The sequence below is a fragment of the Phragmites australis genome, chromosome 3, assembly GCF_958298935.1.
Source record: "Phragmites australis chromosome 3, lpPhrAust1.1, whole genome shotgun sequence".
Classification (NCBI taxonomy): Eukaryota; Viridiplantae; Streptophyta; class Magnoliopsida; order Poales; family Poaceae; genus Phragmites; species Phragmites australis.
Genome location: NC_084923.1, coordinates 1,040,081 through 1,106,364, shown reverse-complemented (window position 1 = coordinate 1,106,364; position 66,284 = coordinate 1,040,081). Strand labels below are relative to the sequence as shown.

Genomic DNA, 66,284 nt, shown 5'->3' with positions numbered 1-66,284 from the left:
ATGAATATACTGGCTTGTGGCACATTTATGGGCTCCTATCCATGAATTCATGGTTCTGGAGTGCCATATATCACAGTTGGTAGGTTCAATCCACAGTGGATACATCTTTTCAGATAGATCATCTGCTGGTAACTCATTGACCGAGATCTTCTGTCTATTACAGTGATACTACTTGGACAGAAAAGCTGTATTTTTCATCGGCTGCTGCCTTTCTGGGGTGCTCTCTCATTTTGGCGATACTGCGAACTTTGAATTTAAGAGATGAAGCTTCTAGAGTTATGGTTGCAGCTCCTATTCTGGCTTTTGTGACAACCCACATTTTGTACCTCAACTTCTATGAACTCGACAAAGGTAATGTTCAGCATGACAACTGATAGCTGCACTCGTAATATTCTGAAGATTGCCATTGTTTCCTGTCTACTTAGCATTTGTTTTTTAGAACTAAGTACTGTAGTTCAGGCACCGATCCTTAAAATTTGATCAATGTGCTAGTTACCAGTGAAATCCAGAGCAGGGATCAAAATCTCGGTGCCTGGGGGGTTGGTTGCTGGATTTTCTCAACCATTTTTTTAACTCAAATTTGAACTTTTGTAAAATATTCTGAATTATCTGCAATAGATTTAAACGGTGGAGCTAGAATATGGATGGAAAACCCCATGAATTATATTAGACATTTAGTTATTAAAAAATCTGAAATAAACCACGTGAGAATTTGTTCGTTGGTTCAGAATGTGTTATGGAACGGTGCTTTATTTGAACTTGCTACCTTATAACTGCAACAAAATGCAGCACTAGAAATTCAACACCTATATGTCTTAGTTTGTAAACTTTGCAGGCCTGAACATGAAGGTCTGTATTGCAATTAGCATGGCTCAGTTTCTCCTGTGGGCATTGTGGGCTGTCATGACCAGGCATCCTTCACGCCTGAAGATCATATTTGTTGCTGTCGGAGGTGTCGTTTCAGTGTTTCTGGAAGCCTATGACATTCCTCCACAATTGGGATATGTCGATGGCCGCGCATTCTGCCTTGCTGTGGCTATCCCCATGTCGTACTTTTGGTGGAGCTTCGCCAAGGAAGATGCTGAGATGCGCACATCAGCAATCATGAAGAAGACGCGATAATGAGCCTGTTAGGGCAGATACCATCTGCCGTCTGTGTTATAATTTATGTGTGCACCCAGCCTCTGTAAAGATGTAGTTTCACATGTAATTTTAGGTTACTCAGTATGTTAATTATCGTCTATTTTTCCACGATGTTTCTTGCCTTAGTTCAAAAGGGCATAAGGTTTAAGGGGCCGCTTCTGTTTTTTAATTTACAAGGCAACTGAACACTCTGTAGGCTCGTGCTGTTCATCTCTTATAAATTCAGAAGATTGTTGTGATGCTTTACCGACTTTCTACCGTAACAATGATGCTACTGTTAGTTATTCCTTATAGATCATGAACAAGTTGTGTGGTTACAAAATGCAACAAATGAAAGTACACATACATCATCATGCGCTTATAACGAGATGGCCTATTCAGTAAAAGAGAAAATGATTGATGCTTGAAAAAAAGAAGATAGTACATGATGGATATTTACTTGGAACAAATAGAGACCAAAGATAATCTATTTGACATTCCTGAATACATCTCAAAACACACCAGATTCGAAATATCCAGCTGAATGACAAAAATGCAGAGAGAGAGAGAGAGAACAGCGTTCATAAAAGGAACGAAGCGAGCAACTCAGCTCATACATATGCCAACACAACGCGGACCACATAGCAGTTCATTGTACCATCTCAAGGCCCTTGAAGTATTCATGCTCAAGAGCCTGCCTGGCTGTGATTCTTTTACTTGGCTCGTATCTCAGCATTTTCTGTCAGTGAACAGAGACAGGTGAATGAGTGCAGTGACATTTTCTGTCAGCATTTGTCTGTCAACGAAAATCCTTGACTTACAGTGAGGAGGTCCAAACCAGCAGGTTCAAGATTTGGGACGACTGCTGCCAGGTCCTGGAATGAAGGTTCCAACAGGGCATTTTAGTGGCATGATATGTATGAGCCGTAACGAACACCAATTCTCAGCTATGGATACAATACACTTGCCACACGTTCCTAATGAAATGTTTATGATGTCATCTCATACCTGAGCCTGCCACTTGGGGAAAGCAGTCTTGAAGTCAGGCAAAGAGCTGACTCCTGGCCATGTGTGTTCATTTGGTGTACCTAGTACCCTTCAATCGAACCCAGGATACAAGGAAAATAAGATAAGAGACTAAAAAATGCAAGGAAAGTTAGAAATTTATTAACAGCGCAATGATAGAACCTGAATATCTTAAACAATTCATCGATCTCAGAATCACCAGGGAATAGTGGCTTCTGGTTCACCATTTCTGCAAAGATACAGCCCACAGACCACACATCAACTGGTGTGGAATACTGCCTCGCTCCAAGAAGAATTTCTGGAGCTCTGTACCACAATGTTACTACCTGAAAAAATACTTCCCATAAACATCCATTGTGAGTCAATGAAATAGGGATTAGAGTAGATGAAAGAAAGATAAGCTTACATAGATGTAAAATCAAACGGACATGCCACGAGAAAAGTATTGAGCAATGAGCATAGCTTTACGATAGATATTCTGCCAAACATTTATGTATTTTCTACAGGACAAATCAAACTTCGTGTCTCAGCTTAGCAGTAAAGAAAAGTACCTCATGAGTAAATGTACGGACAGGAATTCCAAATGCTCTGGCTAAACCAAAGTCTGCAAGCTTCAGTGCATTAGTACGCCGATCTATCAACAAATTCTGAGGTTTCAAATCTCGATGAAGAACTCTATGAGAATGACAATAAGCAACACCTCGGAGAATCTGATAGAGATATGACTGGAGAAAGAAGAAAATAGTCACATTACAAAATACAATCAGAAGCTGCTACTGATCACACATAAATATATTATAAATGAAAAAAAGGGAAATCACATTACACCGGTATACAAGAAAAGTAAAATGTATGATCTAAACATATTAAAACATTGTGTATCATACATAGTTATCAAGGCGGTGTGGTGAGGCACGGCGACTCATCAGCTTCACACCTTTATATTGCTTATGGCGTGCGGCGTGGCGACGCCATACACACATCATAGACTATTAGAAAATTATATTGGAAATACCTTTAGGGAAGTACATGCTGGTTCTTTTAAAAAATGTTTATATGGGTCTTTACGGTCACAAATGTGACTGAGATATAGGTGAAACCTCATGTGACTTAGAAGTAGCAAAATTGAAAAGAAAAGAAACCAGAAAGAAAACGTGCCAGAATGCCCAAAAATAAAATAAAAGAAAACTTGAAAGAGCCTAGTTGAATTGGAAAAACGTAACGCCTAAGGCCCAACGTGCTTGTGCCTAGGGTTGGGCGGCCCAAATACAGCCCAGGCGAGCATTGCCAAATACAGCTCAGGCCCCTCCCCTCAATAACCCCTGCGCGACCCCGTATGTATGGCGCTCGAGCCGTGGCGAGTCACGATTCTCCGCCACGGCGATATAGCGATGATATGGCAACGCTATTGCGACACCCTAATAACTATGGTATCATAAGTAGAGTCTAAACAAGTAAAACCTCAAACAGGTCAGAGCATATAATGGTATTGTGTGGTTTACAGAAGATCCTAAACTATTGCCGTTAGAAATGGAAGTTCTGAGAGAAATTAGAGAAATACAGTGCCAGTTCTGTGTGCACTAAATAGCAGCCATTGCTACACAAAAACAACAGGCACTGCAGCAGTGATGCCCATGTAGGGCTCATATAGTACTGGGATGGTGGTGGTCGGCCACATTGCCAGTCATTTTAAAGCAAAGAACCAGCACTAGCAGTGAAACATATTTTGTTTACAGCTTAAAAGGAGTTGCTGTGAGCAAATGCTGATTTATTTCAACCGCGTGTGTAATGTGCCCGTTTATTTGAGGAGATAAGCCATGTGCTCTCTCTTATGCAATGATACACAGCTCTCCGGCATGTTCGAGAAAAAAAAAGCCATGTGCTCAGTAGAGCCCAAGGTAACCTTATAAGGAAATATGCAGTGCATGGATCACAAAAACCGATTAACTGGTCCTACCATGTTAGTGAAGTGAGAGTCATTTGAGGCTAAGAACAGTCCGATCTTACCACAACAACCTAACTCCATGACTCCGTGATATCTTTTAAAGAATACAAATATGTCTGAACAGCAGTTGTGCATTTTTTTTTTCCTAAAAGAAGACTGATGTTCAGTTACTTGTTCACACTGAGACAAGCTCAAAAGCCGAGAGGCACATGAGGCAATGTACACATGGGTCCTTTTTCCCCAATTGTCCATCCTGGCTTTACGTTAAGTACCAGCCTAGTGAGCGTCAAAACAAGCACCTTCCTTGTACCATATAAAAACACAGCGGCATTCGACAGAAGAAGACAACAAGCGATATGTATATGGAACTCACAAGATGATGTGGGCTCCACCTGTCTTCTGTCTTCTCTTAGAAAATTTTACATCAGATGGGAACCAAAATTCTTCTACATGCAATGGGAAGACGCTAGACGACAACCAGGTGCTATGATTGGTCAGACTAGTTTCCTGCTCCACGTTGACATTGTTCTGTTGCAAGCTTGATTCCAAGACTAGCGAGTTGTTGATATATACGAAATCAGTGATCAATATAGGCTCAAGCCAACGCTTCAAGTTTAGCTATATGTGGAAATAGGCAGAAGCAGATGGCAGTCAAACACATTCATAGTTTGCACTTCTCACCTTAATCAAAGTGGGATTCTTTGCAAACTCCGGACAAGAATCCATGAACTTCTTCAGGTCCAGATCCAGGTACTCGAAGACGAGATATATGCGCTTCTCGCTGTGGACGACATCGTGTAACCTGCATAAAGTTTCTCAGCACACTAACATTGCAAAACACCACCTCACCACCAATGCAGCAACATTGCTTCATTGGGTAACACCCTCATTCTCACCCATCAACCATTCCCAAATGACACCCAGCTACTGTTGCATAAAGCGAAGCTACCTCGAGCCAGTGCCCAATCCAACCAACCAATCAATCCAGGATAGCTCGACCGGTCAATCCCTAAACCGTCCTAGTAACAACTAATACAGGCAATGCAAAGGAATGGAAGAGGGGCATGGCAAGGGCCGGACCTGACGATGTTGCCGTGGTTCATCTCCTTGAGGAGAGAGATCTCGCGGATGGCGGTGGAGGGGACGCCCTCATCCTCCTGCTCGAGACGGATCTTCTTGAGCGCGATCGTCTCGTTGGTGGCCTTGTCCAGCGCCTTGTACACCACCCCGTACGTGCCTTCCCCAATCTTCTCCACCTTCTCGTACTGCAGGGTGCAGGCACACAGCGCACAAACACTCTGAGAAAAACCAAATCGGACCCTCGGATCCGAATCGAACCAGATCGCTCGCTTACCTGCTCCATCGCGTCTCCCCTCCGCGCTCAATGCGGCAGCGGTGACGGCGACGGGTGCGGAATAAGTAGGTAAGGGGGTGGGGAGGAGGAGGGGATGGGATTGGACGAAAGCGAAGGGGATTAGAGGGAGGAGGAGACGGAGAGGAGGTGGGGAAAAGCGGCAGCGGCAGCGGCAGCGGCAGCGACAGCGGGGGGCAAAGTTGCTGCCATTGGGGACGGCTCGCCGGACTGCTGGTCCTCCTCGCTCCGCTGCTGCCTGCCTGCCCTGGTGGCTTTCCTGGCTGCTGCCCAACCCTCCTTTCCTTTGCTTTCTTTGATTGCCTCTGCTGGTCTTTTACTGGTGATCATCTAGGAGGTCCTTTACTGCCTTTTGTTGGGCTGCTTTAGGGTTTAAGTGGGCCCTATTTGCCAGGCTTGGAGTTTGGTCCCTTCCATAGTATCAGGAGTATCTCTCTCAATTATGAATTTCCTTTGAGAAACACGAATCCGATGCTATATTGGATGGTTTGTGATGTGATTTGTACTCGCGACTTTGTATCCACGCCTCTAAGTTTATGTTTATTTTTTATTCTAATTATAGATTGTAGCTCTAAAAGTAAAAGTAAAAGCAAATTATTCTAATCTAATAGTTAATTCTCACAATCTACAAATCAAGTTGTACTTACAAAATCACACTATTCGTAATCTGCTAGGAATTAGTTTCTCCACAGAATTTAGAATATAATAATCTATAGTAAAAAAACAAACATGACATAACTCTTGTAACCGCTAAATCAATCAAAAAGGGTCATCGAAATGTTATGATCAGCGACGAATTTATCAACTGCGTGATAGATGTGGAGCTGATTTTCGGCGTACAAATGTGAACACGGAAACTGGCCCAACATTAACATGTTACCGTTCTATATTTGATACCATTGCTTAAGCATTGTAACCACATGATAACTTTGCTCTTAGGTCTATATTGGGCTGGCTAGCTAACTCTGGTTCAGTGTTGGGTAGTTGATCTAATTTTGTGTTTTCAATTGGACAATGTTGTTCCAATAGCAAACACATATATCATTTTGGCTCTGCTGTATAATCAGAGGGGAATCTTGAGCGTGTAGATTGTAAATGCCTAGCATCGGTAGTTCCAATTATATCGCTGTTTGAAAAAGAAAGAAAAATTACAAACGGAACTGTGAAGTTGTATAAGCGTTTTTGAAATGATAGCTGCGTATACTTGCTACTCCCAGAATGCAAATTTTTTCTGCAAAGTTGAACCCCACAAACGTTCTAAAATATGTTTACAGTCTTACAGACAGTAGTCTACTACACTCTACACGCAAGACTGCAAGAGTACCCACTCCTTTAGTTTGATACATGTGCAGACAAGTTAGGTAGGTAACCCCTCGTTTTCTTAATGCTTAGCAAGCTGAAATCGATTTAAATTCAAATGGACATCGACTTGAAGATAAGGCTAGGAACAGAGAAACAATCCGGGGCACAAACATGGGGATGTTTCGGCATAGATAACCTGCAGACACGAAAACAATGACTTCCACAAGTCCACAGCGCGCTTGGCATCACAAAGACGAACGCCACAATATTCAAGTCCGGCTCCGTCGGCACAAGAAATTGTTTTGGCAAGAACAACGCCATCGCCATTGTGGGCTCAACTGGAGCGAGCTCCGAGCCCTTGCGAGCTTTATACGCGTGAAGGGAGCGACGACAAAAGACGTACGTGAAACCAGAGGGAAAGGACGCGGCCTCGCTTTGCCGACGGCGATGGCACCAAGGGCCGATCGAGCACGGAGCGCTGAGCCGCCGGCGGAGCTTTCCGCTTTCGATGCCACTAACGATGTCGCGTTATCCGCTTGGAGAACAGCGTGGTTTCCTGCGCCGTTGCGCGGCGGGCGCCGTGCCGGGTGACGAGGAAGTGAATGCGGCCCGGCCGGCCACGCGCACCGGCGCGTGGTGGTGACGCTGCGCCTGCGCGCTGCAGTCGCACGATGCGCACGCCACCGATACTGTCGCATCAAAAGCTTCTCCTCTGTCCGCTCTGCTCTGGCTTGGCACCTGGCCTGGCCTGAGCGGCGACTGCACGTACGCTACGCACGTCGTGCATGTAGGACAAAGGGAGAGTACCGGCCGGGTTCACTGGTTCAGGCAGGGTTTGATTGGTTGCCCACAAACCACCTAGCCTGGTTATCCCTGTGAGCCTAACTGAGTCAAATATATATAAGATTATTTGATTAATTGTATATATCAAGATAAGCTGAGTTAAGATTTTGATTGGTAGATCGTGTATGAGGCTGCATGAGAGGTTGCATATGCTGAGATTATGTTTGGTAGGATATATGAGCTAAGTATGATCATCCTGTATCTGATGGATGGTGTAGTTACCCCTCACGCTGAAGTTTGAAGGGTTGAAATCTAACCAAGTCATAGAAGATAGTTAGGTGTAGGAAATTTCATAGTTGAAAATTTTAGCTACATATGTTAGCTTGTTTGTTCATGAGTGTTTGCAAACTTGGCTATTTTTGTCTTGAATAGCAAGACAGACAATGGATGCATTTGGCTAAGCAAGCAAATTAACATCAACCATAAACAAAACAATAGGATAATACAAAACTATGGATTTAGCTAATGAGCATGATCAAGTACGTTACACATGTTTACTTCTTAACATCACATTACCTTCCCTACACCATGCACAAAAGAAAAGGTGTCTGTCGGAGGGTGAACTCCTGTCGCAGGGATCCCGAGAGACCCTTTTTTAGAGATTCGGCCGGGGGGATGATCCTAGATAAGTTTGTTTGGGAAATAAGCGGGAACGGAAACAAATGCAATGGCTGGTGGGAGATGATCGCCCTAATGCGAGAAAAATGGGTGCACCGGGGTTTAGACAGGTTCGGGCCGCACGGAGGCGTAACACCCTACTCCTGTGTGAGTGCTATATCTATCCTTGAAGGGAATTCTTCAAGGATGTAACTGGTTACAAAATAGAGAGCCACTTACAGAGAGCTTGAGGCTCTCGTGTTCTAGTTTGGCTTGAGCTGGTTCGAGCGTCTGCGTCCTCTTCTTCACACACTTCCGGTCCCCTTTTACGTGTTCTCCATCCTTTCCTTTTATAGGCGCGCCGACCTCAACATATCCTGAATGGGAAAGAGGGGATGCGAATGCCAAGGTGCCACGGAGAAAGGCGTAATCATTTCGTCTTGGCGAAGTGACAGGGGCGGTGGAGAAATGCGGCGCGCATCCGACCACCCGCCACTGTGGAAGCCCTCGGGCGCCATAAAGGGGGCCCACCGGGCAGCCTCAGAGGTGCCCGGTGCGCCCACCCTGTCTTGTTCTTCTGCCAGGGCAGGGTGGCAGGCGGAGCGCTTCGATTCTGGCAACGTTATCCCGAGGCACCCGGATGAAACGGGACGGGACCCGTGCATTTAATGGACCCATGCCCCCCTGCCAGTGCATGGCAGGGTCTGACACTGGGGCGTGGGTAGCTGAGAATGTCAGGATGTCAGGATGTCAGGCCGCGCGTGCCTATTAAATGTGGCATTGGGCCTTTGACTGGCTGACACCCCGACGATGGGATCCTTCGGGTCGTCGAATGATCTTGCGCGAACCTTCGGGGAACCGGGTCCTCGGGGGCCGCCACGCGCAGCCCCGAGCACTCTCTCCCGAGGACTTCGGTGAGACCTTCGGGGAACCGAGTCCTCGGGGGCTGCCACGTGCAGCCCCGAGCACTCTCTCCCGAGCACTTGGGTGAGACCTTCGGGGAACCGAGTCCTCAGGGGCTGCCACGTGTAGCCCCGAGCACTCTCTCCCGAGCACTTGGGTGAGGCCTTCGGGGAACCGAGTCCTCGGGAGCTGCCACGTGCAGCCCCGAGCACTCACTTCCTTCCCGATATTTGGGCTTTGTGGATCATCAGGGAACTGGGGTGCTCGGGGACCAAAGGCGGCGGCCCCGAGCACCTTCTCCCGGGACTTAACTTCTTCTTATCTTGCAGGGTGGTGACATGTGGCGGATGGACGGCCTGGTCTCGGGACTTAGGGACCTCTGGTTCCGAATACACCGACAGTGTCCAAAGTATATCACCAGAACCACATGCTAGATCAAGTCTTAAAGTGCCAACTATTACAACAACGGTGTTCAAAGTTTCACCACACATGCACAAATAGTTATGGCTAGTAGGGGAGGATCTTCCATCAACCACCACTAACTAAGTAAAAGGTTAGTGATAATATTCAAAACATTGATTCGAAGGAACCAATGCTTTGCAGCTCATGTCTACATCTAGATGCGGCGATGCTCAGGGCTATACTGCACAAAAGAAATACTATGAGCCTTGTGATCTAGCAGGTGCTCGAGTGCAGCAAGGAGACACTCCTGGTTGTAGTCGGAGACACCCATGAAGGCATGGTACACTTTTGGGTGAGCCTTGATGGCTACAGCCATGTCATGCACCGCATCAGTCATGACGTTAAAGAAAGTGATCTCTTCCTCACTAATGATGACCCTCTTCCTCTTTACCCCAACACAACTAGAGTTGTCCACTGCCTTCCCCCTATCTTCAGTAGTAGCCCTCTCAGGCATCAGATGCATCCCCTTCTACAATGCCAATAGCAGAACTTGCAAGACTGGCCAATGGAGGGTCAACCTTGCAGGAGCTATCACTAACATCGGAAGAAGTACCAAAGGCTCATTTGAACCCATGGCAAACTTCCCAGTAGCCTACCCATTGTTGAATATGACCTGACCGCCATCTAGACGTAGTTCTCAAGAGGGATGTTGAGGTACTCAACATCCTTGGGGTGATCCTACATAGAGGATACAAGTCAGTAGTGCGTGATGATAGGTAGTATACATATAGACACCTCAAATGACACTTTCATACCTTGATATATCCCCTGTAATGCTCCTCGTCTAGCATAATCATGGTGCATGTATCATCCCATAGAGCACCACTAAGGTCCCGAAGCTTGGAAATCTTGATCCACCTTGCACGCCACTTGCACAAGTGGTTGTACACCTGTGTCCTAGACACCTCCAACCCAGAGTGCTCACTGACAGCCCGCGCATTGTTGTTGAGGTGAACCTCATTAAAGCCCTTATCAGTCTTAAGTCCTTCCTCAATGAGCTCAACCATGCGACGCAAAACAAAGCCAGACATGTTTGAGGTCCACCTCAGAGATGGCATGGCCCCGGTCCCAGCCCCAGCTAAGGTCTCATCAACAACAACCATGTTCGCCATGTCCTGTCAAAACAAAAAGAAGAAAAGGAACACAGAACTGAACATCATTATAAAGGATGAATACATAATTTAATTTAAACTGAGCATGTGAAAATAAAGTTCATTACAAACTGATGAGCATAGCAATGTTCAAATGGTCTTAGAAAAAGAAAGTTCACCATAAACATAATGATACATAAATACAGTATAAATATTACACCACAATTCAAGCTACAACATCAAATTATGTGGCTTCCCCTATTCTGCCACATAGCAGCAGCCCACTTATCTCTCTGCACCACCCACACTGAGTTGTCATGTGTAACACCATCATGGGCTTCCTCATCTACCGTGTTAGCAGTCCAATCTTGCTCCACAAGAATGCACTCATCAATTCCATGTGTGAGATTCCAATTATGCAGAATGCAACATGCTAAGACTAACTTGACTTGGGTCTTGTATGGGTGAAACAACTTGTTGTAAAGGATCTCGAACCGGTTCTTCAATGCTTCGAAAGCTCTTTCCACCGTGACCCTTAGCGACGAGTGCCTAAGATTGAGCAACTCTCTTAGGTTATGGGGATGGTTCCTTCCACCATACTCTCACAAGTGATACCTTGTGCCTCGGTATAGAAGGAAGCCTAGCCTAACCGCATATCCCGCATCCACGAGATACAATTTACTTAATAATTGTCAATTATCCCCAAATTATGATATATTCTTGTACATTGTCTAATAAATTTGTTTGCTAACAAGTTCTAAACTTACCCAGTGGTACCCTTAATCCATCATCCTTCTTCAATGCATCTGCAAGTATGAGTGCATCATGTGCGGAGCCCTCCCACCCAGCTAAGATATAGGTAAACTTCAAGTCGAAATCAACAACTGCCAACATATTTTGCGTTATTATCCCTTTCCTACCCCTAAAGACAGGAGCTATTTGGTGTGGAACTCTGGCTTGTACATGGGTTCCATCTAGAGCTCTAATGCAGTCCTATAAAAAATTAAATGATTTTGCATCACTATTACAGTTCATAAAGCACAACCATCACAACTATTATGGGTAGCATATAATCGATTCCTTAAAATATAGGTAAAACCTTGGACCGTTCTGAATTTTAGGATGCACATCATTGGAGGGGTCCCGAATCATACCATTATGCAACTCACCAATTGCATACAAAACTTCCTTAAAGTACCAGCTAATTGTTTCAACAGACCTCCAAAATGAAAGTTCTATGAGTCTGAACCTTCTACCACCTGGAGGAATATGGCTACTTATTCCTCCACTAAACTATTGATAGTGTCTCTCAACAATAGTCTTGCTCTAGGCAAACTGCACATGTGCAGAAATAGGGCTCTCCTCATTCTAAGTTGCTCTATACAATATCGATCATCATTATGAAATATGAACCTAAGATTATCAATCCTAGCTATGTCCCTTTCAAGCATAAGTAACAGAAACGATTTGGTTCCTATCTCTACGCCACATAAATATGAGGTACGCACACAACGTGGCAACCAGTCCAGCACCACGTGCAACTAGCTCCTGATGCTTAAGATCCATATCTAAACACATAATGATAGAAAATTAATGCATAAATTTAATTGTGTAAATGATGGTTTGCATACTTACTAATCTGACCATGCATAATTGAAAGAAAAAACAAATATTATGCCATGACTGCCACGTTCCAACATCAACCATTCAAAGGTCAAACCATATCTTAATCTCATAAAAGGTACCATTGAATCATATCGAGTCAAAGAGTAAAACAGGGAAAACAAAAAAAAAAAAAAGAGCAGAACAAGACACTCGTAGAAGCAGACCTGTAATCGAGACATTAGCACCCTAATCTACATGGATCCATACCACTAGCACATGCACGGATCCACCATAAAAAATTGGCAAGCCAGCAAGAGAACAAGGCCGATCAGCCATAAAATTAGCGACACGGTGAAGAGACTACCAGATCTATACACAAATCAAGAAGCAGGTAAGGGAGTCACTAAATTCAAACACAATCGAACAACAGAATGTGGCGGCTGAGGAGAGGGAGAGGTGAGATGAAAACCCTAGCTCATCACGAGGCTGAGGGGAGAGGGTAACCTTATTGCATCTAGTGGTGGACCCGATTGCACGAGTAGGTGCAGACAAAAATGCATCCATCGGCCTGGCTCAAGAGCGACTCTCGATTTGGGCGTCCCCGTGCCTGGCCCATAACAGCATCTCTACATCCGTAAAGCTTAGCCACAAACGGTCCGTAGGCAACTAAACACTACTCACACTCATTTTTACACCCCATGAGCTGGACCCGGATCATCTGCCTTAATCGCGATTAATGCAGAGAATCACTGTGTAAACAGTGTAATGAGTCGACAGCTACAGTAGCCTGCAGTAATTAATTACTATTACTGTAGTAAATACTGTAGCACCCGTACTTCGATATACTGTAGCGACGCGCTTTACTGTTCACAGGATACTGTAGCTGCAGATCTGGGCTCTCCGTTTTTGATCGGACGGTCCACATTCACCTTAATGCAGAGAACTGTAGCCTCTCTGTATTGGCTTCTCCAATACAGAGGATCTCAGTCCCCGTGAGCCTGGTTCGATGGTTTGTTTGTAACCAATCACGCCCGTAGGTGGCATCCATTACCTGGAGCTCACTGGGCACGGGCATATATAAAGGGCGCGTCGCCGTCATGCCGTAGACCGTACCGTAGTGCCATCTGCCAACTGCCATGCCCTTCCAACTCGATCCATCAGCAGATCACGGCCGGAATGACAGCATTGGCATGCTGGCTACCCAGGCCAAATCATCCATCGAAAGTCCGTGCTTACCATAGCCGCAGGAGCTCAGCGCGTACCCAAGTCCGTATGCTGTTCATCTCCAGCAGAAAGAGCGAGTTCGTAGCACATCTCCTGCAGACAGGCCAGTTAATGCGTCACAAGTGTGGGCATGATGGGCCATCAGAACTTGAGGTCTGAACCGTGCTGGACCAAGTGAGCTCCAAGTAATGGCTGAGTCGCAGAAGAGACGGGACACCTGCCTCCGGCCAGATCAGGATAATACAGTCAGGTTGGGACGGAATCCTCTGACTTTACTCCACCGCGAGCTGTTGGATCACAGATGTATAGATATGATTTGCTGCTACATCATCTATGATCAGTAAAATCACCGCACCACCGTTGCTGCAGTGTTTGCCCTCACAAATCATTGTTCCCCTCTGATGACTTCATCGGTGAAATCAGAGGATTTGGATCCGGTCAGGAGCTAGGACATATGCTACAAGGAACAAAGGCCTCAGGTCAAAAAAAAAAAAAAGGAGGAACACCGAACAAGACCCCTCAAAAATAAAAGGCACAAGGGAGAGAACAGGCGTTTTGGACCTTCCCAGTTCATACACACCCACAAAACAATTTGATCACAGCAAACAGCACATTAGAAGAGCGAGAGGGGCAGGGAGAGAGAGGCTATCAATTCCTGTATGAATGTATGTATCCTGTCCTTCCTTTCGGATTGTTATTCTCTGGGTTACTATATCCCATTATACTAAGGGTGTTTTCTCCTCTTCTACTACTTCGCTGCTTCCCCGCTGCTTGTCGTCAGAGAGCTGCACCGTCGTCTTCGCCTGCCGACGCGGTCCGCTCTCCCTGTTCGCCGGCAGGAGCTTGATCACGATCCCCATGATTATCAGGAGGAGCCCCGTGACGTGCTGCTCCGTCAGGGGCTTGGTGAATATCAGGTACGACAGCAGCAGCGTCACCGCCTTCCTTGCCGTCGTCGTCTGCATGTATAGTTCAACATGCGTGGTTGAGTGATTTGTGCACGCGTTGTGCCATATGCATCGTGTAGTTGCGTTGCGTTTGAGACAAGGCGAGACGCTGACTTACGATAGCTGTGGTTGCCGCACCGAAAAGCGCGATGAGCGAGAGCACGGAGACCTGGCCGACGAACGTGGCCATCGCCTCGAACACCAGCACCGCGTACACGTACATGTGCTGCATGCGTTTCAGTGAACACAACGTCAGTTCAATCAATCTAACCTTCTTGGGAAAAAGCAGGAGAGGCAAGAAGCCAGAGCAAGTTAGAAAACAACACTTTCTTTTTTTGCGTGGATCTGAAATCTGATCCTTTCCCTGACAATGAGGTCTGGTCACTAGAATGAGGAATGCACAGTTCAGATTATCCTCTACAAACTGTAAAGATGGATTCCTGCAACGATCCTATAAAAGAGTAGGGAGTATTTGATTCTTTTCCTGCCGCCTGGGCCGGCTATGCACTGAAACTATCATGAGCGATGGCTAAAGTGAGGCTGTAAGATGCTTATAGCCAGATACTTGTGATAGATTAAGCATAGTTAAGTTAATGCTAGTACGTTGAGAAAACATGGACAAAGAGATAGTATTTCATTCATTCACCTGGGAGCATGAAGTCCATGCCGTCATGAGCTCCCCAGTTAAGACCATTGGCACCACTAGGAAAGGAAGGCCAACAACAGTGGAGCAGAACAGCATCTCCATCTAATCGGAGCGAATGCTTCGATGTCAGTCCGTAAATTCTGCCAGTAAAAAAGATGATCAAATGGTAGTTGGGGTACCTGAGTCGTGTCAGGGTTCATCTTAAAGATGGCTTCTTGCAGATTGCCCAGGAAGGCGTCCATGACGAGCGCCCCAGACACCATGGCCACGCCAATCATGCTAAAGTTAGGCGACGTTTGCGCATCCGCGAGTGTGAAGAGTATGAGACCAATGACAAGCATCACGGCCGATACGTACTCTTGGAATGGGTATTTGCGTCTCAAACCGGGGATAAATGCGCCCATTATCATCACCGGTAGAACCTGAATGACAAAGATAAACAGGTTAACGTCTCTCTGCTGAATACAAATGTCAAAAGTAAGTAGAACTATACAGATTGATATAACAAACATCTTGACAAAATTTCTTTGGAATTATAGGTCAGTAAACATTCCCATGAGTTTGTGTTTTATCGCATAGGACGAGAAATTGTATAAGGGCACTAAACTTCCTGTCCCTTGTCAGTAGTACACTACTACATCGCTTATACTCTCCCCTAAAAGTGCATTAGATTTTCCTAAATCTTAGTCACTTAGACACGAAATCAAATTGTAGCTGGATTTTTTTTAAAATAAACATAAATATCAAGGAAAGAAGGGTCCAAGCCGTACTTATCATTTATCAACAATGCTATCCTGTTTGGTTAGTTATTTTGATGTCAGCCAGAGAAGTACTATTCCCACCTCAAAAGCAGAAAGATACATGACATAACTGGCTAGTTTGGCACCTTCTATACACCGAAACATCAATTTTGATGTTAGACTCTCATATTGGACTTTTCTAAGTACATGTAATATAATATTTCTGACTGCACTGAAACATCAATAGTATAATCTTTTAACTCAAAAGAAATATTAAGAATAAGGAACAGGACCATGTATAGACGGTACAGGTGAAAAAAATATATATATCCTGAACCCGAGGAGTGTTTTCTACTTCTATTGCCAGCTGAAGACATTGGACATTGTTCCCTTTTTTTTTTTTGGGTAGTGTTACAGTTTCCAGTGTACGGTTCATGGTGAAAAAAAGGATTAACCTTGGTGGACTTGAACATGATTTGGGCAGGGTAATTGAGGAAGGCGAGGGAGCCCTTGGTGAGGCCATTGGAGCCCATGAGCACGGCCGAGAGCCGCACGTACGTCCGCCACGGGTTCACCATCTGCTTCACCGTGAATCCCTGCAGGCGTATCAGCGCCAAGTACACGAACCCCTGCACAAACGTGAAGTACCAGCCGTAGCTGAAGCACACGGCAAAAAGTTTCAGAAATGCAACGCAAGTGATCATTTGTGGATAGTAATATAGTATGATTAAAGATAAGATAACAGAGGCATGCATGCGCTGCAATGACCATCTCACCTGAATTGAAGCCTGTTGTACACGTATTCCTAGAGCACGAGAAGAGCAGAAATTAGCCATTAGCCACCGAAGATAGGAGAAAAATTGCGTATCAAAGTTTTGTCCTCAAGAAATTTTGCGTACGCAGGCAATGAAACACATGGGAAAAGTCTGGGCAATGCTTGCAGAAGTTACAACAAACCAAGTTGACCAAGCAACCAAGCAAATATATTAGTCTACGACGAAGAAAGTTCCGCCAATCTCTGCATATTATTATCACACAATGTTTTCAGGCCTTTTCCGTGCAGTTCCGCTCGTCAACAAGAAAACTGCACCTTCAAGATCACGAATTTCGAGTACAAAATCTCGCGAAGATTTCTTATAACAGATACTCCTATATTTCCTCATCGATATGATACTGTAAGCGGAAGAACTCACCTCGCAGATGCCATTGACAAGGTAGCCGAAGAAGAAGCCCGAGGAGCAGATCAAGAACTGCTGCCACCTGGGCCTGTCTGTCAGAGATACTCCGAACAGCCTCCTCCCCTGCTCCTCCCCTCCGGTCATGGCGTCTCCTCCTCCTCCTCCTCCTCCTCTCTCCTTCTACAACTCTAAGATATCTCTGGCTCGCAAGATCCTCCTCAAGAAGACTCCGAGAGCTAGATATGAAATGAGGACGACGAAGCAGGGCGCCTGAACAAGGAAGGAATAAATGCAGAGGCCGGCTTGGCCTCGCAAAACTGCTCGCTAGTCACTAGTAGTCGCCAAAATATGCAGAGATATACTAGGGCGGCCTTGAAACGCCTCCTCGTGCGTGGCTCGCGTGCGCAGGCAGGCTAGGACTACTAGGAGCCGTCCTCGCTCCTCGTCAAGAGCGCCTCTTTTTATGGCTACGACCCCGCCCTCGCCGTCGTCTCCTCCTCGTCCAGTGAGGTGACGGCGTTGCGTCGTGCTGCGCTGACGTTTCGTGGATGCGGTTGCGGACTCGAGAGTCTTCGGGGAAGGAAAATCCGCGCGTGACTGCGTGAGTAACCAGAGGACGGCGCCACATATCGGCCTGGGATTCGCGGGAACGACCTTGTGCCGAACGATGCGCGCCACGGCGTGCATGCACTGCCATCCTTGTAGTTTTGCAGGCGGGTACCCGGTTCATTGAACGGTGGGTCCGTGCACTGACGGGACCGTCTGCCATAGAGAGAACTCGAAGGACGAAACGTGTTGTTTGGAGCTTGGGACGGGCCGGCGTGGCAGCCTGAACTGCTATGCTACTGCATCCTGCATACCAGAAAATCAGAAATGAAATGAATGACCGTCTTCTTCGCCAAAGAAAAATCAATGCTCAATGCCGGTTTTGGACAAGTCCTAACCACGGTTTCAAAATACGTCGGTGACCGCTTGATATTCACAGTTACTGATCAATTCGCTGCCGTTCATATTCAGAAATCGATCAGTTTTTGGTTAAATTCAAATTCAAAATTCAAAAAAATAAAAAATTTGACGAAATTCGACCAAATTCTACCAAATTCTATCAAATTACTGTCGAAAACCACGAATATCAAAAAAATTGTCAGGGCTCGGTAGTCGGTCTTGAATCGAATTTTGAAACATTGGTCCTAGCCCGACCCCGCATATTTTGAGCAAAGGATTGGATTTACATGCCCATGCTTATTCTATTCTCCTGCCCTGATGCTGGAAGATGAAAATGCAGAGTCCATAGATCGCACAAGGGTATCGTCGACATCGTGCTTAATTGCTTTCTCCATGGAAATGTACGTGCAACTTTATCGGTGGCGTGGTGCATGATCCAGCACAGGGAGTAGTTTCTTGCGAGGTTTGAATCGTGAACCAAAAGGGATGAACTTGCTTTCGAGAGCAGTAACATCGGGCATTATCCACGAAGAGCTGACTGTCAGTCTGTCACTCGCTATCATGGTGCCGTACCGTACAGTTTCACCAAACACGCGCGCAAGTGTATTGATCCATATAGTTCTGATGTTTTGGGCAGCTTTGCTTGCATTCGACAGATGCACATTAGATGCGTGATTTAGTAACATGTCACGTCCATTGCGTGTGCCAACGCCATCACGATTGACTGCCAAAAGCAAAATTCTTTTGTTTATTTACTAGTCATTGGGCCCATGTGCAGTATTAACTAGAGCTGTATACGTGTACGACGCGTAGCGCTGGGTAGGTGGGCGCTCGAGTAAGAGACAAAATGCGGGAGTGAGATTTCTGAGAGCGGAACATACGCGAGCGGAGTAATAGAGATTGAGTAATATGAGATAGTTAAATTCTACTAAGTTTAAATATATCTACAGGACTGAATGTGAATGTTCTGTCTGTTGCGAAAATTATTATATATTTTTTGAATTAATAGAGATTGAAACAGAAAACACAAATCCACTCGCAAGAAAGCTGCGACGATTCGTGCTGCTTGTCCTACAAACGAAGCTGCAGTGATACAAATGACCTCTTCGTAATATGTTTGGTCGAGCATTGACAAGGATTTGAACAAGAGAAAATCTATAATTCGTTATCGAATAACTATTGATTCTATAATCCGCCATCGAATAAATTCTATTTACTTCTATACCATCGAATAAATGTTTCAGTTCCTTATATGCCATCGGCTTCCGATACTGCCCTCCGCTATACTGTTCATGAACAGTCCCGAGAATAAAAAAAGTCAAAAATATGTCGATTTTTTGCACGCTCTATAATTCATAATCAACCTATTTTAACTGTATTTATCTAAAAATATTGTGTAAAATTCAAACTAAAATTTCTCAAAATGAGCTACTTTTGTAATATTGTGCATTACAAAGAACTAATTTTTTCACCGCGGGAGATAATTTTAGAAATTATTACATCACATTAGAGGAATATTAGTAAATTTTCTCTGATTTTTTGTAAATTTTATGAGGCTTAAAAATTGCAAGAAGTTACAAAAATAGTATATTTTGAAGAATTTTAGTTTGAATTCTATACAGTATTTTTAGGTGAATACAGTTAAAACGGGTTGATTATGAATTATAGAGCGTGCACAAAAATCGACATATTTTTGTGACTTTTTTTATTCACGGGTACTGTTTACACTGTTCATGAACAGTGCAGCGAAGGGTAGTATCGGAAGTCGATGGCATATAAGGAACTGAAATATTTATTCGATGGTATAGAAGTAAACAGAATTTATTCGATGGCGGATTGAAGAATCAGTAGTTATTCGATGATAAATTATAGATTTTTTCTTTGAACAAGCCGCATGATAAAAAGGAGGAAAATATGAACAAGACAAAAGGAGCATGGCTGAATCGGAGCCCATAAATGAACTAAGCCCAACTATTTGACAAGACCCACAACCCATGGACCTCCTTTTCGTAATAGCCCATGGACTTTGCAGGTAAAAACAAAACGAGTGCAAATTGGGGGATTTTCTGGTCCCATGCCAACTTTTCAGGGGAGTTCGTGAGCTCTCTAACATCATTTGCTTCTGATTCCTGGTCGTCATGGCTCTACGAAATTACAAGTATAAATATCTCCAGTGCAGACCGTTAGCTTCAGGCTGAAATGTTCGTTCCGCGTTTTGTATCGTGGCAAACGCTAAAGGTTTGTTGTTCAGCACATCTCGTGTTAACCGTGAAGCTACTAAGACTATTTGTTTTTGCTTTGTGATATTACAATGTAGGTTATATAGAGAAGTTTCTTCTTATTAGATTTTGTAGTACAGCTTGACTCGTGAATTGTGATAATTAGTTTTTAAAATGTAACGTTTATTTTTGCTTTTGGTTTTGAGGCTGGCATTCATAATCAGAATAAAAAACAAATGATGCCTAATTCACCTTGAGATGCATGGATCATAAATTGGTAATCCCAGGTAAGCCCACAAAATTTAAACCACATGCTCGGACGTGTAGATGCTCCTTTGTCTGCTATTGGACCGATGCACGGTACACTTGCTTAGCTCCACCAACTGTGGCCGCACCACCAGGGCGCCAGCTCCGTCACCAGCTCGTCCACCAGCCCGCCCATCACGAGCCCCGACACCGCGGCGCTGACGTCCCGCTCGTCCTCGTCAAGGCACATCCACCGCTCCATGTCAGCCAGCGCTGCCTCCCCGGAGAAGATCACGTCCCCGATGCCCCATTGGGGGCCCGCGCCTCGCAGCCACTCACCGGCCGCTCCCACCAGCGCCGCTACCTTGCGATCGTCCAACGGCTTCACCGTTCCAGCCACCGAACGATGACGATCGATGCCCTCCGCAAAGAAGTCGAGGAGGAGCGATTCGGAGATCTCGTCTGCGGCAGCCGAAGCCGCCGTGTCCTCGACGAGCAGTCGCTCAAGCAGCCGGTATTCATCAGGTTCTTGCTCTTCTGATTGCTCGGCGCTTCGGTGATCCTCGTCGTCGTGGCGTGACGACGACGCCGTCGTTGCTGTTGCATTGTCAGTGCACGAGTTGCTTTGGAGATGCGAGCACCAGCTGCGCGCGTCGGCGGATTCTCCGGCGTCCGAGGTGGTGAACCGTGCCTGGAGATCCACTGCCTCCGCCAGGCCTTCGTACCGTCGGATCTTGTGCAGCAGCTGCGCCTTCGCCCCTGCAGTCCCGTGAGATCCAGATTAAAGGGCAGTTAATCGATCGGTTAAAATACTTACTCCATAGCAACAGTACTACTGCTACTTCTCCTCTATCGTCTCAAAGAAATTTACTCTTCCATGATTTGTTTAACACAGACGTCAGACGATGCATCACAGTTACCTAGTTGACCTGGGTACGTGATGCGACAATCGTCGCCATCACATGCCACGGATCCGGTCAGTGATTATGGCCTCCTCCTGTACCATAATATGTAATGCGTGATCGAGATGGAGAGAGGCAACAAGAGTCAAAATAAGGTCTCCAGCGAAGGAGGCCGGCCAATGCGGGCTACTATTCTTTTCCTTTTACAATGCGGCTGTCGACTGTGCACTGTGGTCCAGTTGTAGACGATGAGATTCTCGACATTGGCGTGCAGTGCTACGTACCTTCACGTCCATAATATCGTGTTCGAGACCAGAGTACTCCAGATTCTTCCGTGGCACACTAACCAATCAAGAGTAAATTTAATTCGATCGGCGTCAGCATTAACCATGAAGGTTTCTTCTATTCTAGACGTGAATAGTAGCTGATTTGACGGTTACTGTTAGCAGTGAAAAATCATCATCTTGTTGTCGAGCGCCGAAAGTGGAGTAGAACTACTCTAGTCTCTAGCACAAACCGAAATCGGAAGCAGAAAGGGCTTACCCTGGTGATCCGGTGGGCAGTGCTGGAAGGAAGGCGAGCACGTGCCGGCATCGCTTCCTTCGTCGTCATCGAAGGGGAAATCCAGAACGGACACGGGGCTCAGCTGTTGCTTCTCCTCCATCTCCAAGTTGCGCCCCGCCGCGGAATCGCCATCTAGCGCCTCCTGCATATGCATCCATCCATCCATCATTAATAAGCACGATCCGTCGTTAGCAATCGTTAATACATCCCACGATCGATCCAAGCAGTAAATACTTATACAAGATCGTTACAGCAATGACAGATGGCGCAGACAGCACAAAGTCCAAGATGGTACGGTTCATGCAAAACGGGAGAGAGTACCAGCAGCTTTTTACTCCATCTAAATCTAAATGTAAAGAGTACTGGAGTCTGGAGTAACAGTGACTTTGTTACCACTCCACGACGGTAAAAAGGCGCTCCTTTTCCTCACTGAGGCACGTCGCCCTTGGTGAAAAAGAGTATTTTTACCATGATGGTGAGTGTGGTCGTTAGAAGCAGTTGAAGTGGCCTGTCAGTCCATGTTTGATCACCTGAGTAGACGACGCGGCATGCGCGTGCTCCTCAGGCCGCCAGGGTACAATCTAAATCGCTTCCTTTCCATCACATCGATGACGGAATATTTTGTGCTTCAGCAACAAACAGAATTACAAAAAGCCATCCCATCACCACCACTGCATCACCAGTCTGCCTATACAGCTTCTCCGTATGTATACTGCTATTCTGCTTTGAAAAACTCTACAGTAACACTGCTGCGCATCATCTGTAAACACTCCCACCCCGGCTCCACTAGATGAACTAGTGAAGAGGACAAAAGGTTGATCTGCTGCATATATATGAAGAATTTTTTCAACAAGTGTGTTTTTGTAAGCACTAGTGTCAAGTAGACAAAAGTAAAGTTTGAGAGCTCCGTTGCTCTACAAAAATGTAGGAATGGGGGTTGAGGTTCTTGTAGCCATTAATCACAGTCTTGAAATATTGGAATGATTTAAATTTTGCATAGTTTTTCAAAGCTGCAGCACAAAGTTTTTCCTACCGAAGAGATGTGTGAATTACTACTACTTTGTGCTGAGAGGAAGATGTATGAATTACCTCAACGGCACTACCTGGAACCTGAAGATCGATTGGCCTGTAAATGCAAATATATATGTAGACCAGTGGTAATTTGGCCCACACCATGCATGGGCATCGCGATCGATCACCAAACTCTTCCGAATTTACACTAGCCCAACCAACAAAACGAACAATGATTGAAGCAGCATTAACACGACAGGAGAGCACTCACCTTCGGGCAGTCTCTTGCGGCTTCGGGCGCGTCCGTGCAATGGTGGTCCGCCGAGCTCGACGACGACGACGCTTTCTCGCACTCGGGCGCCGGCGCGGATGCCAACTTCTCCTCGGTCACAACGTCCGGCTCCCACTCGGCGTACTCCGACTCAGAATCGGACGCGGAGCAGCTGCTCACCAACGGCGACGGAAACCCACACGAGTCCCGCTCGTCGAAGTAAGCCTCGTCGTCGTCCTCCCGGCGCCTCCAGAAACCTTCCCTGATCCGCCGCGAGAAACTCCTGGAGAGGCTGGAGATCCTGGCGAGCGCGCCGGGGCTCTTGGGGAGGAAGAACGAGGACGGAGACCACGAGGGGCTCCGTCGGAGGTCGGCCTCGATGACGAAGCGCACGGGCGCCTGCAGCACGCCGGCGGCATCGTCGCAGGGGAGGCAGCGCGGGTAGGAGCGGAACCCGTCGCTGCTGGACTCGCACCCGAGCTCCAGGAAGTCCCGCAGCGTCACTGGCCGCGCGCCTCTCGCCGCTGGCGGCATAGGTCCAGCTAGCTACTGCCGCTGCTGCGTCGGTGGGCGGAGCGGGCTGCGAGCAGCCGGGCGCGTGGTTGATGGCGTGTATCGATGCGGAGAGGGAGAGGAGTGGAGTGGGAGTGGGCGAGGGGGAGGGGAGGAGCTGCCTCTGCTCGGCTAGTCGCCTGCCTGCCTGGGGCAGAGATGGACACTGGCCTGCTGCGGTGGGCTCGGCCTTGTCTTAAGTAGACCAAGTAGACGCGCGCAGTGATCGCTTAAAGAAGGCGCGGTTTCTGCAAGATCATTTCTCTCTCTGAACGCTGTCGGCGGCGAGTGGATGAACAATCGGCCACAATTCACGCTCACTCAGCCTGTGTGGTTTTACTGAATGCAAAGAGCGACGAACCGACAGGGTTGTTCTGTGTGCGATCTGGATTCCAGTAACTCTGCCATGCATAAAGATTGCAGTGATTTTTGGATCTGTTTATCTCATGCCTCGTGCAGCCATTGCACTGAAACTCTCGTTCGTCTTTGCTTTCTTTGTTCAGCGCAGAGCACATGTTATTTCCCTTTCTGTTTTGAGTTATTCACTTAAATCCCTGTTTCATGTGCTCTTGATTACTATGATCCTTGTTTTCTGTCATACCCTTCTACGATAAAGAATGCATCGTATTTCAAACGCTGCACGCTGTTAATGAATACTGCTAGTTTGCCTACTTGTATTTTGGAGATTAGATCACCTAACTATTTGCTTCAATAAATAACATTGTTTTTCCGTGGCAGCTATGCAAAGTAAAGAATCAGTTTGCAGTAGTTCACCACTTCACCTGCTTCCTGCATTGCTTATCCAGTGTTTAGGGGAACAACAACAATCTCGAGTCCTGACATACACAGCAGATCATTCGTTCACCTATTCGTAATGACTATTTATTTATTATTTTCGCCATCTACAGTAGCTAATTATTCGTAAATCATGCATATCCGACGGCCACATCTGAAGACTGTAGAGCAGTTTGGCCTTTGTACTACTTATGCCGGCCCAACCAAACCACCACCATTGGTATCAGCTTTAATTTCCTTTGGAAGCGTTTTAGGTCTGGTTGGAAGAGCTCTGGCTCCAAAAATATTTAGAGCTATGTATTTTTATCTTTAAAAATTTATAAGTTAAAGCTGTAGGTATATATAGATTATTTAGGTAAGTCATCTTTTTTCTATTTTAAACTAAAAAATATTTAAACTATTTTATTTTAGTTTACAATCTCAAAATAAAGCTAGAAGCTGCTCTGTCAAACGCACCTTAGTTTATGATATATATATACATATACATGCGTGAAATCGCTTCATGCATGCATGATTAATCGGGCCAACAATACGACTCTATGTGCCCACAAGCTATACGCTGCGGTGCTGAACATGACGTATCCTTGAATTCACTGTCATGCCAACATTGTCAAACGAGTACCATCGCTGCAATTTGGCTGGAAAAATCATGGGAGACAAGAAGGATCTCTGGCGATAAATTCACTTTGACAACTCCTCCATCTTGTGCCGTCGTACTAGTATTTTGTGTTGTACATTACGGTAGCATGCAAAGACTACGCCATCTTGTCGTCTGGGACGGTGATATCTACCGGAGATGCTGAGGAGAGTACTGTGCTCTGTGCACAAGGCAACGGCGAGGCATTGACCTGCAGTGAAACTTCGGCGCTGTTTCCTTCCGCGTCGCCGTGAGATTCGATTTCCAGCGTCCAGATTTTGGCATTGTAAAGTACTACTCCAAGTACGGATGCACAAGTATAGAGGATTATATATGCTGCTTGCATGCTTCTAGGACTGTTGGAGTATCAAAGTTTGTGCTCCAGCTGTGTCATTAATCCTTAATTAGATACCCCTTGCTTGAATGACTGAATCCATCGTCATTTCCGGACGAATGCAAAACTAGAAATTTTGAATGAGCGAGCGGACACCTGAAGACTGACTTCGATGGGTTCCGCACCTGCAAGACTATCGACAGCACGAGCACGAGCACGAGCACGAACCCACCTGCTGCCTGCAACGCCGACGCGCCTTGGCTCGCCACTTGTTCTGCAGTCCAGCGAGATCGGGTCAGGCAGGCAGGCCATGCCACTTGCAACCCTGCAGGTTGCAGGCCCTGGGCGCCCGTACGCCTGGGCCTCGGACTCCTCGCGCGACGCAAGGCAGGCAAGCACTCAGCAGGCGAGCGTACTTGCCAGTTGCCACAGTACAATACTGATTGGTTACGCGGCTGGGCTACAGTTCTATAAGCAACGGTGTTTAAGTAACCATATATATTATCCTATATCTAAGCACCGATGTTATTGTAATTGAGGGGGGAAAATCCGATTTTTTAAAGCACCTACTCTAAGCACCACTGTACATGTTAGCGTGATACGTGATCTGCGGTGCCATTCATTAGCCCATGCGTTGCTGCGTAGATCGCGTACGCAGCAGCACCGGCACTGGGGGATGATTGGAGGGGCACCAACGAACGAGCCAATTCATCGAGGTGGGCCTTCGCCGTCCAGCCAAGGAGTGGCACCATTCATTTCGGCAAGCGAGGACGCAGTGCAGAATGCTGCGCCACGAGGACGTCGGCTCGGCTGTAGTACGTACTGTAATGCATTAGATATTCTCGCACCAGGTGCAATTACAGCCATCACACGCCATTTCGGGTAGGGCATCTCATTTACTTCATCTCGTGTACAACTAATCTTGCTGTAGTCCAACAGAAATCTGCCGGCTATACTACGTACGCAGTCTTTGAGAGGCTTCTGACGTCCTGTACTACGCACGGAGAGTGCTACATGAACACAGCTGCACAGAAGCCTGTCATTCCAACAAATAACTTCTTCCGCGAATCAACTTTGGTACAGATCAGAGCATGTTAGAGCAATTTCAACCGAGTTGCTATCCCACTTCCTATCGCTAGATATAGCGATTTGGCTAAAAAGCTGGCTTCATGCTCCCCGTCACTACTTTTCTGGCTCCTCGTTTCCTTCCCTTGCTTGCCACTTCCGTCGGATGAAAAAAGAGCTCGCCATCTCCTTCGTGCTCTCAGTTCCCTTCAAATCTGAGCAAGAGCGCACTTCGCGCCATCACCCTGCGCCCGACACGGTCACCCCGTGCCACGCCAAACCTAGAGGGGAAGGGGAACGAGAGCTCGAGGTGGCGGCGCCCCCTCTGCCGCCGCTGCGTGAGGTTGCTGTAGCCTCCAACCACCACTGCTTAGGAGGACGAGGGGAGTGGAAGAGGGAGAAGGTGGATCTTCGTCGGCGGTGAGGAAGAGGTGGGCAGGGGAGTGAAAGAGAGAGAGGAGGAGCGGTGGGTGGAGAATGAGAGAGATGTTAGCTGAATTGAACAGGAGTATTTAGGTAAGGAAGTAAATAAAAATATAGGTGTCTTAAATATAAGAAGCGAGATTTAGTAAATCGGTTAAAACACGTAGAGAATTTAAGAGAAAATATTTTAAAGTCTTTTTATATAGAGATATAGAGAGCCGGCGGGAGATGCTCGTACAGATGATCCCAAAATAATCCCATCTTGCCACGTACGAGTAACATAATTGCAGAGCTATATTAGTGGTACTACAGAATTTATACGTCAGGGATGGCCTCCTTGGTCTGCTTTCCAGCAAAATGCTCAATGCAGTCCTAGTACGAACGTGCAGTACTGAAGTTACAGATACATGTGTTCAGCGATTCGGCGGCAGAGTACCAGGAGCATCAACTCCGGTATAACTTGACTATGAGTACCTGATCCACTAGCGCGAAGGACAAGTTCTTTCTAACATTTTAGGGAATGCATATAGTCGTAAAAAAGCAACATTTTAGGGAATGCATATAGTACGAGAAAAAGTTGTATCCTGCCCTGTCTCTGCCTACCATTTCACACACAAGGATGGCAAGGGAGGAAAAGCCCATCTTGTGATCTCCATCTTGCACTAGGTAATGCATAAAAGTGATCCCCCAACTGATTGTCCGTTGAAGATCGGTTTTAGAATGGGTAATTAGGCCTAATCTCGCCGGACATTACGCTGCTCGGGATGGTTTCTGTTGCCATATTTCAGTCTGCGCAGTATTGATCTAATTGAAGTTTAGGACTCTTTAGAGGTCCAATCTAAGTAATAAAGAGTTGTAGATAATTTCTTTATCCTTCCATATGATTTTTGAATGCTGAATTTTGATTAATAGATCAAGAGATATGAATTTCTAAAGTTGTGTTGTTTGCATACCATTAGTGGAGCTGCAAGGTTACATTGTGACTATGATTAGTCATAACAAAAGCCATAATTAATTTTATGGTGAATACCAAAGTTGTAGGAAATTTTGTGTAGAAAATTTTAGTTTGCTTATTTGTTATTGTTTCCTGTTATATAAAAATAGATAATATAAAAATAACAAGGTGTCTGGATTACAGTGAATGTATTAGTGTCGTGTTTGTTTTTTATTACGATTTAGTTTAATATTCACAATATTTTCTAATTAGAAAACATGGTATATTAGGTACAGTTTCTATATATAAGTTATCACCTACAAATATATTTCTTGGTTGTAAGTTTTAGATTTTTATACCATGTGGATAAAAAGTCGTTTAACGTGTGTAGTGGGGAAACTATGCGTTTGAGTGTAGCGTGTTGTTCTTTTGCTATGAGATGCCCAATGTATTGAAAGATTTTGGCATTTACTTTTAACAGTAACTACTGTTCCAAACTATCCTTAAGTTTTGTTGTCAAGGTTCATCGGTAAAAGACAAGTAACCTAGAGGCGTGACTTATGTTATAGAGCTTTTATGTCTTGCATTGCTTTACAATTAAAATATGTAATATTACAACCAACAACGTTAATTTGATTGAGTGTAGTCATGAACCATGTAATGTTATCTTTCAATCATTACTAAGCAAATTCGTTGTTGTCATGGTGTGAAATGTCATATTGTCTTTGACTCGATGAGTTTGATGGTGTTTTCCTACAGCAAACGTGCAAGAAATACAAGTGAGAAATGCCAGTTCCAGTATCATGATACGGCTGCTCCAATGCGATGACAACGAGGGTTTAAAAACAGGGGAGCAGGTGGTGAAAAAACTTGGGACGACGCGTCTGGGTTGCCTGTCTTGCCAAGGATTAGCTGGGGAGCACAGGATGTAACAAAGCCTAAACTTTTGATGCTCTGTCAGCAGGGGTCGAATGGCGAGTCGCCACGTTAGGTTGTTAATAACATCCAGATAGCACGCGTCTATACCGTCAGTGCCATTCCAGTTGACTGGGCTAGTTTAGTATGGGTCAGAGGATCACTATTCACTATCACGTTGACTCGTTCTTCTTGGGACAGAATCATCATGATAGTCCACCAAAAACAGATGAAAGGGGAGAAGAGATACATTATTCTTCTGAGGCACCTAACATATGATATCCAAAAACAGGATCACGATGGATTAACAGTGAAATATTTGCAGATATGGGGATCTTGTAGCTGATACAGTGATGTAGTATGAAACTATGCAGTATGCACACAAAAAGCTAAAGATTTTACAAGAAAATGAATTCACAACATACTGAGACGTAGACAATGAAACATGCTATGCATACATACATTGCCGGCTTCCGTTCTCATGTGAGAATAAACAGAAGAAACTAAGCCGCCAGCAGATATAAGTAGTCTTCGATTATGGACATAGCTGATGAACGATACCCAGAGCCAAAAAGATTGTAGTGATTCAGGTAGTGGTAGAGAAGATAGAGGTCCCTCCTCTTCTCAAAGCCTGGTTGTTTCGGCATCACCTGTAAGAGTAGGTACTCGTTAAAATTCTCCATCGAAATAATGAAGAACTGAGTAATCCAGCCGCCACAAGACTTGAAACTTAAATAGGAAGAGAGGAAGATGCACACAATTCATAACGCTGCCCCATTGGAATACAAAACAAGTAAGCCATTTTCGTGCTAACAGATGGATTGGCATATTAGGTGGTGCAAGACAATAACTATGCCGTTGACACCATTCTTTAACAAAGGAACCTTCCTACTACAATTTTTAGGCCCGAAACAGGGATCTCAAAGGACCTGTAACCAGTAATCTCAGACGGTCGATTGTTTTAAGCATCTCTATTCTTCATTTGCATGTGCTGCTGTGCCAGTGCTCCAATCAAATATGCAGCAAAAACAAGTAAATACCTGAAAATAGGAGTTATAGAAGTCCCCACCGAATCCAGCACACCAGGACATCCCAAACTCTGCCTCGTTGTGCCCATCTGCAGGTGAAGAACAGATAAGTAAGATAAGTATGTCTTCATAAACTGTTTATTGATTGTAAATTACTACTTGCAAGACATCACGGGAATCCATAAAAAGATCGGCGAAAGCATATTTAAAACTAGAATACAATGATGGATTCTTAGAAAGAATCAAGTAAATTTATTTTTTTGCAACCAGTAATCACGATTCTGAAATTGGATGCTCGAAACAGTGATTTTACTTACAGTAGCAAGCAGGATCCAATATTACAGGATCTCCGCTAGTATCGGAGCTAATGTTTCCGCTCCACAAATCACCGTGAAGCAAACAGGGCTCAATAACAGCGCCATCAAAAAGTGGACGCATATTCTTGATCAATCGCTGACCTGTGCATAGGAATTTATCCCCCCCCCCCCCCAAAAAAATAATAATTACTACAGTCACAGTAAAACTTAGCTAAGAAAAATAATAGTAGACCAGGAGAGATGATGATAAGCACCGACTTAGTGCTCTCTTCCCAACTGTACCTTTTTCGTATATAGCTGAATCTCCGAATCGCCGTGATGCCAACTCCAACTGGTAGCCCAATCTATGCTTTGAGTAAAACTCAATCCAATCAGCAGTCCAAGTGTTAATTTGTGGAGTGCTGCAGTAACATAATAGGTGGATTAGAGAGACCGAGATAGCAATTCTGACAAACCTCAAGTAACATGCCGTGTTTCATCAAAGTGATACTACCTTCCAATAGTATTGTCAACATGGAAACCATATCCCTTATCAGATTTAGCAGCCTTATGCATTTCAGCAAGCTTCCTTCCCAAAGCTGACTGAAAAAATAATTTTTGTGAATTATTTAGAAAAAAGGGTAAACTAAAGCTAAAAACATTTGGTATAAAGTTACCTGGTCTCCCCTAGAGCGACCAAATTCAATAAACTCCATGATGATAAAAGAACCACCAGTTGGTAACGATCCTACCTATACAAACGAGTGGACAGAAAATAAGGATGCAGAGATCTACTGAAATAAGTGAACCTACATTTACACCACCATCGCTAGACACTGGTTCCCCTAGACGATTAACAATCTTCAAACCAGCAGAACTATAATAGGAACATGAATGCTAATCAAATAGCAGCATAAGCAGCCAGGACTGAGGATTTCAGAATTAGTATATAAGTGCTTCCATCACGTTTGTGTATAACAGTATCAGTCATTTAAAAATATTACAAAATCATAATAGAATGTTTGTTTTAAACGGCGGTTGGGTCCATTATTTTCATTAGTAGGAGTAAAATAGGATTTCAGAACTAGTAGAAGGAAACTGAAAACAAAAGCCTAGTTTGCAGGGTAGAGGGCCCTGTAAACCGGAAGAAAAAAATCAGAATGCAGAGCTAACTGAATGAGCAAAGAAAAAAACATAAACAGATGTTACAATTAAGTGATATCTAGCGGTAAAAGCAACTGCAGAATCTAACATAAAGAATGTTAATTCCACATTTGAACGTATACATGTTCCTTCGTATGCCTCTTCTCTCACCTTGTATGGCAAAGGAACACGGATAGACTTTGTGTCATACATTGCCTTGAGACCAAGAGCTTCCCCTTCAAACATCGCTGGACCAATGCGGCTGGCATAAACAAAAATGTATCATTTCCATCATTGCCAAAACAAAACCCAAATCATTACAACTTACACAATTCCAGGACAACAACTGTGAGTTCAGAAGAGATTTTTTTAACACACCTATTGGTCTTTACAAAGAAGGGGGCAGCGTCAGTATCATATCGCTGAGCGGAGTTAATGCAGCCACCCCCAATTGACCTGATCCCTGTAATCTGCGTGGCCTTCCCTTCTGTAAGAATCCATTCCCTGATTGGGTCATCGCCTAACGCCGCCACTGCGTGGCACACATAGAGGCAACCGGACAAACAATTAGGGAAATTCAGACCGGCTAGACACATAGCGCCCCGCATGCAATGCCAATCTGTGATGCCATGAATTGGGCTTGGAATCTTCTAGGCCAAAAACCAGATGCCCAACACTACAAAACGACGAAATCCAATGTCTTCCAACATTCGACGGCCCGCAATTCAAATTCATCACTCCCATTCAACCCCACCCAAGCTGGCTCCTCACCGATGCTACTACAAGTCTAGAACAATCGACATGGCGCAGCACGGCGCAGCTATGCTTGAGGTAACAGCGAAGAACAAAGAGCTTAATTGGTGCTGGGCGGGAGGGGAGGCGAGCTTACTGATGGTGACCCGGGAGCTCACCCTTCGGCGGGAGGCGAGGAAGGGGCGATGTAGAGGACGGCGAGGGAGGAGCGAGGAGGCGGCGGAAGTGGAGGGCGAGGAGGCGGAGAGCAGCGCCCCGTTTGCGGCCATCGCGCTCGCCAGAGATGAGTTCAGACGGGCGTCCGCAGCCGGTTGGTTCGTCCGGCTGCCGTGGCTGTGGTCGGCTCGTGTTGCCGTGCGGCAGGCAACTGGCCTATTCGGCCCAAGGCATTTTTCGTCTGGGGTGGGTTCTTCTATGATTGGGCCTGGACCCATGGGCTCCGGCCCAATAGGAACAGGTTGGAATAGAGTAGACAATAGAGGCAGCTTCTGCTTGTGCATCAAAGTTAGACCCTGTTTGTTTTTCCTACTGAATTTTGGATTTTAGATTGTAGAAGTTTATCTTGAGTGGATTGTGGATTGTGCTATAATTCAGATATATATTTGCAAAATCCACTTCCAGAAGCTAACCGTTTGTTTGCAGAATTCAGAATTCATAATCTAGAGGCAAACAAACATGATCTTAGGGCATGTTTGGATTCCTTGCCGTTGCTTGTCTTATCTGATTGAGTAAGAAATTGAACGCTTGCTTTATTTGCTAGCTGTCTCGGTGCTCACGCTCCAAATTGGCTCTACCAAACTCACCTTAGGCCATATTTGATATTTTGCCCACCTTTGCCTAGCAAGGCGCGAGGACAAGCAAATATGTTTGGTTGTTTTGTTTGGTTTGAATTTAGAAATAGTGGGCAAAGATTTTCTTGCTTTTGAGAGAGAGCCAAATTGGCTCGCCTCTTCTAGTAAGATTTGTCTTCTCTAACCTTGCCAAACAAAGCTAGTGAGTAAGGATGGACAAAGGAACGAAACATACCTTTAGATGAAGCCCAGTCCTCCGACCAAAAGATGATACGACTCCTCTGCTCTGATGTGAAACTGCAGCCTGACACGAGAGCTGCTTCGAAAGTAAGGTTTCTAATCTTGTTGCCTGGCTGGTGTAGTGATGTTGATAAACTTTGATATGCTATGCAATGCAGTGTTTTAATCCTGAAAGATCGAAGGACAAGGACAACCGAGCTAACCATGAGGCTTTCAGGACAAATCATCAATTTATACCCCTTGGGGGGGGGGGGTGCTTCATGAATCAAATGGTTCAGCCGACCTACGAATCATCAATTTATACTCGTCGGCAGGCCCCAAACTGCTACGCTTCGTACACCACGGCAGCTTACCGTTCGCCGGCAGGAGCAAATGGAGCACACACACGCACGTTCCACTTCAGTAACCAATCAGCCAACCCTTTTTTTCACTCTTCAGATGCCTGAAATCATGCAAGATTTCAGGCTACGTTCACCTCCAATTGGAATTAAGGAAGATGGGTTTTTGGGTTCGGGTTTAGGAGGATTACATGGATTCCGGGTTTAGAAGAAGCTTTGGAGAAGACAGGTCGGCCAGGCGGAGGAGATGGGTTGTGGGCGGGACGACAGGCATGTCGCCAGCCAGGGAAGATTGAGGATCTCCGGTGGGCCAATGCTAAGGCGGGGAGCGCAAAAATAAGTAAGTTGTTAGCGAGGGTAGGGCGGTGGCCACAAATCCAGCGATGAGGCTGCCATCAAAAATGGCCAGACGCGGATGGAGTCGGGGTGAGTACTAGAGAAATGAAGCACATAGAGAGTACAGAGAAAAAGAGTCAGATGTTGAAGATAATCTTCAGCCCGCACGATCTAGATCCGAGTGCTGTTGTTGGTCTGACTGAAAATTATCTCATTTTCAGGTATGTGAAGTATAACAACTCCCTTTTTTTAAAAGTAAGAGCAGGAGCCCTACTAATTCATTTAAGAAGAAATCCAGCCAACCTTGCCAGTTGCAACTATTGACAGGATGCCATTGGAATGCACGATATCATCCAGATAATCTGAGAACTAGAAAAAGATGGGGTATACTGATATACACTGAGTGCAAAAATAATTCACGGCATGGATTCAACTCTATAAAACAAACCACACGGTTGCAGTGAACAATTCACGCTTACATGACTATCTGTTTACAAGAGGAGGGCAAACAAACACTGCCACAAGGTCACCAATCCTCCTGCAGAAATGCTGCTACACATAGCCCTCCAGCAGCACACTTCCATTCACCTCCTTGTGCTCCACATCCTTCAGCGGAAACGATTGACTGCCACCAAACACCAGGTTGCTGAGCCCTTCGCTCACGAGCCAAACAGGCAGGAGCTCCACAACAACCTTCTGCACCAGCTTCTCCTCCTGGAAGTCGTTCAGAAGTGACGCAAAGCCTTCTCCGACTTCTCTGAAATCCACCAGCACACTGCAAAGCCCTCGCTGTGCAAGAAGCTGAAGAATGGACTCGAAGTCTATCTGACGAAGGACAGCAACTTCAACTCCTGATGGTTCCACGGTGACAGGACTATCAGCAAGAACTATGGCCTTAGAAGTATGCTCTTCACTGAGAAAGGGGATATGTAATCGGGAACTTTCGCCCTGTGCTATGATGATATAAAGAGGTTGTTTTGCATCAGGTTCGCGTGATATAGGCAAGGTTGACATCTTGGCCAGGTGGCTTGAAATTATAACTCCATCGTATTCTTTCACCAACTCGGAGTAGTATCCTCCTGACTGATTAGCTCCCCTCCCAATTTGATTTATGACGATTCCGTTCATCGAGAGTGTAGTTCTATTTATTCATGCAACATATGAGCACCATCAGAAATGCCGCACATTATAAAATAAAAAGGGTCAAAGAATACGATATAAAGTAGCAACATTACTACACTAAAAATAGATGAAGCAATGAACACTCTACATTTCAAAGTAGATAAGACTAAAATTGCTGGAATGGTCTAACTATATCTTAAAGTATAGCTACTCAATTGTACAGAGTCGATGTATAATCAATGCAATTGTGTGCGCTGGTGTTACCAAAATTGAAAACAGTAGCAAGATACTTGGGGTTGGATATTTACCTCAAAGTTGCAAAGGCCTTCCCTGTAAGCATACGATGGATGTAAGCCTCATTTAGTCTGCGGCATAACGCTTCCTCCACGCCCACCCTCACATCTATCCCGGCACCTTGTAGCCTTTCAATCCCTTTGGATGCCACAATAGGATTTGGGTCGGTCATCCCCACAACAACTTCCTTTACTTTTGCATTGATGAGTGCTTCAGTACAGGGAGGGGTCCTTCCATAATGGTTGCAGGGCTCCAAGCTCACATAAGCCGTTGCATTCTCAGCTAAATCACCTGCATCTCTCAGGGCAAATACCTGCAGAAGATACTATACTTGGTTATGATATTATCAAAATAATGGTACTTTTTGTATTGTAAGTTCTTAAGCAAGTGTGTTATACATATAGACAGCAAATTAGAATAAAAAATCAGGAAGTGGTTTCAACTGTTGATAGGAGCGAATCTTCAAGTAGAGTGGACTTGAAGATTCATCATCTAGTCCCAAACTCAATTATTACACATTCTTGTAGAACCATTCCAACATAAAAGACAAGTGTTGTCGCTGTTATCCTCTGATGGAGCTCGGCATTTAGTTTAGCATGCATCCTCTGCTTCATTTTTGTTTGTTTAGGGGTTAATGTAACATTGATGATTACTTTTAGACAACACAATGTTCACATCATTATTATAACACTTAGTGTTTTACAGCAGCAGAAATAAAGGAGATAAGAATGCTGGGGTTACCCCAGCTACAAGTGATATCCACAAGTAAGATACAGAGATAAGCCTGACAAAACTAATCACTCCCTAGAACGTTGATAAATATAACCACTGGATGATGGGTCGTCTTACAAACTGTAATTTTTGTTGTGCTACACTACAGTTACTCATAATCTTCTTAGTCCACCGAATATCTTTGTTCCTTCATACTAGTGCAAGCAGAAACTATATTGCTCCATACGAATTGAAAATAGTGATTACTTTCCACAAATGTCTGCAACAGATGTTCCACGAGTATACGATTGGTGTCGGATGTCTCGTTGGTTAGAAGTGAACAAATTATGATAATGCAGTATTGCAAACACTGAATAACGCAGAACTGGTTTTTTTTTTTTTTTTACTACAACGGACAATTCGATATACTCTTCTGTGATCATTAGGGACAAATTCCGTTATGCTTTATGACGATCACCCAACAAACCTTTTCCTTTTGTGAGAACAAACAAGGAAAGAAAAAACTTGAAAAGTGAGAGCGTGAGATATGTGACCTCGGCGTGGGGCTGGCCGGCCTTGGGGTGGAAGCCCTCTCCGACGACGCGTCCGTCGCGGACGATGACGCAGCCGACCATGGGGTTGGGGCTGGTGTGGCCGGCCGCCTTGCGCGCCAGCTCCACGCATCGCCGCATGTAGAGCGCGTCCGTGGCCCCCGTGGCAGCCTGCGCCTGGCACCGCACGCCCCCGATTGCGAGGCGAGCGGGGGACGGGGAGGCGATGGAGGTGAAGCGGACGGGGCGCGAGACGAGCGAGGAGGCCATGGCCGGCGCGTAGAGGAGAGGAAGCCCAATCCGAGGAGGCTGTGATAGTGTGAGTCACTCGTGCCTGACCGGTCTCGTCGGTGTGCGTGAGACGAGGACTAGGCGTTGCCGTGGCTCCTCTCCTCCCTCTCCCTCCCCAGCCCTAGCGCTGCTTCAGTGCCTTTGTGTGACCGCACTGCGAGACGGCGCCGGCGCGGAGATGCCACCCACGGCCTCCGCCTCCGTTCTCCTCGTTCCTCCTGGTAGATGGATCCGGATCCCTGACTTCAGTGTAGTCAGGGGTGTAGGGTGGGGAGTCACAAAAGAACAGTAAAATATGAGAGGTAAATAGTAATTTAATATTAAAATATCATAGTATGATTATTATAGCAACGGTATTATAACAACTTCATCATATTTACTGTTTATAGTGTACTATAGCATCAAAATCTTATCTGGTGTTTTACGATCCAACGGTACACAACAATTTGAAATCACCTGACTTCACTCTCTGGTGAAATCAAGAGATCCCATTCCCTGGTAGATTGGCTTGCCACCGGTGCCGCATCTTCTCTCCGTCGTCTCCACTTAGCCTCGGGCCCTAGGCCAATGTCATCAGCATCCACCGCTGTCAAAACCTACTCAACCTCGGCTTTCTTCAACCTGGGCCATCGTTACTTCTTGGTTCGCAGACCGCAAGACCAACGAATGATTTTTTATTTATATATTTTATTTTTTTAATATTTACAAAATTACATGATTATTTTAATAAATTATAAGAATAAATACACTACCATCGCTCGTTAATTGAGCGAGATCAAGGTCTCCTCGTTGTCTCGCCCATTCATCGGACGACCTTATGGGTCCCGCCGATTAGAAGATTAGAAAATATGAAAAATATGGTTAGGGCGACGTGCTCGTTTAGCGGGCGAGATCTTGCTTTCGCCTACGAGACAGGCGGACGGACTTACGTATAAATGGAGCCTTATAAAGGAATTTACTTTTTCATCAAATAATCTAGTATTAGAAATATTTTTATAAATTAGTATATCACAAGAGAAGAATATTAGAATTTTTTTTCTGATTTTTAAGAATTTATCTAATGCATTAGAAATTGCTAAAATTTAAAAAAGTAGTGCTTCTTTATAGAATTTTAATTACATATTAGCTTACGATTTTTAATTAAACTAATTAAAATAGGTTGTTAGTGAGCTCTAGTTTACTCATAAAAACATTTAAATTTTTGAATCGCTCGTATACTCTTAGATAAAATCAAAAGTTAAATGAAAAAATACACATGTACATAAACAACATAAGCCAGCACCACAGACTTGCCGCTCACCCGTTTAGTGACCGAGAGCAAGATCTCATTCACTGTTTTATATATTTTAATCTTTTGACGGGTAGGACAATTATAGTCTATTTTTATAATTTGTTAAAGCAGTCGTGTAAGTTTGTAAATATTGAAAAATATAATATATAAATAAATAAAAAATCATCCAGGGATCGCCCGTCGCATCGCGGCTGAAATTTCTTCGATTACACAGAGAGGCTCGCTACAATTCCGGCCCTGTGAATCCAAACAATTCGGTCGTTAAATTCCTTGGCTCCCATGGCCAGCCAAGAGAGTGCTAGAATCCAAAAGTGTCACTGAGCCGACGAAGAGAGCGCCCTGCTCCCTCCACGTACTTGTCATCTCATCTCAATCCACACAAAACGAATGGCGCGGTGCAGTAGCTGAGGAAGCTACTCCAGCAGCTGGAAGGCCTCGGCTAACACCAGGTAGCCTCCCCTCCTCTATCCAGGAATCCCTTCACTTGTTCTCCCTTCTGACCCCTTCTCTGTTTCATCGTCAGCAAGAGGTAATTACACTTTCCCGCGTCTTGGTTCATTCCAGTAATGTTTCGGAATTTGTGCTGTCAGTTAGATAGGCTACTCACTTCGGAAATGATGCTCTGCTAGTTCATACTGTCTGCGCGATCCCAGACCTGCTTTCTTATATTATTCTGTTTTCATTTTTTTCTTTGAGAAACCTCAGCTGCGCACAAAGAAAAGTGTCGCAAGTAAAAGATTAATATGGTGTGTGTACTGCTGTTTCTGATGCTATGCTACTTCATAGTGGATTGACGGGCTTCTTCAGGAGTGATGCTACGCTAGTTCATAGCAAGATGCAGCGTACTGCTATTTCTGATGCTATGTTGTCTGAACATTTCCAGCCTGCTTGCTTATTTCTATTCTGTTCCTTGAGAAACCTCACCTGTGTAATGAGAAAAGTGTCACAAGTAAAAGATTAGTATGGTGTATGTGCCTCTGGTTTTCTGAATTTTCAATTTTGTGCCTCTCGTCTCCCTTTGCTTTAGGAGAGGAAGATGAGCTCGTTAGATGCCACAAGAGCTGAGCTCGGCCTCGTGGTTCTGTACCTGAACAAAGCCGAGGCTCGGGACAAGATCTGCAGGGCGATTCAATACGGGTCAAAGTTCATAAGCAACGGGCAGCCTGGCACGGCACAGAACGTCGATAGAGCGACCACCTTAGCTCGAAAAGTTTTTCGGCTTCTCAAGGTCACATACAGTACTCTCTTGGTATCAAACAAATTGGTCTCACTGTATGACGCAGCTGATGTTTTTTTTTACTTGTTTCATCTTGCATCTACAGTGGGTCAATGATCTGCATGCTCTTATCAGCCCGCCTGCTAAAGGGACTCCTCTTACACTGGTCCTGCTTGGGAAGGTACTCTATTATTTATTTACATTGATCACCAAGATCGAATTCCTCCCTGCGAGGGTGATGGGTTCAAGTTAACCGGTGGCTTCTACAATTTCAGTCAAAAAATGCGCTGCTTTCGACGTTCTTGTTCCTGGATCAATTTGTGTGGGCAGGACGATCGGGGATAATCAAGGTCTGTCAAGATTTGAACGGCTTAGTTGCCTTACCTTACGATGATCCACAGTTTAGAGTATATGATTTGTCTGACATATTTTCTTCTTATGTTCTTGTTGGCAGAACAAGGAGGGGACGGACCGGGTTGCCAGGCTATCCCTGTACTGCTGGATGGCTTCTTCTGTCTGTGCAGGTCTAGTTGAGGTAAAAGCATGTTCATCTAAATTTCTACGGCCGTTATTCAGGTCTGCTTAATGAACTGATTGTATATCTGCTATTTTTCAGCTAGGAGAGCTTAAAAGGCTATCGAAATCGATGAGGAAGCTCGCAAGAGAGCTGAGGGGAACCGATAAGTACGAGGTATATATGCTTTCATTTCTGCCACCGACGGATCATAAGAGCATAGAGCGCACGAAGTTAATTTCCCCTCCTCCCTCTGGTTCTTCTGTGGTGGCTTGCAGAATGAACAGTACCGCAGCAAAATGAGACAGTCAGATGAACGTCTCCTGGCTCTGGTCAAGGCGGCCATGGACGTGGTCGTAGCCATCGGGCTTCTTCAGTTAGCGCCCAAGAAGGTCACTCCGAGAGTGACAGGAACGTTTGGATTCATAACCTCGCTCATCTCCTGTTATCAGGTAACTTGTGCCTCTGTCCGCTGTACAAATGTTCTTCAGAATTGAAATCTGTGATATGCTAATGTTTCGTGCTCCGTCGCTTCCATGGCTCTGCAGCAACTTCCTTCACGTGCTCCTGCGGCCAAGGTCAAGGCATGATCAGGACTGTTACCGCGTTCAAGTCCAAAGGGAGACAAGTTTGAGCTGCATTTCGCCATGGATCCTATAATTTTAAGTGGCTTTATAGAATATTATGGATTCTCTGTACGGCTTTATGCTTTCACACAGTACCTGCTTTTGAATGGTAATGGACATGGTTGTGTGTTGCATGTTCACCTCTCGTGCTCATCTATGCCACAGTAGATACTAATAGTGTGTATATCCAGCTCTTTTTCCTTCTATTTTTTATATAAATAAACCGCACGTATGGATCTAGTTAATGTGTATTTTGTGATTAGGTAGCTAATGCCAACAACATTTGGTCTAGTTCCACCTTTGAGATATTAGCACATAGAGTTACTTGCTTTTATGTCAGACCAGTCCAGTCTACTGTGCACCTGAGACTGCCCTTGGTTTAGCAAGAGCACGAGGAGGCTTCTCCGACCTCTGGATTCCTCCCTCTGCTGCTGGAACCACCTCCTCGCCAAACTCCAATGAGTATCGTTGCCTCTTCATCGTCACTGGTTTTCTCTATTGGGCCATGAGGTCCGCTGACCCTCTCTTCGGCTTCACAGGAACCCTAGCGAGCTTTTCTGACCCTCGGCTCCGCTTCTCCGTCGCCGCAACCAAGCCCCCGTCAAACTCCGACCTCGTTGTCGCCTTCTCGTCGTCGTCAGACGCCCCTAAGCCCTCCTTGACGAGTGAGACACCCTCGGTGAGATCCCCATGCGCCTCTCTTCATTTTCCGTTCGTTCACCGTAGGTCATAGTGCACCGTAGTGCGGTAGTGCGTCCCTCTGGCGATGCTCTGGCCATACCTGCGGCGGCGCCACCATCCTCCAAGTCATCATCGGCCACCCGTCTCCCTAATCTCTTTGAGCTACCCAATCTAAAACTTAAGGTCGAGATCGCTTACCCCTTTCATTTGTGTAATCGGTCCACCATGGACCAAGTCCATTGCGCCGTTCCACAGTCATAATCAGTAGCCACGTAAATGCCACGTCAGCACCCTGAGCCTGGTCAGCAGTCCCAATCAACGATGACGTTAGCATTACACTATAATTATGATTTTCAGTATAGAAATAAATCCTATTATTCTCTAAAATTAGGTCTTTTTATAATTTAACCCCTAGGCTTTTCTATTTTCACAAAAATGACCCTATTAATATTGTTATTTTACTTTTAGCCCCTTGTAGTTTTATAGATTTATATATATAGGTCACAAATAAGTCCCTAGAACTATTATATTTTACTAAATAGTCCCTGCTCTTTTACAGAAAGATCCTTGTAACTTTAAACCTTTTATAACTTTTTCATACGAGTTCTATTTTAGATGATTCTTGCGCTCATGCAATCGTAGTAATGAGTACTTTCCATTAGTAGTCCTTTTATAGTACTTTGCTACTCTTTAGTATACTGTTCTTAGATGTTTATTTTTGCTTTTTTTTCGGTGTTCACGAATGCAATAGGAGTCAAACAGTTCGTGAACTTGCAGAATTAGACTTTTGAATGGCTTGAGCAATATGTTGTTGAAGGTAAGTGTCCTCGATCATATTGACCTTACTGTAGGAAAGTTTGACTTTTACTTTTAGTTGCATGCTTGTCAATATGAATCCGATTGCTATGGTTCACTAGATACTTCCATGATTGTCCTTATCGTTTGTGTTGTAGTTTGGGTGTTAAGAGTAAATATGCTTAGTTATGCTGTTGAGTTGGATGGTTTAAATGTTAATCTGTTAAATGGTCTATGCAACATGAACCGGTTTGAATAATTTTTTGTAGCAACATGGATCATAGGGATCTAGATAGGTTTATTTAGTTGGTATGGCTGCTGTGTTAGGTGATATGTGAGTACCTAAGGACCGGTTCATGGACATATAACCTGGCACAATAGTGCGATCATGAGGCTTATATGGATACGACCTGACCAATTAATTAGATATCCTCCTTATTCTGTACGTACCAGTTAACAGTTGAGTGACACAAGAGATGGCTCTACAGTAGATGAAATCTCTATTAGCAGTGAAACCTTAGTAGGTGTATACAAATTTGGAGGCGCTTTATAAAGACCTTGTAGTGAGACACTGACTCTACACCTCAGAAGTGTGAAGTAACACAAGAATCATGACTCGTGGATAAAGTGTGCAACCTCTGTAGAGTGTAAAACTAATATATGATCTATGTTCACGGTAAAGAGCAGCCTTGGACTTTTTTTATAATTAGATGAGAATCTTGGATGCTTGGTTTTGATAATCAAGTGATGGTAACCTGATGAGTTGGTAGTCGAATATGGAATATCTGGTGAGTTTGATAGTCAAATGGAATATGGAATAATGTGGTAGTAATTAGGACCGCTATGTCTTTTTGAGTCCTAGATTATGATGGCATAGATGCAGCAAACCTAATCAATTATTTTTTTATCTTAAGCTCTCATGTCATACACTCTCACACTTACGGAGTACTCTGTATACTCACGTTTACCTTCTCCCAACCATTTGCTGCTGCTCAAAAGGTGAAGACTTCGAGGATCTTTCGAAGGATGGAGTTGAGTTATAAGAGGAGGAAGTCTTTAACCCGGAGACGATGTTCTAGATTGACGCTCCCCCGAACAATGCATGTGAATTGATGGAAGACCCGCTATGTAATGGCACTGACGATGTTCTTGGCTTATCTTAGTGTTTATTCTTTAAGACCTACTAGTCACTTATCGTTATATAATAGCAATATAATGATTTCACTTGTGATTCCACCGTATGTATAAAAGTTTGATTTTGACATACATGTGGAATATATCTGGTTTATTCTTTTGAAACTAGGTGTGAAATTTTAAAATCCTCTCAAGAAATTGGCTCAAATGATACCTAGCAGTAGAATACGAGTGAGGGAGTCTCGTTAATAAAATGGGTCAGGGCTTGTGCTTTTTCTTCTAGAAAATACGAGGGATAGCTTTTTTTTTTTTTGGAGAGGAATACTTGGGAGGACTATCTGCGGCGCCATACTGACCTGCCCAATTATGCCAATACCGGCAACTCAAAATACCCAACTGTCGGTGATGGCCTGAAATCTACAAAGTCGAGGCCTGTGCTTGATCATTTGAAGTTCCCCGTGGACCCCGCTGCGCTGCACTATCAATCCGGTGAGCACGGCGAACTCATCAGTCTGCGTTCAGATATAGCTATCCTCGGACAGTTCTTTGTGCTCCTTCTGGAAGAACATGCCGGACCCCAGATGCACTAGGTGTGAATTGTTCAAGATCCAGTCCTCCTCGGCACGCAGTCACGCAGATCCTCCCATCCCATGATCGTACAACAATTCTGGCCCCTTGTGGATAGAGGCGGCCTTGAGGTCGGATGAGCAGAGCATGTTGCGTTGAGACGAGAAGCCAAGCCATAAACGGTAGCCCGGGAAGCATGGACAGTAGAGCGTACAAGAGGTTCATGGCGGTGCGGCGCTGCGAGAGAGGGAGGATTTGGGGGGAGAGCCGGAGTGGGAGGCGAGGGAGCGACTGCACAACGCCCGCGCAGCAAGCCGGCAGGTATTGCCGTATTGGCGGACGACGTGGGCCGCGAACCCTTGTATTATTTGGGCCGAGCCCATTTAACGTCCGAAGGCCCAAAATATTTATCCATTCCTGCTTCGCACATGTACATAAACATAATCAAGCGTGTGTTTTTTTAAACAGACATTTCTCTTACAAATGAAATCTACAAAACAAGACCAAATGTTTCAGATTGCAACTCACATATGTTGGCACATTTCGCGGGAGGAATGATATTTCTATCAGAACCAAACTATATTTCTTTAGGAAGATCGTACGTCCCACGGTAACATCTATTATATTTCTTTAGAAATGATAGCGGAACGTTTTATGTGGATGTTTAGCACTTCATGTCAATTGAGCTGTACCTCAACTAAACATACCTCGTTAAACCACGATATGAGATGCACGTACGATCTTGATCCGTCTTCTCACTGTCATCTTAACTGATCCTCCTTGCTTCAAACATCTCACTGACACTGTTAACGACGAAAAGTCTCCATTTTATTACCATTACTCATGCCTGCAATCGTAAAAGCCTCACCATAACCAATTATTCATCCATTCATTTTAACTTACTATTCAGAGTGAGAAGCTCCTAAGTACAGCCCAACATACCCATCACCCTACTTACATTACAACTCAATATAAACACCTGCACAACACCATTTCATAGCGTGAGTGTGTGTGTGAAACTGGACTTGATTTTTATACAGGTTACGACAAAAAGAAATTTTGCGATGTACTATCACATAAGCAGTGAAGCTTAGTTGTTATAGCTGCTACTTGCTACTGAAGAGGCTGCGCATCCTGCCGCGCTCCAGCCTCTCGAGCAGCTTCTTGGCGCCGGCGACGTCCATGTCGGAGAGCTTCTTGAGGTACCCGATGGCGCCGTGCGAGATCATCAGCTTCTTGCACCGCCTTGTCGCCGAGAGCGACAGCAGGCACGAGATGGCGTACTTCTTGGCCGTGTTCAGGGGGCTCGGGTCCAGCAGCTGCACCAGGCTGGGCACGCTCTTCTCGTCCTTCTTCATCTCCCGGGCGTTGGGAGGGTAGCTCACCAGGCTCGCCACGGCCTGCGCGGCGACCTCGCGCGCCCCGTTCGACTTGGCCTCCAGCATGCGCACGAGCAGCGGCATGCAGCCGTGCTCGCCCACAACGCGCTTCGTGGCAGCTGAGCTGGAGATCCGGCAGATCGCCGCTGCCGCTGCCTGCTGCGCCCCGATTGACCCGACTCTGAGCACATGGACCAGCCGAGGCAGCACGCTGAGTGACACGAGGCTGTCGGGAGAGACAAAGCCTACGAGGTTCTGCAGCGCGCTCACCGCGGACTCCTGAGGCAACGGACCGTCGAGGTAGAGGAGCAGGCTGCGCAGCCCGCCCTCCGACACGACGGCCCGCCGCAAGCTGTCGTTGCTGGACGTGAGGTTCTGCAGGCACTCGGCAGCGTGCTCCTTGGAGCCGAGCACGGCGCCGCAATCCAGCAGGTTGACCATGACACGGACAATTCCTTCGTCAGCCAATGCCTGTCGCACTTCTGGTACCACCGAGAGGTTCTTGAGCGCGCCGGCCGCAGCGGACTGGGAGATGGAATCCCCTGTCTGACAGATCTCAATGAGCGGGCCGGCGCCACCGTGGCCAACAATTGCGCGTGCAATGTCAGGTGACATGGACAGGCGGTGCAGCGTGATTGCGGCCTTCTCGCGGCCAACGAGGCTGCCGGACTCGGCTAACCTGATGAGCGGCGGCAGGACGCCCTCCGACACGAGTAGCCCCTCGCAGCTGCCGGACTCCGCAAGGTGGCATATGACCGTGGCTGCCTTCTCCCGCACCATGGGTGCCGACGCCGTGAGCAGCTGCACCATCGCGGAGACATTGGCGCGGCCGAGCACCGAGAGGACGCTCCTCTCGTCCTTGTGCAGCGCCTCAAGAAGCCCGTCCACCGCTCGGTTCTTCGCCTCGGTATGCCCGATCTGCAGCCTCGCGAGCAGCTCCCGGACGTCCGGTTGCGCCACCGACGGGGCGGTCCCCGCCGTAGCCTCTGCCGGAAGCGATGGGCCGGAGGCATCAGACAGCACGCCAGTCTTGACAAGCAGCGCGCAGTCGCGGAGGTTGAGGTCCAGCTTGCCGGCGAGCGCGTCGATGGCGCTCTGCGTCTGCAGCTTACCGGTTGTAGGCGGCTCCCGGCACCGCCCCGCGAGCTCGGTCGCCTCGGCGAGCGTGTCGGCCACCGACTGCAGCAGCTCGCGGCAAAGCGCGTTCTTGGCGAAGCAAGGGTGGCTGGACAGGTCCGACAGGCACGCCGGGAGCCTCTCCAGCTTAGCGGCGATCGCCTTCCACCGTCCCGGAAACCCTCCCGCCGCCGTCGCCGCTGCCAGCGCCGCCGGCACCATCCCCCTGACTCGCGCGAGCAGCTCCTCCGCCGTCTCCTCCCCGGCCGCGGTCGGGTCGCCCTGCAGGCTCATTTCGTGGGCGCTGCTGCAACACCAGTGATCGTGATCTGGAGTGGTTGAGAGAGCTCACAGCTAAGCGGTGCTACTGGTAGCTAAATTAGCAGGGATGCTGAAATGAAAAGAAGGAAGCGAACAAAAGAAGCAGGACTGCAAAAGAAACAAGGGAACAAACGCTATAGAAGAAACGAGCAGGCGGAGGAGGAAGGATTCCTCCTCTGTTATTTTAAGCAGAACAACTAGGCGCGTGTGTAGCATTTCGCCATTGCAGCGTGGAAAGATACCGGTAACCATGAGCTCCACACTTAAAGCCAAGCTACCTAAATAAACTTCATGTCTTGATCATTTTAGTTGGGTGCAACGTCAATTCAGAGCTGCCAGTACCAAGACGGCAAGGTCATGGAGATTTACGGGCTCCTCGAAAGGTCTTGTCGTCAGAAATTACGTTTGCGTTTCTTCTGTTTGACCTTTTTTGTGTAAACATTAATCAGAACAGGTTTAAAAAATAAAAGGTGGGTTTTTTGGACTCTCGAGGGAATGAGACGAATGACCGGCACGAAGGACAAATAAAAAATGCTACTGCATGTTACTAGCCGTAGTACTGCCCTTCTGCTTGCGCAAGCAGACAGGCTACCACTTGCCACTGCTCACCTACAGAACTAGTCAATATAGATTTGATTTGAGCACGAACAGTGGCACAGCAGTAGATGCTTGGCCCTGGCCGTGAGATTTATCTTGGCGAGAGGAGCAAGATTTGGCAGCTCGAAAGTGCCGATCCAACGCTGCTGCTTTCTTATATTCTAATCAAAAGGATACTAGTGTACTTTGAAAGCAGCAGAAAAGAACAGCGTAAAAGTAATTTACCCGGTGACGCGTTATGCTACAGCGATGCGAAAAGCGAGGCCGTGCGATGCTAACTGTTCCCAATCTTAAAACTCATGACCCCACCATTAACCGCCAGGGGTGACAAGGGAACAGTAGATGGGCCCACATGTCAGCGACAGCACCAACTTTGCGCGCCCAATAAATAATGCGCGAGTGGGCGCCGTGGCCAGGCGCGACGCACATGCGAGGCAACCACAAGAGGGCAACAGGCGGCATCATGATCCGGATCAGGGACCCAAACCGACCGAGTCCAAGAGGGTCCGACTCGGTCATCAGGCTCACTCAAGTGCCGTGCGCATCCAAAGGCGAGCCGGTTTCGCGGGGCCCACGTGTCATCGAGCCGAGCCAAGATGACCTTGGGCGCGGCGCGGAGCGGCGCCCTAGGCTTCGCCTCTGTCGGATTACCGAGGTGTGTGCCTCTGCCTGGCACGAGCGCTATCAGCCTGTCACGCCTGCCCATAGCGGAATTACCAGCATGCCCCTCCATAAAACATGGAGATTTTACAGAAAAAGGTACACTGTGCTTGTACTTTTTTATCTGTAGGTGATCGAACGCAAACATTAGTCCATCTCCAACCCAATCCTTCGCGTTCACCAAGAGATTTTTGTTTCATTTATTATTCTAACGATTTTTTTTTACCTTCATTAGTTTCGTATTGAGTTTTTTTACTTTGGTTTCAGAAATTCGCTTGAAAAAAAGCTATTAGAGATATGATGAAATTAAAAAATAAAAATGAGAAAAAAAATAAAATGAAGGGAATATGATTGGATGGCCTTATCTGTAATGTGTTCTTGCACTCGATAAAATCAACTATTTATCTTTGTCTGTATCTTGACATGTGTTGGCTTTTGGGGGGGGGGTAAGAAATCAGATGGTTTCTACAAAGTGACCAGAATTTTTTTTTAAAAAGAATCACATGGATTGCGCATTTTCCATACTGATGCTAAGATAAAAGGAATGAACTTTCAGCACAGGGAGAACAATGTGGTTCGTTTCAAATTCTTTTTTAAGCTCAACATTGGATTTTCACCCGCATTGTAATCATTCTATCAATGTCAAAATCCACACAGAGCAGGCCCATTTCAAATTATGCGAACCCCTTGCGAATAAGATACGCAGAGGATTTTCTAGAAAGGTGAATGCGAAAGCGGATACTTGGCTTGCAAGACGAACAACAAAAGAGGAACCCAGGCTTCAAAAAACAAGAGGAACCCGGCAAAGAAAGCAACGCACGAGCAGTCGATTCTACGACACAAAATCGGAGCGTACGCCATTGCAGAACTAGAAGCACGTAAAGCTAAAACAAGCTCACGTCATTAGCTGAAGTTAGTAGCACAGTCAAATGCAAGTAGAGTTTATGTCATTGCCGCTTCCAATCCGTTGGCCTAGTCCGGCCGGCGCTTCGCCGCCTGCTACTTGTCTCTTCCCCTTAACGCCGGCGATCGCCGAGATGAAGAGCCCGACCAGGAGCTGAGCTGCGATCAAGATTGCAGTCATCAAAAGCGCAGCAGCTTCTCCCTTTCCCCCTACTCCACTTTTACTCGTTTAACCGTTGTACTTTCGCAAGGCCGTGTTACACGTAAAACCTACTTAAAGTTGTTACACGCGTCAATATCTATGTCACGGTATAATTATGTCAAAAAATCTTTTTCTATATGGTATATGAAAGAGGAAAGAAATTTTAAGAGATCAGATTCTTCCTATAAACCCGTGCAACGACGTGACACGTGCTCCCACGCGCGTAGGCATGTAAGACGTGCACGGCACGGATAAGAGTCTCACCTGGTACTACGCGTATGAGTCTCATAAAATTTGTTTTCCAGGAAAGAAGGGTGTACAAGTGGAGAAAGAGAGTGAAAAGGGTAGGCAGGAGGATTGGCGAATTATCACTTGCAGCTTCACGCGTGCGGGCCGACAAATCCCTCCCGTCTCGAGCCGGCCTCCGGATGTGTGCGCCCCTGTTGGGTTTTGGCACTTTTTGCTGCTCCTATTCGTGCAGCTGCTCCTATACGTGCTCTCGCCTCTCGGCCGACCGATGAAAGCTTGGAGGACCATGGACAGACACCCACCAAGGCATGACCAACAGGGCAAATGGCCAATGCCAGCCTGACACCGCACCCGGCACGCATTGTTACTCTATCTGCATCAAGGATAAAGTAGACACTGATTCAGTACACTAGAGTACACGCAACAAAACTGAAATGCACAAAACTGAATGCATTTCAGGCATTGAATTGCATCAGTGTTAACCTTACCATGATAGTCCTAGTAAGGGGCCCAACACCGAGGCTGACAGTACGCACCTAAGCAAGGTTCAGAAAACGTATGCATGATCTAAGCCAAGTGGTTTCAGGCCACTCACATTCAGAAGAAGATAAGATAGCTCAGCACAGTAGAAAACACACACGGGAGGACCAAGCCAAGCATACTGACCTAACACTTGCTCTAGCTCTGCCGAGCGGGCTTCCTTCCGGAGAAGTATGGTTTCATTGTGCTACCCTATTCAAATCGGAACATGCGGCAAGATTGCGAGGAAAAATGCAGCAAAGGTCTTCTGCTCCATGCAAACGCCACCCTCCCAGAGCACAATCAAGGTACTGCAGTTTGTGTTCTTTGAGAAGTCAGCTTCTCTGGCACTGTTAATGGCTAACTTCGTTCTGACGGCAAAGCCTGCTGATGTTACTTCTCAAGGTTGTTATCATTGGGGCCACGAAGGAAATTGGGAGGACGGCAATACTTGCAGTAAGTAAAGCCAGGGGAATGGAACTTGCAGGAGCAATCGATTCTCAGTGCATTGGCGAAGACGCAGGACAGGTTCTCACCACTCATTCAATGTGCTATTTCTCTTGTACTTAATCTCTGCCTTTCCGCTGCATAGCTGCCGTTTGAACGCTTGTCCTTGATCACGTAAGGTTTATAAACGTTGGCACTGCTCTTCAGATAAGCGGCATGGAAGAACCATTGGAAATTCCGGTGCTCAATGATCTCACCATGGTTCTGGGCTCCATAGCACAAGTATAGATCTTGTGGCTGTAAGTTTCCAACTGATTCTTTGGGGTGTCTTTTCCCTGACCGCACGGTCTGTTCTTTCAGTCGAGAGCAACTGGTGTGGTTGTTGATTTCAGTGAACCTTCAACTGTTTATGACAATGTCAAGCAGGTATGTCAATTATCTACCTACAAGATGGAAAATCATAGTTAAGCTACATTATACTGTAAAGTGCTCTTCAACTCGAATTTGGGTGCCTATTTCTTCTTAATATAAGCCACCTAGTTTCTCCTAGTCGGTGGAGCTTTTTTTTTAAGATTGTAAAGTGCTTAAGTCCAAAGCTAAGTACGCAATCATTTGATCCAATCGAAAGTAAAACATCAAGACACTGTTACTAAATTTCTCCACAAATGCAAACCTTACTACAATACAAATGTTTGAGACATTGTTTTAATCGACAAATGCAAACCTTACTATAATACAAGCTGTATGGCTTCATAAACACTAAAGAGTACCAATGCAGATTTAAGAGGTAAAACAAGTCAGAACCTCAATAATGCATTTTCAGCAATCACAAAAATGACACTGAGAAATATAAATGCCATTCAGAACTAAATTTAATTAGCTAATTTGTCAGGTCAAGACTCTACGACAAATGCTTCAGATTCTTTTCATGCGGAATACTTGATAGGAAATATAATACTGCTTGTCCACCTGACATGGTTTGTGATTAGGCAGCAGCATTCGGTTTAAGCAGCGTTGTCTACGTTCCAAAAATTGAGTTAGACACAGTAGCTGAGCTGTCAGCATTCTGCGAGAAGGCAAGCATGGTAAAATTAGTGAAATTATCATCGTTACATTATTTATAAAGATTGCATTGTCAATATCATTTAAGCATGCAAATTTGTGCTGATTTCTTGATCAGGGTTGCTTGGTTGCACCAACACTATCGATTGGCTCAGTACTCCTTCAACAAGCTGCTATACAGGCCTCATTCCACTACAGCAACGCTGAGATTGTGGAATCAAGACCTAATCCATCGGTAGAAAACACTCAACATTACCATGATATGTATAGTCTATGCCTTACATTTTCCCAAAAAAGAGAGTAAAGTGCGTGCCTAACAAAATCACCTGCATTACAAAGCAACAGGTGCAGTTAACATATATATTTTTCTCACAGCCAAGGAAATAACTCGCCACCAATAGAAGTACTGTGGTCAATACACTAGATTAATGTTTGACATTGACAGGATTTGCCTTCGCAAGATGCAATACAGATTGCAAATAACATATCTGATCTTGGTCAGATATACAACAGGGAAGATATGGAATCTGACAATCCAGTGAGTATGAAGAAAATATTTGCAATTCTACCTTTCTAGAGTGATATAGGAACAAAACTTCCTCTGTGTTGATTTAAAGTTTAGAACAAATCTTCCTCTGTGCTAACTAATGGACTAGTACCTTTGAAAAGGCAAGAGGCCAGATACTTGGAGAAGATGGAGTGCGAGTACACAGCATGGTTCTTCCAGGCCTTACTTCCAGCACATCAATCAACTTCTCGGGTCCAGGAGAGGTACTAATAAAGCTCCAGTGATATGTCTGAATGAAAAACAACTGAACTAACCACATTGCACACAATTTCCAGATTTACACCATACGACATGATGTCACAAATGTTCAATGCCTAATGCCAGGACTGATTCTGGCAGTACGGAAGGTGGTACGCTTGAAGGTAGTAATTGCCTAATTGGCATCACACTTTCTATAGTATCCATGACATAGTGGCGTTTCATCTTTTTAGGGGAAAAAGATACCTCACTTAAAGAAGTTATCTTATCTTTTGCAGAACTTGATTTATGGCCTAGAAAAGTTCTTGTAGTAACATCTAGCATATCAAGAGAAAACTGGAACTTCCGTCAGTTCCTGATTATGGGATGGACAGGAACAAATCAATTTCTGGGCATGTGCTAAAAAAACAGTACCACTAGCAAGGCAGATCTGACAAGACAACCAAAATGACAGAGTTTTGAAAATAACGGCAGCACAGAAGATGACTGAAAGTTCCAACGGACATGCAACCAAGTGAACAAAATTTTGTTAAGAAGGCATAGGGGAAGAAGACACATTGTCAATAAAGCAGCCACATGGATAACCACTGGTAGCACAATCAAACTAACAAACAAAGGAGTGGTCAAATTAACATTAAGTATAAAATTAGTACCATCAAGGAAACTCCAGTTGTAAGGGATGCTGTTTCAGTGTGTATGTGGTAAATTGTGGCCAATTCAGGGCTACTTTTCTCTGGACATGGTGTGACACTGGCGCACAAGCGCCAAATGTTCGCATAAGCCCAATCCAAATCTCTTGTGGCAATTTCATCCATTCAATTGTGGCGTAGTTTTTCAGCAGAAATGGAATTTAACGACAAGGCTATCCAGTCTCAACAGTCAAATAGGAGTAAGCAGCAATATACCATGACCAACGTGATTTTTTTATAGAAAAAAAAGTTTTATTAATCATTACATCAAGATGATATAACACATAAGAGTTTATCTTTAGCCTTTATATTACTGAGATGCACACAACCACATATTAAGGAACGGAAATATTACATGAGGCACTTAATAAGAAGAAACACATCTCCTCTACTGCAGTTATTATGCTTAAGCTTAGATACGGAGTCTAAACTGCCATCAAAATCGGGTGAATAGCTCCTTATTTGCACACTTCAGCCTCATACATGTTGAAGTAACTAGCACACAATGCTCCGGCCGATATAATAGAGACCACGAACGAAGTCAATGTATACACCTGTAGAGGAGAAACATATTTCTTGTTGTCAAAGAAGATGTCGTTCCAACATGTGATGATCGACGAACTGATACTCGTACTTCTCAGCGCCGGCACCGGTGACAACCGCTCGCATGCTCCATTCCATCTCCGTGGCTCCAGTTGAAGGCGGTGGCTCGGAGAGCCGGCGGATTGGTGACGCGCAACTTGGGATCTGGTTCCACGACCCCATGAGCGGGTTCAAGATCTTGGCTCTGGTGATCGCGGTGTGGGGGTTCGCGTCGTACATGGTCGGCCACACCTCTTGAAGAAAACGCTGTCAAGTTGATACTATCTTATGTCCATGTCCAAATTTTGCCCAAGTTGAATGTGCACCATCTTCCGAACTCTAAATCATGTACTTGACTATTTGGACGCCAATGCAACGTCTCACCAACATATGTTGTGCAATATGCATTCCTCCCATTTCCTTCTGCTTTTGTACCACGAGCGGAAGGAAGGGATAATCAGTGTAGTGTGGCCGCAGACTGGCAAGTGAGACACCAGCTTGGAACGAGCGAAATACTCTCCATGGCAGCGAACAGCCACCCCCATGCAAGAAATGTATGGACCCTCGCAGCAGAACCACAGGCGACGAGTGGCCGAACGAACGCATGCATTGCATCGCAGGAACACCCGCGCGCCGCTCACCAAAAATGTGTTCCCCGTCGCCGTTTTCGTCCTCCGCGGAAACAAGGAAAAGCTTGGTATGGACAAAGAAGAACAGGCACGCCACGGCTCCTTGAATAGAGGTTGCCATGCCCAGCGAAGCTCAGGGCTCCTGAGACGCATCAAGCTAGCTAGGCTTCTTAATTTGATCCTCTGTTAAGTTCCCGCCTTCTAGTCCATCTTTCCCTATCAAGAAGACGTGACTATGATCTTTTCCCCCTTTTAGATTGCCGAACAGAAACAATCGGGATCGAATTCGGCATTTCACTCTAAAATGCACTGGGTAGATTACCGTCAGCACATATACAATCATCTTGTATACTCAGCCATAATCTTCAGCAATCCATCAGAAAACCAAAGTCCAAGAGCGGAGCATATGTTATTACCACAATCGAGATAGCAGAGTTGCAAAATCACGATGGTAACGGCAACTGTTTGCACTTTACTCATCAGAACAACCTTCTTTCTCAATTAGGTTACAGACTGCTTCTAGACAGTAAAAGCCCTGCAGTCCAGCAAACAAAGCCTACATGTACAGGTCGTCATCTGTGACACCACCTACATCGTCTTCATCCATAAACTGTACAGGTCCAAGCAGCACGTTCATCATCGCCAGATGCCTCATCTGCCTGTATCTAGCAACAAGCGAGTGCCACTCCGACGATTCTCTAGCATCATCGGGGAGTATGTCTTCTGCGCGCAACTTACTGGCACCTGGCAGATACTTGAGAATTGAATAACCAGCAGGATCAGAGATGTCAACCATTAAATCTGGTGAAAGCGAGCGTCCGACCACTTGGGCATGGCAGACACTGTTAACACGCAAAAAAAAACTGTAAGCATTACGGCATTGATGGATATCCAAGGAAATGTTTCAGAAAAATTACATAAGGCAAACTCTACTTTAGATACATCTATGTTTATACTCATATATAATTCACCAGTTGTGGGAGATCCGGACGATCTCCACCGTCTACCCGAGTTGATCAAATAGTCACCGTGTAGAGTTGGACCCCGTTTCTCCTTCCAAAAATACATTTAATATCCTATTATTTGTCTTCTATACCTAGACGTCCAATGTTTGCCTTCCATACATTCTAAAAATCCATTCAATCTTCTATTATTTATCTTCCATACTTTTTCGGATTGCTATATACTAGATTGATTCTACATATGTAACACGTGTGCAAATGCTAGTATCATAAAATTCACAAGACTGCATGTGTTCCTTGTGGAGGCAACAAATAGACAACTACATCAAGTGTAAAGACAACTTACAGGGAAGATCGTTATAAACACAACTTTTTTTAATTTGCAGTGAAAAATAATAACTTGTGCACTCCTACTCCAGCTTGAAATTGGATGTATATCCAATCTCCAAATTTGCATAACAACCAGGCCAGCTCTCTTCTCAAAAGTAAATTATGGCATTTTCACTTTGTTAGGAGAGAAACATTAAAAAAAGATCAGGTGACCAATCAACATTAAAAATTAGAGGATTGAGAACTCACCATATGTAATACCTATTATCTATAGCTTGTCTCTGTATCCTTCCCAGCAGTTCAATCTTCACTACACCACCAATGCAAAGGACTGGGCGCGGGAGTTTGAAGGTTTGTAGCTCATTTTTCTATTACACCAAAATAAGATGGCATTAATAAGGTTGGAATACTTATCCATTCAAGATGTTATTCATTAGATCATAACACAGGATAACTATCATGACATCTCTCATAAAAAAAGTTACAGCTGGAAAGAAAAGATTATATGCTTGGATATTCAGTAAAACTGGTCCTTTCTGCCTTCTGCATAGATGGGTGATTTGGTGAAATACTACACCACAACAATATAAACACCAGGCAACCACCATACTAACTTCTTGTGGAGTCAATTGCAATTTTCTATACAGCACTAAAACCAATTTAGTTCAATCATCGAAAGATAACATAACGACTGGATTTCAGAAAGCAGAAATATACGATCAAGAAATTTCAAGATTTTAATTCATATTTGTAATAAATCCAAACTACGAGGAAAGATTATATCACTTCACTATTTTACACTATCTTGTAAAGGGACTAATATCTCCGGTATAACCTAAACAACTTGCCGATATTGTCAAAAGTGCTGCATCTAAAGTTATATATCTTCCGCACAAATATACTGATCACGACAGATACAATAATGTAGCTATACAGAGTTGTCTGTTATCCTAAAAGAAGCTGATCATGGGTTATCGCCTTATTGGCAGATAAGTCAAAAGAAGGTGGGAAGAGGCCTTCAACTCACCTGCAGCATAGGAAACTCTGGTGACGTGTACGTCCACACGTAATTTTCATCAGCGACTGCCCTCAGGTTCTCATCCTCATCCGTGACAAAACACTCTGACCCGGGAGGAAGCTTGGAACGGCCCATCCGAATTCGTACCGACTTTGAAGAGTAAATAGGATGGCCAGGCTGAAAATACGCTGGTAACACGAAACAAAAAAGGCAATTGAATTCACAGGACCAATCAGCGGGAAAGGCAAATCTAATTGTAGGCACGAGAAACATCACGACGACCTAAATGAATCAGATATATTTTCTACCTTTAAACGGTCGTATCCTGATCTCATCAATTATGCAGAGATCAGAATTGAGCCTGTAGGTCAAGCTCTCCGGAAGGTCGGGGTCGTCCGCCCCGCCGCTGGACCAGTAGGAGGAGCGATGATTGATCCGGTCCTGTGGCTCGAGCGTGTTCTCAATGCTCTCGTCCGGGAAATTGTCGGTGCTGGAGGCGACGATGCAGTGTAGGATGCAGTCCATGGAGGGCTTGTTGGAGACGAGGGCGCCGCTGAGGTAGGAGTATATCCTGTGGTCCCTCTCGCGGCTCCTGAGGTCGGCGTCATGGCTGGACTCGGAGGCGTGAGCAGCGGGCGGCTGCGGCGATCTGGTCACCTCGACCGCGCGAGTGAAGTTGGCGACCTCGGGGCATATCCGCAGGCACAGGCTCTTGCAGAATTCGTTGTCGATAACTGCATGGGAGAAAGACAATCGAGGCGTCGAACTCGGCAACCAACCCAAACCCAGCCCAACGACGGGAGACGGTGAGAGTTCTCTAGGCAAATACATCACAGGCTGAGGTAGACAAGGGAATTTGGGAGGGGGGGCGTACCGAATCGGCGCCAGGAGCGGGAGACGGCGGCGGCGCGGGCGAGGTCAGTGGGGTGGTCGAGGAGGCGGAAGACGCAGGTTGAGGTGTCGGGGCCCACCCAATCGAGGAAGTCCCAGCCAGCGCCGCTCTCCTGCGCCTCCATGGGTGCGGGCAGAGGAAGCCGCTCTCCTGTGCTGTCCTGTCCTGGCTGCGGGAGGGGAGGCTTGGATGGTTGAGGAAGCGAGGGGAAATCGACCGAGTTTTGGGGCGCTTTTCCTTTGTGTTGCCGCTTTCGGCCGGTTGAGTTGCGGCGGTCGCTTGCTTGTGTTTTTCCCCCTGGCGGTTTCGGGGGACGGGGGTGCGTCAAGGGCCCCAACTCCGCGCCTTTCGCTGCGACGCAGACGGGTGGGAAACGTGTGGCCGTGCCAAGAGATTCCGCCGGTCGGGTCACAACTCGCGACCTGTGTTGTGTTAGTAATTTTGGAGTTTTACCACCGAAAGTAGATCTATTTTGATCTATTGAAAATTTTGATTTTATTTTTAAAGATTTTTTATTATATATACGGAACAGAACTATTTATTATAAAATACAAATAAATGAAGAATAGATAATATTTCTCCTATATTGTGTCTCATTTGTAATTATTTTATTGAGGGATCGTTAAACTACACCCGGTAGCAATGGATCTTCATGTCTCGTCTCGTCTCATCTCGTCTCCTTCACGGTTAAGGTCCAATCACGACTGACCGACAGGTGCGATGGCATGACATGCAGATGTTGCTCACCCGTGTGGCTCGGATGTAACCACTGCATTAGTTCGGACTTGTGTGATGCACTCTTGTTGCGCAAGACGGATGCACCATGTAGTCCATGGGTTCCGGCATTTGTGATGCAATATTTAACTTCTTTTTTCCTGACTGGAGAATAGGCGATCGTGGAGGTGGTTGTATGCTCTAACTATCAGGGATTAAACTCTAAGCTTATTTTTTATGTATCTTACTGAAATAAAATATTTTCTATCAGTTCTAGATGATATACTCTTTTACAACAAGACGTATATGATGATTTTATCAATATTTAAGCTCTATATCTTTATATATGAGTGTGTGTATAGTAAGGTGATTATATGCGTGCTTCTTATATGTTTGTACTAGGGTTTTAAAAAATCTTTAACTTTATAGGCCTCAATGATGTAACAGTTTCTTTGTGAGGCGGGATAAAGGAGAGTTTTTTTTTTATATATTTTTTCGATTAAAAATTTAAGTAAATAGGTTTCTCGTGAAAAAAATTGCAAAACTAAACGCCTACCGCTCTCTTGTCGCGCAAGACGGATGCACCATGTAGTCCATGGGTTCCGGCATTTGTGATGTAATATTCAACAACTTTTTTTTTCCTAACCGGAGAATAGGCGATCGTGGAGGTGGTTGTATGCTCTAACTATCAACTCTAAGCTCATTTCTTATGTGTCTTACTGAGATGAAATTTTCTATCAATTATAGATGATATACTCTTTTACAACAAAACGTATATGATGATTTTGTCAATATTTAAGCTCTATATCTTCGATCTTTAATAAATAATATATGAGTGTGTATATAGTAAGGTGATTATATGCGTGCTTCTTATATGTTTGTACTAGGGTTTTAAAAAATCTTTAACTTTATGGGCCTCAATGATGTAACAGCTTCTTTGTGACGCGGGATAAAGGAAAGGTGAAGATCGTGGCAGGCCTAGTGAGTTGTGAATTTATGGGCCTCAATGAGGCATGGACGATGCCAGTGGACTACGGAGGCTCCACTGGGCCGAGCCCTTACTCATGCAAAGGAAGAATTACTTTAGGATCCAAGTCTTCTCTTTGCCAACCATCCCACGCTAATCTTGAGCTCCGTCCTTTCGTCGCTGGGCAAATGCAATCTTAATTCAACTTCAGAAGGTGAACTATATTTACTGTGGCTATACATGATCACAAAATTGTGTTGCCTTATGAATTATGTCGCTCTTAATAATGCTGATCATGCTACTGCTTCTCATGACTGACTTGGATAGGCTCCATCTCCTCCCCTCTCAATTATTTAGAAACTTCCGATTAATTTAGAAATCTACAATTAATACGCGATATCATCATTAAAAAGTATTAATATACCATTATTTCCTTCCATCTATTGAGGTGTATACTTTGTTTGTCAATTATTATTTTCCTATAAAATTTTTTGACCCGTCACAATATTACCGATTTCATGTTTGTAGTTGCTAGTCGATAAAAGAGCTGACTTGGTGTGCTCAGAAGGACTAAACGGATAAATCCCAACAATTCAGTCCCTAGTGACGTTGTTAGAAGAAATCTCTGTCGTCAGAAGCATCAAGAATTTTGGAGGCTCACGAGACAGTCATCCTCTTCAACATTGCAGTATTCAATTCTTAATGACAGAGAAATTAAGACACGGAGCAAAACTACATTGTTACAAGAAACTGAGAACTATAAACCGGTGACAAAGGTTACTGAGCTCGATACAGATCCCTCAGCAGTCAGCACCATGACCAGTTGACCACCATGAGGCAGAGCAAAATGAAGCACCCTGGTGCCATCGTACAAAATTTTCAGCCAAAAATTATGTACACATGCCTTCATACCATACGATCAGCCCCAGTTAAAAACGGCAGGCTACTCATATTTGTCTACAACTCTACTGTAAAGCCACTCTAACAAGTGTACAAACTCACTTCTGAGCCCTGATCACCCTTTCTGGCTCAAAGCCTTTCGGATATATTAGCACTGAATCCACGCACAGGCCACCTTTCGTATGAGTGCAGTCGATTTGCGCTAGCGAGAATTTCAGCTTGATTGGTTGTTCAGAGTTTGATGCAACAAAATCACCAACATGGTACAGAATCCAACTTCCAGGCTCATCTAGGTAGCATTGGGACAAGGCGTGTTGGCCATCTGATGTAGAAAACTGGAACCGTACAGGCTTCCTGTCCCAGCCATGGATTCGCTCCGAGCTGCAAATACGGCGGCCGAAACGTGTGGAAGATTTTCCAAGATGAAGCCTGAAGTACAGGCTGTAGGTCCCCGCAGGGAAGCAGAAATCGACTTCTCCAACCACCTCGAACCACCAGATTTGCTGAAGAAATGCAACAGAGTGGAACCTGCAGGATCAAGCACAGAAGGTTGGCTCAGACTAGTTTCACCGTATGATATACACAAACATTGTGTTTTTCAAACTGGAACAGAATAAATCAAAGACATCGAATTTCATTATATATTTGTATTACATTTGCACCACATGTTGAAAGTCAAATAGAAGCTTTAGTATGGGCCAAAAGCCCACACCTACCTTCCATTTTGACAACAATGATACAATAAACAAGCCATATGATCCGCATGGCTCTCAGAAATATACCAGCTCTGGAATGGAAAAAGCGACAAAGTTTCATCCGAAAATGACAAAATAGATGCATGCGAAACACAAAATTTGCATTCGAGGGAAGTTGTGTGTTTTATATGAGTTGGCCTAGGAAGGTGGCCTCCAATGACAAAGGAACAACCAAAAGTATAGTCCATCGAATAAATTGTTTCTATGTAAGAAAAAAACCGTTGTGCAAGAAATTTACTTGTGTAACATCTTAAAAAGTAACAATTGATAGAAAGAAAAGTATAGTTTTTTCCGGAAAACAAAAGAAAAGTACAGTGGACCATGCAAAAACTAGAGGCTAGTGCAATATGGTGGTCAGGTGGTGCTAAATACCAAGACTACAAAGTGAAAAGAAGTAAACATTGAAAATTAATTGAAATTTCAGCTCCACATGGTGTTGTTCTTGACCAATTATCTCGTGTCAATTTTTGCTAGCGTCCATGCTTACCTTATCAATTTTGCGGGCTAGGAACCATGACCAACGTTTCACTTTCCTATTCAACATTTTCATCAATACTAGTTTGTCAAAAAGGAGAAAAAAAGATGTCACTTTCTTCCACTTTTGCTTTTTTCAACAGTAGCAGCAAAAAACATTCATTTCAATCTGACTTAAAAACTAGAGCAAATTGCCAAAATACCACTAGTGAAACCTTAGTTTGCCAAAATGCCATTGAGCTATAGCAATGACAAGTGAGGCTTGGTCCCACATGTCATTGACACACTCAGTGATATTTTGGCAAAGTTTAATTTCACTAATGGTATGGTGGCAATTGCCCCTAAAACTACTCCTACATACACAAGGTACAGCTGTCAACAACCCAAATTGCAGCAAAAAAAAACATGAGAGGAAAAACAATTTCAACATAGTAGGAACTTGGAAAGCAAGATAAGAACTCATAGTTACCTGGATTCAGTGGTTGGCATCTGAACCCAGTACCTCCTGTCGTCAATCCCCGTTATCACCAGCGCTTTCGACGACAGCGCCATGGAAATACTACCTGTGCTCTTCTCCAACCAGAATTCCTGCGAGACAAAGCGGAAAAGTACACATTGGAAAAATCCTCTAAATCAAACAATATTCAATCTTGCCTACCATAACAAACTAATTGCACATACTTTTCAATAGCCCATGGTAAGATAGCACGACCTTGAGAATTTTAGAAATGAAGCAAGCCAAAGTCTCCCTATAAACGACACTTTCTTAGGACACCAAAATCGAACTCTAAGCACCAAACAAGTTGAACTTTGAGGAATCAAAGTTTTTTACACCTTCTTTCCTAAACAAGTTCAATGAGAAATACTAGAACCTTTTTTTTATTGAGGGCAAAAACTTCTTTTTGCGATCGTAATGGAATGATTCCAAGCAAGAAGAACAAAGATTCTCACCCTTTTGCCATCATCAAACGGCACAGGCTTTGCGAGCCTCGCATAGATGTCCTTCTTCCCCATATCGCTCCTCTCTCCCTCCTCCGCACCAGCGACGAACCCCAGGAGATAACTATAGTTCTTCGGCAGCTTCGCCTCCCACACGAAGTCCGCCGCCGCAGCGCCGCGGAACGCAAGGTTCAGCCGCGCGAGCCGGCATATGTCCGGCGCGTCGAGGTGGAGCAGCACCTCCGCCGCGCACAGATCCGGCAGCTCGCCCAGCCCGGCGCGCGCGACCTTGCCGAGCTCCATACCTGCCAAGTCCGACGCGCCGGCGCCCATACTCCCTCTCGTGGCCTCCAGTCGCAACTATCTCCGTGCAAAAGAGCGCGCCTTTATTGGGTTCGCGCGCGCCAATATGGAGCCGAAGCCGCTTCCAAGAACTGGATCCCGTATCGAGCTCCTGCGGAATCAATCCACGAAAGGCGCAAGTTTCAGTGATTCCAGCGCACCCGGTTCGATTCGAGCAACCAAGAATATATCTTGGCACCAAATAGCGCATCAAGAATAGCAGCGCAGCACCGCACTAGCAAGGGCAAGCTGAAGGCTGTGGCTTTAGGAGGCTCTTGCAGAAGGAAGAAGGCATAAGATGCGAAGAACTGGGTTCGGGGCAAGACTGGAGGAATTCGTTCGTCCTCGTGCGGTCCGTGTGGTACAAACTACATAGGCAACCTTTGGAGCGTGAGAGAGCCGGAGAGAGATGGAAGCGAGGCGAAATGACAAGTCGGAGAAGGGAGAAGTGGGTGCGCATTTATGTTTGACTTCTTTGACTACAACCTCCCTGGCATACAAAGCAATTGCCGCCAACTCTGTTAGGTACTTATATGCAATAAAATGGACACTGTGTTAACAATTTTCAGCTAGATTGGCATTCCTGAAGGGCTTCACGGAAAAGATGCACGTACATATCTGGTTCTGGATTTAGTACATACAAAAACATTTGCATCTTCAGTTTCTTTATCTGACGAGACACGCACGTAGCTTCTCTCTGAATCTAATTTGCTGTTAGGTATTTTTAAGCAACAGAGGTAGCTTTCGGCCACAATAATGAAAGCGGCGGCCGCCTGATTCCACAATTCGTTTTGGTGATCTCTGCTTGCTGAAAAGTGTAGAACCTGATAGAAATAGAACTATGTCTCCTGGTATCGACAAATTTCAGCTGATCAGAGTTGGACTGATGTATACCTGCTCTAAAAGTCCATATCTAACGAACCCCAGGATCTATCGAAGCCACAATTTGCGCTTCGCTAGCCGCCTTGGTGTAAAGAGAGCGGGAATACGAGCCTTTTGTTTTGCTTTTAGCTGATATTGGTTGTTGCATTTTGGTCCTAGCCACGCCGATTGTTGCTTTTATCTCATGTGCAACCTGAAGTGGTCACACTCCCTTGGTGAAATATCTTGTAATAAAGATTGTCCAAAACCAAACTTTCTTAAGCATCCAAATTGGTTGTATATCCTTTCAATTACGTGTGGACTAAGGGTTTTGCAGAGCGTCACTGTTATGCCCAATTGCTCATGCCAAGACAGCAACTCAGCAGAAAAGGTTTCAACAAAGGCCATCCACTGTCTACGTAAGTGATAAATGGATAGTTGTTTTGCACACCGTAGGAAAAAAAAACTGGATAATGTGAATCCCTGCATACTTTTCTCCCCCACCAAGCAATCAAGCATATAAGATTACAGAATATTGCAAAGCTGCATGCACAGCTACCTGCTTGCATCAGAAATATGAATGCTTAGTCATCAGTGCCACGACATCCTCGATTTTAAAAATGAAAGTCCAAGCGCTTTGGGTCCCTACCAAAAAGGAATACCTCTACTACTATAATGCAACTATTTTGTTTCGGTTTGACATCTTGTGAACAATATTCCCTCCAAAATCAACGTGGCAGCTAATGCCAGAAACCTGGACCGTCCGTCCAGCGCTCCTAGATTTGTCTTTGAGCTCGTGCGCTTGAGGGGAGCTGGGAATGTTCACAAAGCATTGCGCCACTGTCTCCCACCGCATGTCGACCATCTCCCACCCGCCCCCTCATGCTGCTCCCATCTCCACCGACGCTGCTCGCAACTCTCAACGCCCATGGCAGCAGAGCCGGTCAGAGCTATCTCGACGGTCACGACAATGAGGCCGGCTAGAGCTAAACTCGACGGGCATCATTGGTAATAGAGGTAGAAAAAAAGAGAGTAGAAGATCAAACATGCACACCACCATTGAACTCACCGATGCAGACTCAATGGTCACGATGCGGTGACGGCGCTCACGGGCAATGGCATGAAGGCCAGCCGTAGGACGGCGCAACAGTCCTAAACAGTAGCGGTATGAGGGTTAGCCCATCTCCCCATCTGAGGGAGGCATTCATGAAGGTGGTAGCATAGGGCTCTCTCTCTCTTCTCCTCTGCGCCCCCTTCTCATATGAATTGACTCCCTTTAAATAGGTCGCTGCTAGAGATTGAATTGAGGGGAAACATGTTCCAATCAGTTAGGAATCGAAGGGGATATGGATAGAGATAGGACGGGGATGCGATTTTGAATGGATTGGTGCGATTTTGGTGAGCGATTTGATCCCTGACTTGTGGATATGGGAGATGTCGGCTCGATTCTATACTTGTTTGGAGGTATCGAGAGCCTCGAGGAAGAAGACCAAGTGGGTGGGCTCACCTGTGTTACTGAGCAAGAGAAAAAGAAGTAGGCCGTTTTTAAAGGACGAGAAGGAATCCAACCCAGAAGGAATGATGGGTCCGTGAGCCTGCAAGGAGGCAATAACACATGCAGACCGGTCAGAGAAAAGAAGGCAGCCCAGTATTCTATTTTCTTTTTCCTTCTCTCTTTTTTCCTTTATTATTTTCATATATATATATATATAAATATATATGTGTATGTATTTGCATATTCGGTGGCTCTGTAATTACTCAAAAGAAGAATGGTATCATACCCGTCCCTCAGAGAACATGTCTTTTGTTCAGTAACTAAAATGGTTCTTATAGTTATAGATTCTGGTGGATCAAAATATCTAATTATCCTCCATAAAACTATATGTGTTAAATTAACAAAATACTAAAATGCCATATCCAATTGATTTCTCCATCAATATCGTTCCACTTTCATGACAATGTAGGAATAGAAACAGACCATATCTGCTATAAGGTATCGAGAACATCAAGGTAGGTTCTGAATATATCATGTGGGTGCAAATTGTTTGTACATATGTCACAACACTTATAAAGCTCAAACTCAACAACAGATACATATTTTATTGTTGCTAACATGTAGACTGTAACAAGATGCAGTTCTCTGTGTGTGGTCATAGTAAAACTTTGATCCTCTTAGAGATAACTTTGTAAGAAAATTGGTGTGACATGATTGCGAAGGAACTGACATAATATTTTTTATTCTTCCTTATTTTCAACCTAATTATGAATCATATTGATATTTACCTTATTTTTTAATTGGAAGGTCTCTCTGATAATTATACTTTCTTATCTGTAATATTACAAGCTGTCTTTTTAAAATGGAAAAATATAATTAACACTCTGTTTCTTTATATCTGGACAACACTTTATGTATTGTTTTTTATATTATAGATGGTCTAACATGGTACTATTCTGAATTTATACATTGATGCGTAGGTTTGAGCTCATAATTATACTTTCTTATTTGTAATATTATGACCTATTTTTTCAATAAGGTATTATACATTTGTCATCTTAATAAGTATTCTTCCATATTTCATACTTTGGTTTTATTGCACATCAATTGCAAATAGTTTAGATCATCAACGATTGTAGTCTCCACCTGTCTGCACGTGCATCTTCCTAGTATATCACAAATGCAGCTTTCCCTGTTTGCTCTCCCAGCCCACATCACCTTCTCCGAGTTGCACTTTTTTTAGCGCAATTACGCAAGATCTCCCTAAGTTAATCCCCAATCACGCCTACCTGTCTCTCTAGTGGATAAAACCGTATTAAAATATCGCTGTGCCATTGCACAGGTGCGTGGATCCGAGTCAGCACGCACAGGGATGGCACAGGTGGAGGGGAGGAAAGAACAAAGTTCTGTGCTGCAATGGTGTGGTTAGGCCTTTAATTGTGTGGCTGTAACAGGGTTTACAAATTCTTTTGATGTCCAAAACCGTCCCAGTAAATTTCCGAAATTCACGAATATCAGAAAATTTGTTTAAAATTTGATAAAATTCGGTTAAATTTGAAAAATCACTTGATCAAATATGAAAATTGAAGGCAAAATCCGGTCGAATCGACATTCGGTAACCTCTCGAATTCAACCGAAAACCAATCGAATTACATTGAAAAATGATTGATTTTTCCGCATTGAACGTATTTTGAACGAATTCATCTAAAGTAGGTTGAATTTTCCGATTTACCGAGCGCATTCCTCGAATTTCAGTAAAGTTCAACAAAAAACCAAAAAATAGCTAAACCTTATAAAATTAATAACTAATTCATCTGAGCTTTAAATCAAATGAAACAAATTATATTGGTTTCCTTGTAACATTATCTACATGATAAAAGTATTTATACTTATAAAAAAGTTGAATATTTTCTGTGAGATAATGTTTTTGCTAAACCTAGTTAAATGCATAGTTAACTCTTTGCTAATTTAAAAATCACG

General features: G+C 44.9%; 11 protein-coding genes across 14 annotated transcripts in view; 3 read left to right on the top strand and 8 right to left on the bottom strand.

Annotated features, from left to right (window-relative positions):
* The window catches only part of LOC133911418 (uncharacterized), a 3,375-nt gene extending 1,986 nt beyond the window's left edge, over nucleotides 1-1,389 (top strand). The window contains exons 3-5 of one of the 2 annotated variants that reach the window (XM_062353651.1): nucleotides 1-79; nucleotides 164-351; nucleotides 836-1,389. The exon at nucleotides 1-79 is cut by the window's left edge and continues 121 nt beyond it. In XM_062353651.1, coding sequence (XP_062209635.1) covers nucleotides 1-79; nucleotides 164-351; nucleotides 836-1,122 — 554 coding nt within the window. In that variant the 3' untranslated portion in view covers nucleotides 1,123-1,389. Of the gene's footprint in view, nucleotides 80-163; nucleotides 352-819 lie in introns of both variants that reach the window. The other variant, XM_062353652.1, reaches the window with a different exon arrangement.
* Nucleotides 1,390-1,561: 172 nt separating this feature from the next.
* On the bottom strand, nucleotides 1,562-5,796 carry LOC133911419 (cell division control protein 2 homolog). The gene is made up of 8 exons (XM_062353653.1): nucleotides 5,448-5,796; nucleotides 5,174-5,358; nucleotides 4,775-4,895; nucleotides 2,700-2,873; nucleotides 2,311-2,474; nucleotides 2,131-2,218; nucleotides 1,944-1,997; nucleotides 1,562-1,861 (listed from the first exon to the last, which is right to left on the bottom strand). The coding sequence occupies exons 1-8, from the start codon at nucleotides 5,454-5,456 to the stop codon at nucleotides 1,772-1,774; spliced, it is 885 nt and encodes a 294-aa protein (XP_062209637.1). The 5' UTR covers nucleotides 5,457-5,796; the 3' UTR covers nucleotides 1,562-1,771.
* An 8,239-nt stretch (nucleotides 5,797-14,035) lies between these two features.
* On the bottom strand, nucleotides 14,036-17,594 carry LOC133911417 (UDP-galactose/UDP-glucose transporter 2). The gene is made up of 7 exons (XM_062353650.1): nucleotides 17,019-17,594; nucleotides 16,602-16,630; nucleotides 16,281-16,482; nucleotides 15,265-15,507; nucleotides 15,086-15,187; nucleotides 14,558-14,665; nucleotides 14,036-14,451 (listed from the first exon to the last, which is right to left on the bottom strand). The coding sequence occupies exons 1-7, from the start codon at nucleotides 17,145-17,147 to the stop codon at nucleotides 14,212-14,214; spliced, it is 1,053 nt and encodes a 350-aa protein (XP_062209634.1). The 5' UTR covers nucleotides 17,148-17,594; the 3' UTR covers nucleotides 14,036-14,211.
* A 2,831-nt stretch (nucleotides 17,595-20,425) lies between these two features.
* On the bottom strand, nucleotides 20,426-24,038 carry LOC133910854 (uncharacterized). The gene is made up of 3 exons (XM_062353093.1): nucleotides 23,162-24,038; nucleotides 21,859-22,021; nucleotides 20,426-21,172 (listed from the first exon to the last, which is right to left on the bottom strand). The coding sequence occupies exons 1-3, from the start codon at nucleotides 23,693-23,695 to the stop codon at nucleotides 20,538-20,540; spliced, it is 1,332 nt and encodes a 443-aa protein (XP_062209077.1). The 5' UTR covers nucleotides 23,696-24,038; the 3' UTR covers nucleotides 20,426-20,537.
* A 5,080-nt stretch (nucleotides 24,039-29,118) lies between these two features.
* On the bottom strand, nucleotides 29,119-32,388 carry LOC133911416 (protein-ribulosamine 3-kinase, chloroplastic). The gene is made up of 9 exons (XM_062353649.1): nucleotides 32,173-32,388; nucleotides 31,662-31,815; nucleotides 31,455-31,545; nucleotides 30,818-30,892; nucleotides 30,655-30,743; nucleotides 30,444-30,562; nucleotides 30,162-30,302; nucleotides 29,857-29,933; nucleotides 29,119-29,466 (listed from the first exon to the last, which is right to left on the bottom strand). The coding sequence occupies exons 1-9, from the start codon at nucleotides 32,303-32,305 to the stop codon at nucleotides 29,320-29,322; spliced, it is 1,026 nt and encodes a 341-aa protein (XP_062209633.1). The 5' UTR covers nucleotides 32,306-32,388; the 3' UTR covers nucleotides 29,119-29,319.
* A 1,702-nt stretch (nucleotides 32,389-34,090) lies between these two features.
* LOC133911415 (riboflavin biosynthesis protein PYRD, chloroplastic-like) lies at nucleotides 34,091-36,964 on the bottom strand. The gene is made up of 3 exons (XM_062353648.1): nucleotides 36,423-36,964; nucleotides 35,172-35,470; nucleotides 34,091-34,882 (listed from the first exon to the last, which is right to left on the bottom strand). Exons 1-3 carry the CDS (start codon nucleotides 36,687-36,689, stop codon nucleotides 34,294-34,296), a joined length of 1,155 nt encoding a protein of 384 aa, XP_062209632.1. The 5' UTR covers nucleotides 36,690-36,964; the 3' UTR covers nucleotides 34,091-34,293.
* Nucleotides 36,965-38,289: 1,325 nt separating this feature from the next.
* On the top strand, nucleotides 38,290-40,597 carry LOC133911414 (peroxisomal membrane protein 11-1-like). 2 transcript variants are annotated; one of them, XM_062353647.1, is made up of 8 exons: nucleotides 38,290-38,450; nucleotides 39,029-39,229; nucleotides 39,324-39,398; nucleotides 39,493-39,567; nucleotides 39,672-39,752; nucleotides 39,834-39,908; nucleotides 40,010-40,183; nucleotides 40,280-40,597. In XM_062353647.1, exons 2-8 carry the CDS (start codon nucleotides 39,038-39,040, stop codon nucleotides 40,319-40,321), a joined length of 714 nt encoding a protein of 237 aa, XP_062209631.1. In that variant the 5' UTR covers nucleotides 38,290-38,450; nucleotides 39,029-39,037; the 3' UTR covers nucleotides 40,322-40,597. The 2 variants fall into 2 exon arrangements, with proteins under 2 accessions (XP_062209631.1, XP_062209630.1); XM_062353646.1 differs by having other exon boundaries at nucleotides 38,368-38,530.
* A 3,807-nt stretch (nucleotides 40,598-44,404) lies between these two features.
* Nucleotides 44,405-46,795, bottom strand: LOC133911413 (vacuolar protein 8-like). The gene has a single exon (XM_062353644.1). It carries the CDS (start codon nucleotides 46,321-46,323, stop codon nucleotides 44,641-44,643), a length of 1,683 nt encoding a protein of 560 aa, XP_062209628.1. The 5' UTR covers nucleotides 46,324-46,795; the 3' UTR covers nucleotides 44,405-44,640.
* Nucleotides 46,796-49,567: 2,772 nt separating this feature from the next.
* Nucleotides 49,568-52,569, top strand: LOC133911412 (dihydrodipicolinate reductase-like protein CRR1, chloroplastic). Its single transcript, XM_062353643.1, has 10 exons — nucleotides 49,568-49,788; nucleotides 49,886-50,008; nucleotides 50,135-50,209; nucleotides 50,288-50,353; nucleotides 50,917-51,012; nucleotides 51,108-51,224; nucleotides 51,435-51,527; nucleotides 51,659-51,760; nucleotides 51,833-51,919; nucleotides 52,034-52,569. The coding sequence occupies exons 1-10, from the start codon at nucleotides 49,675-49,677 to the stop codon at nucleotides 52,064-52,066; spliced, it is 906 nt and encodes a 301-aa protein (XP_062209627.1). The 5' UTR covers nucleotides 49,568-49,674; the 3' UTR covers nucleotides 52,067-52,569.
* Nucleotides 52,570-54,034: 1,465 nt separating this feature from the next.
* Nucleotides 54,035-57,161, bottom strand: LOC133911411 (F-box protein At4g00755-like). Its single transcript, XM_062353642.1, has 5 exons — nucleotides 56,840-57,161; nucleotides 56,274-56,699; nucleotides 55,975-56,153; nucleotides 55,197-55,315; nucleotides 54,035-54,497 (listed from the first exon to the last, which is right to left on the bottom strand). The coding sequence occupies exons 1-5, from the start codon at nucleotides 56,979-56,981 to the stop codon at nucleotides 54,212-54,214; spliced, it is 1,152 nt and encodes a 383-aa protein (XP_062209626.1). The 5' UTR covers nucleotides 56,982-57,161; the 3' UTR covers nucleotides 54,035-54,211.
* Nucleotides 57,162-59,344: 2,183 nt separating this feature from the next.
* LOC133911409 (F-box protein PP2-A13-like) lies at nucleotides 59,345-62,422 on the bottom strand. Of its 2 annotated transcripts, none has more exons than XM_062353640.1 (4): nucleotides 62,180-62,422; nucleotides 61,619-62,060; nucleotides 61,137-61,255; nucleotides 59,345-59,966 (listed from the first exon to the last, which is right to left on the bottom strand). In XM_062353640.1, exons 2-4 carry the CDS (start codon nucleotides 61,937-61,939, stop codon nucleotides 59,537-59,539), a joined length of 870 nt encoding a protein of 289 aa, XP_062209624.1. In that variant the 5' UTR covers nucleotides 61,940-62,060; nucleotides 62,180-62,422; the 3' UTR covers nucleotides 59,345-59,536. The 2 variants fall into 2 exon arrangements, with proteins under 2 accessions (XP_062209624.1, XP_062209625.1); XM_062353641.1 differs by having other exon boundaries at nucleotides 62,185-62,422.
* Between the last annotated feature and the right edge of the window lie 3,862 nt (nucleotides 62,423-66,284).

What these genes read in the sequence shown, in the direction of transcription:
- LOC133911419 (XM_062353653.1), bottom strand. An exon ending in TCCGTACATTTACTCATGAG is followed by an intron (nt 2,475 to 2,699) that starts GTACTTTTCTTT and finishes GTATTTTTTCAG; the next exon opens with GTAGTAACATTGTGGTACAG. An exon ending in CTGGTTTGGACCTCCTCACT is followed by an intron (nt 1,862 to 1,943) that starts GTAAGTCAAGGA and finishes GTTCACTGACAG; the next exon opens with AAAATGCTGAGATACGAGCC.
- LOC133911417 (XM_062353650.1), bottom strand. Translation starts at nt 17,147, where the DNA reads ATGACCGGAGGGGAGGAGCAGGGGAGGAGGCTGTTCGGAGTATCTCTG. An exon ending in TGAACCCTGACACGACTCAG is followed by an intron (nt 15,188 to 15,264) that starts GTACCCCAACTA and finishes CGCTCCGATTAG; the next exon opens with ATGGAGATGCTGTTCTGCTC. An exon ending in CATGGACTTCATGCTCCCAG is followed by an intron (nt 14,666 to 15,085) that starts GTGAATGAATGA and finishes AAACGCATGCAG; the next exon opens with CACATGTACGTGTACGCGGT.
- LOC133910854 (XM_062353093.1), bottom strand. Translation starts at nt 23,695, where the DNA reads ATGCCGCCAGCGGCGAGAGGCGCGCGGCCAGTGACGCTGCGGGACTTC. An exon ending in CCGCAAGAGACTGCCCGAAG is followed by an intron (nt 22,022 to 23,161) that starts GTGAGTGCTCTC and finishes ATGCATATGCAG; the next exon opens with GAGGCGCTAGATGGCGATTC. An exon ending in CTGCCCACCGGATCACCAGG is followed by an intron (nt 21,173 to 21,858) that starts GTAAGCCCTTTC and finishes ACGGGACTGCAG; the next exon opens with GGGCGAAGGCGCAGCTGCTG.
- LOC133911416 (XM_062353649.1), bottom strand. Translation starts at nt 32,305, where the DNA reads ATGGCCGCAAACGGGGCGCTGCTCTCCGCCTCCTCGCCCTCCACTTCC. An exon ending in GTGTTCCTTTGCCATACAAG is followed by an intron (nt 30,893 to 31,454) that starts GTGAGAGAAGAG and finishes TCGTTTGTATAG; the next exon opens with GTAGGATCGTTACCAACTGG. An exon ending in TCTATAACTCCTATTTTCAG is followed by an intron (nt 29,467 to 29,856) that starts GTATTTACTTGT and finishes CTACTCTTACAG; the next exon opens with GTGATGCCGAAACAACCAGG.
- LOC133911415 (XM_062353648.1), bottom strand. Translation starts at nt 36,689, where the DNA reads ATGGCCTCCTCGCTCGTCTCGCGCCCCGTCCGCTTCACCTCCATCGCC. An exon ending in CCGGCCAGCCCCACGCCGAG is followed by an intron (nt 35,471 to 36,422) that starts GTCACATATCTC and finishes TATCTTCTGCAG; the next exon opens with GTATTTGCCCTGAGAGATGC. An exon ending in AAGGCCTTTGCAACTTTGAG is followed by an intron (nt 34,883 to 35,171) that starts GTAAATATCCAA and finishes ATGAATAAATAG; the next exon opens with AACTACACTCTCGATGAACG.
- LOC133911414 (XM_062353647.1), top strand. Translation starts at nt 39,038, where the DNA reads ATGAGCTCGTTAGATGCCACAAGAGCTGAGCTCGGCCTCGTGGTTCTG. An exon ending in CACTGGTCCTGCTTGGGAAG is followed by an intron (nt 39,399 to 39,492) that starts GTACTCTATTAT and finishes CTACAATTTCAG; the next exon opens with TCAAAAAATGCGCTGCTTTC. An exon ending in TCTGTGCAGGTCTAGTTGAG is followed by an intron (nt 39,753 to 39,833) that starts GTAAAAGCATGT and finishes GCTATTTTTCAG; the next exon opens with CTAGGAGAGCTTAAAAGGCT.
- LOC133911413 (XM_062353644.1), bottom strand. Translation starts at nt 46,323, where the DNA reads ATGAGCCTGCAGGGCGACCCGACCGCGGCCGGGGAGGAGACGGCGGAG.
- LOC133911412 (XM_062353643.1), top strand. Translation starts at nt 49,675, where the DNA reads ATGGTTTCATTGTGCTACCCTATTCAAATCGGAACATGCGGCAAGATT. An exon ending in TTGGCGAAGACGCAGGACAG is followed by an intron (nt 50,009 to 50,134) that starts GTTCTCACCACT and finishes ACTGCTCTTCAG; the next exon opens with ATAAGCGGCATGGAAGAACC. An exon ending in TTCTGGGCTCCATAGCACAA is followed by an intron (nt 50,210 to 50,287) that starts GTATAGATCTTG and finishes CTGTTCTTTCAG; the next exon opens with TCGAGAGCAACTGGTGTGGT.
- LOC133911411 (XM_062353642.1), bottom strand. Translation starts at nt 56,981, where the DNA reads ATGGAGGCGCAGGAGAGCGGCGCTGGCTGGGACTTCCTCGATTGGGTG. An exon ending in CAGAGTTTCCTATGCTGCAG is followed by an intron (nt 55,316 to 55,974) that starts GTGAGTTGAAGG and finishes TTGGTGTAATAG; the next exon opens with AAAAATGAGCTACAAACCTT. An exon ending in GATAATAGGTATTACATATG is followed by an intron (nt 54,498 to 55,196) that starts GTGAGTTCTCAA and finishes GCGTGTTAACAG; the next exon opens with TGTCTGCCATGCCCAAGTGG.
- LOC133911409 (XM_062353640.1), bottom strand. Translation starts at nt 61,939, where the DNA reads ATGGGCGCCGGCGCGTCGGACTTGGCAGGTATGGAGCTCGGCAAGGTC. An exon ending in CGTTTGATGATGGCAAAAGG is followed by an intron (nt 61,256 to 61,618) that starts GTGAGAATCTTT and finishes TTTGTCTCGCAG; the next exon opens with GAATTCTGGTTGGAGAAGAG. An exon ending in ATGCCAACCACTGAATCCAG is followed by an intron (nt 59,967 to 61,136) that starts GTAACTATGAGT and finishes TTGATCCTGCAG; the next exon opens with GTTCCACTCTGTTGCATTTC.